The sequence below is a fragment of the Strongylocentrotus purpuratus genome, unplaced genomic scaffold (assembly GCF_000002235.5).
Source record: "Strongylocentrotus purpuratus isolate Spur 01 unplaced genomic scaffold, Spur_5.0 spur5_scaffold_18, whole genome shotgun sequence".
Lineage (NCBI taxonomy): Eukaryota > Metazoa > Echinodermata > Echinoidea > Camarodonta > Strongylocentrotidae > Strongylocentrotus > Strongylocentrotus purpuratus.
This window is the reverse complement of record NW_022145603.1, coordinates 3286175-3358263: the sequence shown is the minus strand read 5'-3', so window position 1 is coordinate 3358263 and position 72089 is coordinate 3286175. Positions and strand designations below refer to the sequence as shown.

Sequence of the window (72089 nt, the reverse complement as noted above, 5' to 3'; positions counted from 1 at the left end):
AGTCGGTCCCCAGACGTAAATAATCATATCTGATTGATACACGTCTGTAAAAAAAAAAAAAAAAAAAAAATTACACACCCACACACACACCATTAAAGCCAAGTTCTTTTCTTCCCATTCATCTTGTTTGAAACTGCATTTAATTCCACCCGTGGTTATAAATCAACTTCTCTTCCCTTGAAAATCAAATACTTAACGAGAATTGAAAAGTGATTTACCGATTGCTCCATTCTTTGATCAATTAATGTGATTACAAAATATAGTCAAATATATTATTACAGTGGTTCCATATCGAAAGAACTCTTTCCCATTCAAAGGAAAAAGGACGATATGTCTCCTCTTCCTTTCTGCATAAACAACACGAAACATTTTGGGGAATTCTAAATTGAAACAAGTGATGATTTGTGAAACCAATTCCATGCAATAGTTCAAATTGGAACTCCCTTGATCGGCTATTTGATTTACCTTGTCTTATCATTGACATTTTTTTTGTACGCACCCACAAAATACATTTTCGCTAAAAAGGTACATACGTGTATGCGTTCACATGTTTCCAAACATCATCTTGAAATGTTTTTCCATGAAATTTCTTTGTCTTTAAAAGCAAAATACCTTTTTTAAAATCAATCTGCAAAAGTTTCAGTGTTCACATAATCTCTGAAAATTATCCTTTTTTGTGGGAATTTCAAATCTACCATACCTCCACAATGTTAACATGAAATGATACCAGTCGGGGGAGTATCCACTCAGAACAGCATACAGTGGTTTACAAAATGAATATAATTGGTTGACTGAGCAATGAGGTGTTTTAAAAGTGTTGTCAAAATCGCCTTCTTCTCATTTTAGGCTTAAAGAGAAGGTTGAGTTCTGGGGAGAGGTGAAAACAAATTCATGAGCGTTATCTTTGTTATTATGCAAGTGTGAGAGAACACCTTAGAAGAAATGTTTCCTTGAAAAGCATGTCTCTTCAAATGTCTTCATATTGTTAATATGACAGGTAACAGCTTAAAAATGAGGCCATTTTTTATGCCACGTGTTTGTGTAGTCCCATATACATCTTCATGTTCACAGTACTTGTTACTTTACGAAGACTGGGCCACATTTCTTATCATTTTGTTGACTCCAGAACCATGGAGTTTACACCAATAGTTATATGCTATATGATCAACATTTCCTGATCGATTCCACATCGTTTCTTTCACAATGCAATTGCATGACCAACACTCTAATCTAATCTAATATAATTGGTAAGGTCAAAATCAAGACCAGCTCTAAACAATTGCGCCTCAAAAGTATTCATAGTTTCTTTTTTTTACACGAAACATCTTCAATATCTGACTAAGCTATTCCATTACTTTATACAGAGCTATTCAACTATTTTAACCTTCATTATTTAGAGCCTTAAATAATATTATATTTGTCACAGCATTTTCTATATACACCTTATATGAACAGATAATGATTTTTTTATTTATAAGAAATGACAATGATTGTGGTTCAACCATAAATAGGCCTCTTTCATCAGATATAAAAAGAGAAAGTTGAGTTCTGGAAACGATGGCACATTATTTAGAAGCTTTTTCATTCTTTTGCATTCCCTCTCTGCATGTATCCTTGCATGGCTGTCCCTTTACCTTCCTTCTTACTTTAATTCCTACTCTATACCCCTCCTTTTCCCCTCTCCTTGTTGTATGTACAGATATCGTTTTTAGTCTATCTGTCCATAATCGCCTCTCTGCATGTAACTCAACCCCTACCTCCTCGTGGTACTAATCGGATACCTGGGCCTCGCGGTCTGGGGAACTGACAGGGGCTCTGGGTAGGGAAGGAAAACCTGATAAAACCTCAGGTGTGGGGTGGTGGCCTTCTCCTTGAATCAACAGAACATCGTTGTACCAGACTGGGAATTCATTCATATATGAATGAGGAAGTGGAATTCAGAATACAATACAGAACAAAATACTGATTACAATAAGCTTATTTGCATTCATATTACCACATGCATTCCAGTGGTACTACCCCTCTCAAACAGGGCTATCATTCCATATACTATCCCAAATCTATTTTAAGGGACGCAAACAGGATGGAAAGTGTATTAAAATAAGTGTCTGATGTATATTATACAAAAATACATTAAACTACAACATTTAATACAATCATTGCCTTTCTATGATGTCTAAATCAAAAACAGCATTGTAGAGTCATGTACCTGCATGAGTATCCTTACATGGTATATTGGAGGGGTGCTTAAAGATCAAAATTCCCTTTTTTTATTATCAAAAAGGCTTTGCAGGTGATTTTAACCACTGTTACACAATGGCACGATTACATTCAAAGTTGGTCGTTGGCAGACACACAAAAGATAATTCCCCATTCCCATTTGTCATACATTCAAGAACATTTTCTACAAAATACGGCTCCTTAAAAGCAGGTACAAAATTGATTCAGCCGAGAATGCAAGTTCGAAACTGGGTCACGTCTTTCTAAAAGTCGGTCCCCAGACGTAAATAATCATATCTGATTGATACACGTCTGTAAAAAAAAAAACAATTACACACCCACACACACACACACCATTACAGCCAAGTTCTTTTCTTCCCATTCATCTTGTTTAGAAACTGCGTTTAATTCCACCCGTGGTTATAAATCAACTTCTCTTCCCATGAAAATCAAATACTTAACGAAAATTGAAAAGTGATTGACCGATTGCTCCATTCTTTGATCAATAAATGTTATTACAAAATATAGTCAAATATATTATTACAGTCGTTCCATATCAAACGAACTCTTTCCCATTCAAAGGAAAAAGGACGATATGTCTCCTCTTCCTTTCTGCATAAACAACACGAAACAGTTTGGGGAATTTTAAATTGAAACAAATGATGATTTGTGAAACCAATTCCATGCAATAGTTCAAATTTGAACTCCCTTGATCGGCTATTTGATTTACCTTGTCTTATCATTGACATTTTTTTTGTACACACCCACAAAATACATTTTCGCTAAAAAGGTACGTACGTGTATGCGTTCACATGTTTCCAAACATCATCTTGGAAATGTTTTTCCATGAAATTTCTTTGTCTTTGAAAGAAAAATTCCCTTTTTTAAATCAATCTGCAAAAGTTTCAGTGGTCACATAATCTCTGAAAATTATCCTTTTTTGTGGGAATTTCGAATCTACCATACCTCCACAATGTTAACATGAAATGATACCAGCCGGGGGAGTATCCACTCAGAACAGCATACAGTGGTTTACAAAATGAATATAATTGGTTGACTGAGCAATGAGGTGTTTTAAAAGTGTTGTCAAAATCGTCTTCTTCTCATTTTAGGCTTAAAGAGAAGGTTGAGTTCTGGGGAGAGGTGAAAACAAATTTATGAGCGTTATCTTTGTTATTATGCAAGTGTGAGAGAACACCTTAGAAGAAATGTTTCCTTGAAAAGCATGTCTCTTCAAATGTCTTCATATTGTTAATATGACAGGTAACAGCTTAAAAATGAGGCCATTTTTTATGCCACGTGTTTATGTAGTCCCATATACATCTTCATGTTCACAGTACTTGTTACTTTACGAAGACTGGGCCAAATTTCTTATCATTTTGTTGACTCCAGAACCATGGAGTTTACACCAATAGTTATATGCTATATGATCAACATTTCCTGATCGATTCCACATCGTTTCTTTCACAATGCAATTGCATGACCAACACTCTAATCTAATCTAATATAATTGGTAAGGGCAAAATCAAGACCAGCTCTAAACAATTGCGCCTCAAAAGTATTCATAGTTTCTTTTTTTTACACGAAACATCTTCAATATCTGACTAAGCTATTCCATTACTTTATACAGAGCTATTCAACTATTTTAACCTTCATTATTTAGAGCCTTAAATAATATTATATTTGTCACAGCATTTTCTATATACACCTTATATGAACAGATAATGATTTTTTTATTTATAAGAAATGACAATGATTGTGGTTCAACCATAAATAGGCCTCTTTCATCAGATATAAAAAGAGAAAGTTGAGTTCTGGAAACGATGGCACATTATTTAGAAGCTTTTTCATTCTTTTGCATTCCCTCTCTGCATGTATCCTTGCATGGCTGTCCCTTTACCTTCCTTCTTACTTTAATTCCTACTCTATACCCCTCCTTTTCCCCTCTCCTTGTTGTATGTACAGATATCGTTTTTAGTCTATCTGTCCATAATCGCCTCTCTGCATGTAACTCAACCCCTACCTCCTCGTGGTACTAATCGGATACCTGGGCCTCGCGGTCTGGGGAACTGACAGGGGCTCTGGGTAGGGAAGGAAAACCTGATAAAACCTCAGGTGTGGGGTGGTGGCCTTCTCCTTGAATCAACAGAACATCGTTGTACCAGACTGGGAATTCATTCATATATGAATGAGGAAGTGGAATTCAGAATACAATACAGAACAAAATACTGATTACAATAAGCTTATTTGCATTCATATTACCACATGCATTCCAGTGGTACTACCCCTCTCAAACAGGGCTATCATTCCATATACTATCCCAAATCTATTTTAAGGGACGCAAACAGGATGGAAAGTGTATTAAAATAAGTGTCTGATGTATATTATACAAAAATACATTAAACTACAACATTTAATACAATCATTGCCTTTCTATGATGTCTAAATCAAAAACAGCATTGTAGAGTCATGTACCTGCATGAGTATCCTTACATGGTATATTGGAGGGGTGCTTAAAGATCAAAATTCCCTTTTTTTATTATCAAAAAGGCTTTGCAGGTGATTTTAACCACTGTTACACAATGGCACGATTACATTCAAAGTTGGTCGTTGGCAGACACACAAAAGATAATTCCCCATTCCCATTTGTCATACATTCAAGAACATTTTCTACAAAATACGGCTCCTTAAAAGCAGGTACAAAATTGATTCAGCCGAGAATGCAAGTTCGAAACTGGGTCACGTCTTTCTAAAAGTCGGTCCCCAGACGTAAATAATCATATCTGATTGATACACGTCTGTAAAAAAAAAAAAAATTACACACCCACACACACACACACCATTACAGCCAAGTTCTTTTCTTCCCATTCATCTTGTTTAGAAACTGCGTTTAATTCCACCCGTGGTTATAAATCAACTTCTCTTCCCATGAAAATCAAATACTTAACGAAAATTGAAAAGTGATTGACCGATTGCTCCATTCTTTGATCAATAAATGTTATTACAAAATATAGTCAAATATATTATTACAGTCGTTCCATATCAAACGAACTCTTTCCCATTCAAAGGAAAAAGGACGATATGTCTCCTCTTCCTTTCTGCATAAACAACACGAAACAGTTTGGGGAATTTTAAATTGAAACAAATGATGATTTGTGAAACCAATTCCATGCAATAGTTCAAATTTGAACTCCCTTGATCGGCTATTTGATTTACCTTGTCTTATCATTGACATTTTTTTTTGTACACACCCACAAAATACATTTTCGCTAAAAAGGTACGTACGTGTATGCGTTCACATGTTTCCAAACATCATCTTGGAAATGTTTTTCCATGAAATTTCTTTGTCTTTGAAAGAAAAATTCCCTTTTTTAAATCAATCTGCAAAAGTTTCAGTGGTCACATAATCTCTGAAAATTATCCTTTTTTGTGGGAATTTCGAATCTACCATACCTCCACAATGTTAACATGAAATGATACCAGCCGGGGGAGTATCCACTCAGAACAGCATACAGTGGTTTACAAAATGAATATAATTGGTTGACTGAGCAATGAGGTGTTTTAAAAGTGTTGTCAAAATCGTCTTCTTCTCATTTTAGGCTTAAAGAGAAGGTTGAGTTCTGGGGAGAGGTGAAAACAAATTTATGAGCGTTATCTTTGTTATTATGCAAGTGTGAGAGAACACCTTAGAAGAAATGTTTCCTTGAAAAGCATGTCTCTTTAAATGTCTTCATATTGTTAATATGACAGGTAACAGCTTAAAAATGAGGCCATTTTTTATGCCACGTGTTTATGTAGTCCCATATACATCTTCATGTTCACAGTACTTGTTACTTTACGAAGACTGGGCCAAATTTCTTATCATTTTGTTGACTCCAGAACCTTGGAGTTTACACCAATAGTAATATGCTATATGATCAACATTTCCTGATCGATTCCACATCGTTTCTTTCACAATGCAATTGCAGGACCAACACTCAACTTTATTTTTAAGGAACCAGTGTGGGCCAGGCGATATGCATGTGCTTATTTGGTCTTTAATCCTTTTAAATGTTCAATTATGCATCTTGCTTAAAAGTAACAGCTTAAAAATGAGGCCCGATTTTTATGCCACATGTTTGTGTAGTCCCATATGCATCTTTATGTTTACAGTACTTTACATTACAGTTTTTTACCGAGCCATAAGGAGGAGAGACATAAGGAGGAGAGTGGAGAGGGGGAGAGGGGGAGAGAGAGAGAGGGATGAGAGAGAGAGGGGGGGAGAGGGAGAGGGAGAGAGATGGACAGGGAGAGAGAGGGAAATGCAAAGAATATTAAACACTCAGGGCTTGTTCAGATATGAAGTAGAAGTCCTATGCAAAAAAGCTGCTGCGTAATTACTGAGCTAATTTATGTTATATAGATATATCACAAAAATAAGAAGCGTAGTACACTTTAAGTCGTCTTAAGACTTTATGGTTTTCATCATATTTGAACAAGGTCAAGGTTGTAAAAGTTTAATCTAATTGGTAAGGGCAAAATCAAGACCAGCTCTAAACAATTGCGCCTCAAAAGTATCCATAGTTTCTTTTTTTTACACGAAACATCTTCAATATCTGACTAAGCTCTTCAATTACTTTATACAGAGCTATTCAACTATTTTAACCTTCATTATTTAGAGCCTTAAATAATATTATATTTGTCACGGCATTTTCTATATACACCTCATTTGAACAGATAATGATTTTTTATTTATAAGAAATGACAATGATTATGGTTCTACCTTAAATAGGCCTCTTTCATCAGATATAAAAAGAGAAAGTTGAGTTCTGGAAACGATGGCACATTATTTAGAAGCTTTTTCATTATTTTGCATTCCCTCTCTGCATGTATCCCTGCATGGCTGTCCCTTTACCTTCCCTCTTGCTTTAATTCCTACTCTATACCCCTCCTTTTCCCCTCTCCATGTTGTATGTACAGATAGCATTTTTAGTCTATCTGTCCATAATCGCCTCTCTGCATGTAACTCAACCCCTACCTCCTCGTGGTACTAATCAGAAACCTGGGCCTCGCGGTCTGGGGAACTGACAGGGGCTCTGGGTAGGGAAGGAAAACCCGATAAAACCTCAGGTGTGGGGTGGTGGCCTTCTCCTTGAATCAACAGAACATCGTTGTACCAAACTGGGAATTCATTGAGATATGAATGAGGAAGTGGAATTCAGAATACAATACAGAACAAAATACTGATTACAATAAGCTTATTTGCATTCATATTACCACATGCATTCCAGTGGTACTACCCCTCTCAAACAGGGCTATCATTCCATAAACTATCCCAAATCTATTTTAAGGGACGCAAACAGGATGGAAAGTGTATTAAAATAAGTGTCTGATGTATATTATACAAAAATACATTAAACTACAACATTTAATACAATCATTGCCTTTCTATGATGTCTAAATCAAAAACAGCATTGTAGAGTCATGTACCTGCATGAGTATCCTTACATGGTATATTGGAGAGGTGCTTAAAGATCAAAATTCCCTTTTTTTATTATAAAAAAGGCTTTGCAAGTGATTTTAACCACTGTTACACAATGGCACGATTACATTCAAAGTTGGTCGTTGGCAGACACACAAAAGATAATTCCCCATTCCCATGTGTCATACTTTCAAGAACATTTTCTACAAAATACGTCTCCTTAAAAGCAGGTACAAAATTGATTCAGCCGAGAATGCAAATTCGAAACTGAGTCACGTCTTTCTAAAAGTCGGTCCCCAGACGTAAATAATCATATCTGATTGATACACGTCTGTAAAAAAATAAATAAATTACACACCCACACACACACACACACCATTAAAGCCAAGTTCTTTTCTTCCCATTCATCTTGTTTGAAACTGCGTTTAATTCCACCCGTGGTTATAAATCAACTTCTCTTCCCATGAAAATCAAATACTTAACGAGAATTGAAAAGTGATTGACCGATTGCTCCATTCTTTGATCAATTAATGTGATTACAAAATATAGTCAAATATATTATTACAGTCGTTCCACTCAAACGAACTCTTTCCCATTCAAAAGAAAAAGGACGATATGTCTCCTCTTCCTTTCTGCATAAACAACACGAAACCGTTTGGGGAATTCTAAATTGAAACAAATGATGATTTGTGAAACCAATTCCATGCAATAGTTCAAATTGGAACTCCCTTGATCGGCTATTTGATTTACCTTGTCTTATCATTGACATTTTTTTGTACACACCCACAAAATACATTTTCGCTAAAAAGGTACGTACGTGTATGCGTTCACATGTTTCCAAACATCATCTTGAAAATGTTTTTCCATGAAATTTTTTGTCTTTGAAAGAAAAATACCTTTTTTAAAATCAATCTGCAAAAGTTTCAGTGTTCACATAATCTCTGAAAATTATCCTTTTTGTGGGAATTTCGAATCTACCATACTTCCACAATGTTAATATGAAATGATACCAGCCGGGGGAGTATCCACTCAGAACAGCATACAGTGGTTTACAAAATGAATATAATTGGTTGACTGAGCAATGAGGTGTTTTAAAAGTGTTGTCAAAATCGCCTTCTTCTCATTTTAGGCTTAAAGAGAAGGTTGAGTTCTGGGGAGAGGTGAAAACAAATTTATGAGCGTTATCTTTGTTATTATGCAAGTGTGAGGGAACACATTAGAAGAAATGTTTCCTTGAAAAGCATGTCTCTTCAAATGTCTTCATATTGTTAATATGACAGGTAACAGCTTAAAAATGAGGCCATTTTTTATGCCACGTGTTTGTGTAGTCCCATATACATCTTCATGTTCACAGTACTTGTTACTTTACCAAGACTGGGCCAAATTTCTTATCATTTTGTTGACTCCAGAACCTTGGAGTTTACACCAATAGTAATATGCTATATGATCAACATTTCCTTATCGATTCCACATCGTTTCTTTCACAATGCAATTGCAGGATCAACACTCAACTTTATTTTTAAGGAACCAGTGTGGGCCAGGCGATATGCATGTGCTTATTTGGTCTTTAATCCTTTTAAATGTTCAATTATGCATCTTGCTTAAAAGTAACAGCTTAAAAATGAGGCCCGATTTTTATGCCACATGTTTGTGTAGTCCCATATGCATCTTTATGTTTACAGTACTTTACATTACAGTTTTTTACCGAGCCATAAGGAGGAGAGACATAAGGAGGAGAGTGGAGAGGGGGAGAGGGGGAGAGAGAGAGAGGGATGAGAGAGAGAGAGAGGGGGAGAGGGAGAGGGAGAGAGATGGACAGGGAGAGAGAGGGAAATACAAAGAATATTAAACACTCAGGGCTTGTTCAGATATGATGTAGAAGTCCTATGCAAAAAAGCTGCTGCGTAATTACTGAGCTAATTTATGTTATATAGATATATCACAAAAATAAGAAGCGTAGTACACTTTAAGTCGTCTTAAGACTTTATGGTTTTCATCATATTTGAACAAGGTCAAGGTTGTAAAAGTTTAATCTAATTGGTAAGGGCAAAATCAAGACCAGCTCTAAACAATTGCGCCTCAAAAGTATTCATAGTTTCTTTTTTTTACACGAAAAATCTTCAATATCCGACTAAGCTCTTCCATTACTTTATACAGAGCTATTCAACTATTTTAACCTTCATTATTTAGAGCCTTAAATAATATTATATTTGTCACAGCATTTTCTATATACACTTCATATGAACAGATAATGATTTTTTATTTATAAGAAATGACAATGATTGTGGTTCAACCTTAAATAGGCCTCTTTCATCAGATATAAAAAGAGAAGGTTGAGTTCAAGAAACGATGGCACATTATTTAGAAGCTTTTTCATTAATTTGCATTCACTCTCTGCATGTATCCCTGCATGGCTGTCCCTTTACCTTCCCTCTTGCTTTAATTCCTACTCTATACCCCTCCTTTTCCCCTCTCCATGTTGTATGTACAGATAGCATTTTTAGTCTATCTGTCCATAATCGCCTCTCTGCATGTAACTCAACCCCTACCTCCTCGTGGTACTAATCAGAAACCTGGGCCTCGCGGTCTAGGGAACTGACAGGGGCTCTGGGTAGGGAAGGAAAACCCGATAAAACCTCAGGTGTGGAGTGGTGGCCTTCTCCTTGAATCAACAGAACATCGTTGTACCAGACTGGGAATTCATTCATATATGAATGAGGAAGTGGAATTCAGAATACAATACAGAACAAAATACTGATTACAATAAGCTTATTTGCATTCATATTACCACATGCATTCCAGTGGTACTACCCCTCTCAAACAGGGCTATCATTCCATAAACTATCCCAAATCTATTTTAAGGGACGCAAACAGGATGGAAAGTGTATTAAAATAAGTGTCTGATGTATATTATACAAAAATACATTAAACTACAACATTTAATACAATCATTGCCTTTCTATGATGTCTAAATCAAAAACAGCATTGTAGAGTCATGTACCTGCATGAGTATCCTTACATGGTATATTGGAGAGGTGCTTAAAGATCAAAATTCCCTTTTTTTATTATCAAAAAGGCTTTGCAGGTGATTTTAACCACTGTTACACAATGGCACGATTACATTCAAAGTTGGTCGTTGGCAGACACACAAAAGATAATTCCCCATTCCCATTTGTCATACATTCAAGAACATTTTCTACAGAATACGGCTCCTTAAAAGCAGGTACAAAATTGATTCAGCCGAGAATGCAAATTCGAAACTGAGTCACGTCTTTCTAAAAGTCGGTCCCCAGACGTAAATAATCATATCTGATTGATACACGTCTGTAAAAAAAATTAAAAAAATTACACACCCACACACACACACACCATTAAAGCCAAGTTCTTTTCTTCCCATTCATCTTGTTTGAAACTGCGTTTAATTCCACCCGTGGTTATAAATCAACTTCTCTTCCCATGAAAATCAAATACTTAACGAGAATTGAAAAGTGATTGACCGATTGCTCCATTCTTTGATCAATTAATGTGATTACAAAATATAGTCAAATATATTATTACAGTCGTTCCATATCAAACGAACTCTTTTCCATTCAAAAGAAAAAGGACGATATGTCTCCTCTTCCTTTCTGCATAAACAACACGAAACAGTTTGGGGAATTCTAAATTGAAACAAATGATGATTTGTGAAACCAATTCCATGCAATAGTTCAAATTGGAACTCCCTTGATCGGCTATTTCGTCGATGTTTTCACGAAGTGACGGTAGCGAAAAAAATTGCATTCACTTTGCGTGACGATTTTCCTCACGACCGTCACTTCGTGAAAACATGGACGATTTGATTTACCTTGTCTTATCATTGACATTTTTTTTGTACACACCCACAAAATACATTTTCGCTAAAAAGGTACGTACGTGTATGCGTTCACATGTTTCCAAACATCATCTTGGAAATGTTTTTCATGAAATTTCTTTGTCTTTGAAAGAAAAATACCTTTTTTTAAATCAATCTGCAAAAGTTTCAGTGGTCACATAATCTCTGAAAATTATCCTTTTTTATGGGAATTTCGAATATACCATACCTCCACAATGTTAACATGAAATGATACCAGCCGGGGGAGTATCCACTCAGAACAGCATACAGTGGTTTACAAAATGAATATAATTGGTTGACTGAGCAATGAGGTGTTTTAAAAGTGTTGTCAAAATCGCCTTCTTTTCATTTTAGGCTTAAAGAGAAGGTTGAGTTCTAGGGAGAGGTGAAAACAAATTTATGAGCGTTATCTTTGTTATTATGCAAGTGTGAGAGAACACCTTAGAAGAAATGTTTCCTTGAAAAGCATGTCTCTTCAAATGTCTTCATATTGTTAATATGACAGGTAACAGCTTAAAAATGAGGCCATTTGTTTATGCCACGTGTTTGTGTAGTCCCATATACATCTTCATGTTCACAGTACTTGTTACTTTACCAAGACTGGGCCAAATTTCTTATCATTTTGTTGACTCCAGAACCTTGGAGTTTACACCAATAGTAATATGCTATATAATCAACATTTCCTGATCGATTCCACATCGTTTCTTTCACAATGCAATTGCAGGACCAACACTCAACTTTATTTTTAAGGAACCAGTGTTGGCCAGGCGATATGCATGTGCTTATTTGGTCTTTAATCCTTTTAAATGTTCAATTATGCATCTTGCTTAAAAGTAACAGCTTAAAAATGAGGCCCGATTTTTATGCCACATGTTTGTGTACTCCCATATGCATCTTTATGTTTACAGTACTTTACATTACAGTTTTTTACCGAGCCATAAGGAGGAGAGACATAAGGAGGAGAGTGGAGAGGGGGAGAGGGGGAGAGAGAGAGAGGGATGAGAGAGAGAGAGGGGGAGAGGGAGAGGGAGAGAGATGGACAGGGAGAGAGAGGGAAATGCAAAGAATATTAAACACTCAGGGCTTGTTCAGATATGATGTAGAAGTCCTATGCAAAAAAGCTGCTGCGTAATTACTGAGCTAATTTATGTTATATAGATATATCACAAAAATAAGAAGCGTAGTACACTTTAAGTCGTCTTAAGACTTTATGGTTTTCATCATATTTGAACAAGGTCAAGGTTGTAAAAGTTTAATCTAATTGGTAAGGGCAAAATCAAGACCAGCTCTAAACAATTGCGCCTCAAAAGTATTCATAGTTTCTTTTTTTTACACGAAACATCTTCAATATCTGACTAAGCTATTCCATTACTTTATACAGAGCTATTCAACTATTTTAACCTTCATTATTTAGAGCCTTAAATAATATTATATTTGTCACAGCATTTTCTATATACACCTCATATGAACAGATAATGATTTTTTATTTATAAGAAATGACAATGATTGTGGTTCAACCATAAATAGGCCTCTTTCATCAGATATAAAAAGAGAAAGTTGAGTTCTGGAAACGATGGCACATTATTTAGAAGCTTTTTCATTCTTTTGCATTCCCTCTCTGCATGTATCCCTGCATGGCTGTCCCTTTACCTTCCTTCTTACTTTAATTCCTACTCTATACCCCTCCTTTTCCCCTCTCCTTGTTGTATGTACAGATATCGTTTTTAGTCTATCTGTCCATAATCGCCTCTCTGCATGTAACTCAACCCCTACCTCCTCGTGGTACTAATCGGATACCTGGGCCTCGCGGTCTGGGGAACTGACAGGGGCTCTGGGTAGGGAAGGAAAACCTGATAAAACCTCAGGTGTGGGGTGGTGGCCTTCTCCTTGAATCAACAGAACATCGTTGTACCAGACTGGGAATTCATTCATATATGAATGAGGAAGTGGAATTCAGAATACAATACAGAACAAAATACTGATTACAATAAGCTTATTTGCATTCATATTACCACATGCATTCCAGTGGTACTACCCCTCTCAAACAGGGCTATCATTCCATATACTATCCCAAATCTATTTTAAGGGACGCGAAAAGGATGGAAAGTGTATTAAAATAAGTGTCTGATGTATATTATACAAAAATACATTAAACTACAACATTTAATACAATCATTGCCTTTCTATGATGTCTAAATCAAAAACAGCATTGTAGAGTCATGTACCTGCATGAGTATCCTTACATGGTATATTGGAGAGGTGCTTAAAGATCAAAATTCCCTTTTTTATTATCAAAAAGGCTTTGCAGGTGATTTTAACCACTGTTACACAATGGCACGATTACATTCAAAGTTGGTCGTTGGCAGACACACAAAAGATAATTCCCCATTCCCATTTGTCATACATTCAAGAACATTTTCTACAAAATACGGCTCCTTAAAAGCAGGTACAAAGTTGATTCAGCCGAGAATGCAAGTTCGAAACTGGGTCACGTCTTTCTAAAAGTCGGTCCCCAGACGTAAATAATCATATCTGATTGATACACGTCTGTAAAAAAAAAAAAAAAAAAAATTACACACCCACACACACACCATTAAAGCCAAGTTCTTTTCTTCCCATTCATCTTGTTTGAAACTGCATTTAATTCCACCCGTGGTTATAAATCAACTTCTCTTCCCTTGAAAATCAAATACTTAACGAGAATTGAAAAGTGATTTACCGATTGCTCCATTCTTTGATCAATTAATGTGATTACAAAATATAGTCAAATATATTATTACAGTGGTTCCATATCGAAAGAACTCTTTCCCATTCAAAGGAAAAAGGACGATATGTCTCCTCTTCCTTTCTGCATAAACAACACGAAACATTTTGGGGAATTCTAAATTGAAACAAGTGATGATTTGTGAAACCAATTCCATGCAATAGTTCAAATTGGAACTCCCTTGATCGGCTATTTGATTTACCATGTCTTATCATTGACATTTTTTTTGTACGCACCCACAAAATACATTTTCGCTAAAAAGGTACATACGTGTATGCGTTCACATGTTTCCAAACATCATCTTGAAATGTTTTTCCATGAAATTTCTTTGTCTTTAAAAGCAAAATACCTTTTTTAAAATCAATCTGCAAAAGTTTCAGTGTTCACATAATCTCTGAAAATTATCCTTTTTTGTGGGAATTTCAAATCTACCATACCTCCACAATGTTAACATGAAATGATACCAGCCGGGGGAGTATCCACTCAGAACAGCATACAGTGGTTTACAAAATGAATATAATTGGTTGACTGAGCAATGAGGTGTTTTAAAAGTGTTGTCAAAATCGCCTTCTTCTCATTTTAGGCTTAAAGAGAAGGTTGAGTTCTGGGGAGAGGTGAAAACAAATTCATGAGCGTTATCTTTGTTATTATGCAAGTGTGAGAGAACACCTTAGAAGAAATGTTTCCTTGAAAAGCATGTCTCTTCAAATGTCTTCATATTGTTAATATGACAGGTAACAGCTTAAAAATGAGGCCATTTTTTATGCCACGTGTTTGTGTAGTCCCATATACATCTTCATGTTCACAGTACTTGTTACTTTACGAAGACTGGGCCAAATTTCTTATCATTTTGTTGACTCCAGAACCATGGAGTTTACACCAATAGTTATATGCTATATGATCAACATTTCCTGATCGATTCCACATCGTTTCTTTCACAATGCAATTGCATGACCAACACTCTAATCTAATCTAATATAATTGGTAAGGGCAAAATCAAGACCAGCTCTAAACAATTGCGCCTCAAAAGTATTCATAGTTTCTTTTTTTTACACGAAACATCTTCAATATCTGACTAAGCTATTCCATTACTTTATACAGAGCTATTCAACTATTTTAACCTTCATTATTTAGAGCCTTAAATAATATTATATTTGTCACAGCATTTTCTATATACACCTTATATGAACAGATAATGATTTTTTTATTGATAAGAAATGACAATGATTGTGGTTCAACCATAAATAGGCCTCTTTCATCAGATATAAAAAGAGAAAGTTGAGTTCTGGAAACGATGGCACATTATTTAGAAGCTTTTTCATTCTTTTGCATTCCCTCTCTGCATGTATCCTTGCATGGCTGTCCCTTTACCTTCCTTCTTACTTTAATTCCTACTCTATACCCCTCCTTTTCCCCTCTCCTTGTTGTATGTACAGATATCGTTTTTAGTCTATCTGTCCATAATCGCCTCTCTGCATGTAACTCAACCCCTACCTCCTCGTGGTACTAATCGGATACCTGGGCCTCGCGGTCTGGGGAACTGACAGGGGCTCTGGGTAGGGAAGGAAAACCTGATAAAACCTCAGGTGTGGGGTGGTGGCCTTCTCCTTGAATCAACAGAACATCGTTGTACCAGACTGGGAATTCATTCATATATGAATGAGGAAGTGGAATTCAGAATACAATACAGAACAAAATACTGATTACAATAAGCTTATTTGCATTCATATTACCACATGCATTCCAGTGGTACTACCCCTCTCAAACAGGGCTATCATTCCATATACTATCCCAAATCTATTTTAAGGGACGCAAACAGGATGGAAAGTGTATTAAAATAAGTGTCTGATGTATATTATACAAAAATACATTAAACTACAACATTTAATACAATCATTGCCTTTCTATGATGTCTAAATCAAAAACAGCATTGTAGAGTCATGTACCTGCATGAGTATCCTTACATGGTATATTGGAGGGGTGCTTAAAGATCAAAATTCCCTTTTTTTTATTATCAAAAAGGCTTTGCAGGTGATTTTAACCACTGTTACACAATGGCACGATTACATTCAAAGTTGGTCGTTGGCAGACACACAAAAGATAATTCCCCATTCCCATTTGTCATACATTCAAGAACATTTTCTACAAAATACGGCTCCTTAAAAGCAGGTACAAAATTGATTCAGCCGAGAATGCAAGTTCGAAACTGGGTCACGTCTTTCTAAAAGTCGGTCCCCAGACGTAAATAATCATATCTGATTGATACACGTCTGTAAAAAAAAAAAACAATTACACACCCACACACACACACACCATTACAGCCAAGTTCTTTTCTTCCCATTCATCTTGTTTAGAAACTGCGTTTAATTCCACCCGTGGTTATAAATCAACTTCTCTTCCCATGAAAATCAAATACTTAACGAAAATTGAAAAGTGATTGACCGATTGCTCCATTCTTTGATCAATAAATGTTATTACAAAATATAGTCAAATATATTATTACAGTCGTTCCATATCAAACGAACTCTTTCCCATTCAAAGGAAAAAGGACGATATGTCTCCTCTTCCTTTCTGCATAAACAACACGAAACAGTTTGGGGAATTTTAAATTGAAACAAATGATGATTTGTGAAACCAATTCCATGCAATAGTTCAAATTTGAACTCCCTTGATCGGCTATTTGATTTACCTTGTCTTATCATTGACATTTTTTTTTGTACACACCCACAAAATACATTTTCGCTAAAAAGGTACGTACGTGTATGCGTTCACATGTTTCCAAACATCATCTTGGAAATGTTTTTCCATGAAATTTCTTTGTCTTTGAAAGAAAAATTCCCTTTTTTAAATCAATCTGCAAAAGTTTCAGTGGTCACATAATCTCTGAAAATTATCCTTTTTTGTGGGAATTTCGAATCTACCATACCTCCACAATGTATTTTTAAAAAAATCCAAAATTGAGAGATATAACACGTGCCGTAAAGTAATTTGGCGACAATAGTCAAATCACTGACTAATCGCCAATAACTCAAAACACAACAACAACAATGTTAACATGAAATGATACCAGCCGGGGGAGTATCCACTCAGAACAGCATACAGTGGTTTACAAAATGAATATAATTGGTTGACTGAGCAATGAGGTGTTTTAAAAGTGTTGTCAAAATCGTCTTCTTCTCATTTTAGGCTTAAAGAGAAGGTTGAGTTCTGGGGAGAGGTGAAAACAAATTTATGAGCGTTATCTTTGTTATTATGCAAGTGTGAGAGAACACCTTAGAAGAAATGTTTCCTTGAAAAGCATGTCTCTTCAAATGTCTTCATATTGTTAATATGACAGGTAACAGCTTAAAAATGAGGCCATTTTTTATGCCACGTGTTTATGTAGTCCCATATACATCTTCATGTTCACAGTACTTGTTACTTTACGAAGACTGGGCCAAATTTCTTATCATTTTGTTGACTCCAGAACCTTGGAGTTTACACCAATAGTAATATGCTATATGATCAACATTTCCTGATCGATTCCACATCGTTTCTTTCACAATGCAATTGCAGGACCAACACTCAACTTTATTTTTAAGGAACCAGTGTGGGCCAGGCGATATGCATGTGCTTATTTGGTCTTTAATCCTTTTAAATGTTCAATTATGCATCTTGCTTAAAAGTAACAGCTTAAAAATGAGGCCCGATTTTTATGCCACATGTTTGTGTAGTCCCATATGCATCTTTATGTTTACAGTACTTTACATTACAGTTTTTTACCGAGCCATACGGAGGAGAGACATAAGGAGGAGAGTGGAGAGGGGGAGAGGGGGAGAGAGAGAGAGGGATGAGAGAGGAAGAGAGAGAGAGAGAGAGAGAGAGAGAGAGGGAAAGGGAGAGAGAGGGAAATGCAAAGAATATTAAACACTCAGGGCTTGTTCAGATATGATGTAGAAGTCCTATGCAAAAAAGCTGCTGCGTAATTACTGAGCTAATTTATGTTATATAGATATATCACAAAAATAAGAAGCGTAGTACACTTTAAGTCGTCTTAAGACTTTATGGTTTTCATCATATTTGAACAAGGTCAAGGTTGTAAAAGTTTAATCTAATTGGTAAGGGCAAAATCAAGACCAGCTCTAAACAATTGCGCCTCAAAAGTATTTATAGTTTGTTTTTTTTACACGAAACATCTTCAATATCCGACTAAGCTCTTCCATTACTTTATACAGAGCTATTCAACTATTTTAACCTTCATTATTTAGAGCCTTAAATAATATTATATTTGTCACAGCATTTTCTATATACACCTTATATGAACAGATAATGATTTTTTATTTATAAGAAATGACAATGATTGTGGTTCAACCTTAAATAGGCCTCTTTCATCAGATATAAAAAGAGAAGGTTGAGTTCTGGAAACGATGGCACATTATTTAGAAGCTTTTTCATTCTTTTGCATTCCCTCTTTGCATGTATCCCTGCATGGCTGTCCCTTTACCTTCCCTCTTGCTTTAATTCCTACTCTATACCCCTCCTTTTCCCCTCTCCTTGTTGTATGTACAGATATCGTTTTTAGTCTATCTGTCCATAATCGCCTCTCTGCATGTAATTCAACCCCTACCTCCTCGTGGTACTAATCGGATACCTGGGCCTCGCGGTCTGGGGAACTGACAGGGGCTCTGGGTAGGGAAGGAAAACCCGATAAAACCTCAGGTGTGGGGTGGTGGCCTTCTCCTTGAATCAACAGAACATCGTTGTACCTAACTGGGAATTCATTGAGATATGAATGAGGAAGTGGAATTCAGAATACAATACAGAACAAAATACTGATTACAATAAGCTTATTTGCATTCATATTACCACATGCATTCCAGTGGTACTACCCCTCTCAAACAGGGCTATCATTCCATAAACTATCCCAAATCTATTTTAAGGGACGCAAACAGGATGGAAAGTGTATTAAAATAAGTGTCTGATGTATATTATACAAAAATACATTAAACTACAACATTTAATACAATCATTGCCTTTCTATGATGTCTAAATCAAAAACAGCATTGTAGAGTCATGTACCTGCATGAGTATTCTTTCATGGTATATTGGAGAGGTGCTTAAAGATCAAAATTCCCTTTTTTATTATCAAAAAGGCTTTGCAGGTGATTTTAACCACTGTTACACAATGGCACGATTACATTCAAAGTTGGTCGTTGGCAGACACACAAAAGATAATTTCCCATTCCCATTCGTCATACATTCAAGAACATTTTCTACAAAATACGGCTCCTTAAAAGCAGGTACAAAATTGATTCAGCCGAAAATGCAAGTTCGAAACTGGGTCACGTCTTTCTAAAAGTCGGTCCCCAGACGTAAATAATCATATCTGATTGATACACGTCTGTAAAAAAAAAAAAAAAAATTACATACCCACACACACACACACACCATTAAAGCCAAGTTCTTTTCTTCCCATTCAACTTGTTTGAAACTGCGTTTAATTCCACCCGTGGTTATAAATCAACTTCTCTTCCCATGAAAATCAAATACTTAACGAAAATTGAAAAGTGATTGACCAATTGCTCCATTCTTTGATCAATTAATGTGATTACAAAATATAGTCAAATATATTATTACAGTCGTTCCATATCAAATGAACTCTTTCCCATTCAAAAGAAAAAGGACGATATGTCTCCTCTTCCTTTTTGCATAAACAACACGAAACAGTTTGGGGAATTCTAAATTGAAACAAATGATGATTTGTGAAACCAGTTCCATGCAATAGTTCAAATTGGAACTCCCTTGATCGGCCATTTGATTTACCTTGTCTTATCATTGACATTTTTTTTGTACACACCCACAAAATACATTTTCGCTAAAAAGGTACGTACGTGTATGCGTTCACATGTTTCCAAACATCATCTTGGAAATGTTTTTCCATGAAATTTCTTTGTCTTTGAAAGAAAAATACCTTTTTTTAAATCAATCTGCAAAAGTTTCAGTGGTCACATAATCTCTGAAAATTATCCTTTTTTGTGGGAATTTCGAATCTACCATACCTCCACAATATTAACATGAAATGATACCAGCCGGGGGAGTATCCACTCAGAACAGCATACAGTGGTTTACAAAATGAATATAATTGGTTGACTGAGCAATGAGGTGTTTTAAAAGTGTTGTCAAAATCGTCTTCTTCTCATTTTAGGCTTAAAGAGAAGGTTGAGTTCTGGGGAGAGGTGAAAACAAATTTATGAGCGTTATCTTTGTTATTATGCAAGTGTGAGAGAACACCTTAGAAGAAATGTTTCCTTGAAAAGCATGTCTCTTCAAATGTCTTCATATTGTAAATATGGCAGGTAACAGCTTAACAATGAGGCCATTTTTTATGCCACGTGTTTGTGTAGTCCCATATACATCTTCATGTTCATAGTACTTGTTACTTTACCAAGACTGGGCCAAATTTCTTATCATTTTGTTGACTCCAGAACCATGGAGTTTACACCAATAGTTATATGCTATATGATCAACATTTCCTGATCGATTCCACATCGTTTCTTTCACAATGCAATTGCATGACCAACACTCTAATTTAATCTAATATAATTGGTAAGGGCAAAATCAAGACCAGCTCTAAACAATTGCGCCTCAAAAGTATTCATAGTTTCTTTTTTTTACACGAAACATCTTCAATATCTGACTAAGCTATTCCATTACTTTATACAGAGCTATTCAACTATTTTAACCTTCATTATTTAGAGCCTTAAATAATATTATATTTGTCACAGCATTTTCTATATACACCTCATATGAACAGATAATGATTTTTTATTTATAAGAAATGACAATGATTGTGGATCAACCTTAAATAGGCCTCTTTCATCAGATATAAAAAGAGAAAGTTGAGTTCTGGAAACGATGGCACATTATTTAGAAGCTTTTTCATTCTTTTGCATTCCCTCTCTGCATGTATCCCTGCATGGCTGTCCCTTTACCTTCCCTCTTGCTTTAATTCCTACTCTATACCCCTCCTTTTCCCCTCTCCATGTTGTATGTACAGATAGCATTTTGTCTATCTGTCCATAATCGCCTCTCTGCATGTAACTCAACCCCTACCTCCTCGTGGTACTAATCGGATACCTGGGCCCCGCGGTCTGGGGAACTGACAGGGGCTCTGGGTAGGGTAGGAAAACCCGATAAAACCTCAGGTGTGGGGTGGTGGCCTTCTCCTTAAATCAATAGAACATCGTTGTACCAGACTGGGAATTTATTGACCGCGTGCCCAGTTTATGTGCTTTAGCACACTGGTCAAAACTCCTTCGGGAAATCTACCAATCATGAACAAAAATCCAAAGCCATGGCCCCGAGTCCCGGTGGCTGCTACACGGCAGCATAGCGGCAGGGGTGCGAAGATTATGCCGTTATTGTCAAGGCTGCCACCCTCCTTACAGGTACAAGTCGCAGATGAAACAGCATACAACCCAAGGAAGAAGACTTCAGAGAACACAGCAAAGAAGAGGACAACAGAAGATTCATCAAGGAAAAGTAGGACTGCGCCATCAACAAGGAAGGCCAACAAAGTACAGTCAAAAAGAGCAATTGTAAGTAGGCCAATTGTGACAATGCATCCCGCTCGTAAAGGGAAGCTACCTGATATGACTAAGGATACACCTGGTGGGGTCAAAGTTGGGGAGAAGATGAAAACTAGAGGCTTGAGTATAGCAGCCTGGAATGTGAGGACAATGAAGACAACCGGGCACTGGGACATTTTAATGGAGGAAGCAAGGAGATTTCAACTAGACATCCTTGGCCTTAGCGAGACACACCTCACTGATGTAGAGACCCTCATTACTAAAGATGGGTACACCTTTTTACTGTCAAGCCGAAAAGACAATAGAAGCCGTGAGGGAGTTGGCATAATGATTTCACCAAATATACTCCACTGCCTACTGGGTTATGAAGCAGTATCGTCCAGAATGATTACAGAAAAATTCCAGATGAAAGGAGGAGTCTTGAATATCATTCAAGTTTATGCACCCACAAGTGGACATGGTGATCAAGAGAGTGATTAATTTTATGATCTGCTTCAACTACATATCCAACAAATCCCAAAGAAAGAGAAGTAGATAATTATGGGGGACTTTAATGCCAAGATAGGATCAGACTTTAAAATATGGGCACCTGCCTTAGGCAAGTTTGGACTTGGAGTGATGAATAGCAGAGGAGAAAAGCTAATGGAGTTCTGTATGATCCATAGACTAGCAGTCAGTAACACATACTTCCAACATAAGGACTGTCGAAGAGCAACTTGGACTTCGCCAGGTGGCCTATATAAGAACCAGATTGACTTTATCTTGGTGTACCAAGATGACTTAAAGAGCATCAAAAATAGTAGGTCGTTCTGCTCTGCTGACATTAGGTCAGATCTCAACCTTGTTTTAGCCAATGTACAGTTTCAGCCACCAAAAGCTAGAAGAATAAAGAGCGTACAGAAGTCATATGATGTGGGCAGGTTTAAAAACCCATCTGTTGCTGAAGAATTCCAAGCCCGAATTGGTGGAGCGTTCGAACCATTGTTGCTGCTGGAAGATACAGACATAGATGAGCTCTGGTTAAGGTTCATGAATACAACCAACGAGATTACCAAGCAAGTTGTTGGCATCAGGAGAGGGAAACAAGTGAAACATCTCCGAGAACATGTGAGAGATGCTTGTGAACTCAGAAGGAAGGCTAGGGTAACTAAACTGAACTCACCTCATAATAATCATAATATTATGAAGTACCGGCGCCTTAACAAAAAAGTTAAATATGAAGTCAAAAAGTGGAAGAGGGAAACTCTCAAGAAAGAAGTAGAGGAAATGGAGGCAGCACAGGCACGAAATGACAGCCATGAGCTATTTAAGAAAGTAAGAAAACTAGCTGGTGAGAAGGAGAGGATACAGCCAGCAGCCAAGAACAAAAAGGGGGTCCTCAAAACTGCTCCAGGAGATGTTTTGGATTGTTGGAAAGAACATTTCAGCACCCATCTTAATACAGAGTTCCCGAGAGACACCAACACACTTCGCAATATACCTGAACCTCCTCCTACTGAAAACCAGACTTAACCTTTTACCATAGAAGAGGTTAAAGCTGCGATTTGATAACATAGCAGCTGAAACACTGAAATCTGGTTGTCTAGCAATGGCACAGATCTTGCTGAAGATCATCAACACTGCTTTTATGCAAGGCGAGACACCAGTTGAGTGGGGCAAAGGCCTTATTACCCCTGTGCACAAAAAGGGGGATAAACTTGACCCAGCTAACTACCGAGCCATAACACTGCTATCAGTGCCGGCCAAAAATTTCTGCAGGATGGTGCTCAGTAGGATCCAAGGGACAATTGAAGAGCATTTATCGGAAGAGCAGTGTGGATTCCGGAGCTCCAGGGGAACCACTGATGCTATTTTCATTGTCAGGCAAGTGCTGGAGAAGGCCAAAGAGAGCAGGGGCGTAAATCCCGGGGGATGGGGGGGGGGCTGCATCCCCCCTGGTTTGAAGTAGGGGGGATGGCCTGTACAATCATCCCCCCCTGATATTACCAACAAAAAAAAGAGAGGAAAAAAAAGGAAGAAAAAGAAGAAGAAAAAAATGTGATTGTTTCAATTGCAGCATAATGCATGAGAAATGAGTTATTTTGTTTATGTATAGCCTACACGTATAGTATGTCACGATAGGGAAACGTCAAGGCTTCCGCGCTTCGCGCGAGAGGGGGAAACTGAATTCAGATAAATAGGGCTTATTAAGAGTCGAAAACGGTGCAACGAATCGTCTTCTTTCTATAATAATTAAATCAAACGTCTAAGATTTTCGCGCTTCGCACGGGAAGGGGAAACTGAATTCAGACGAGAATTAAGAGTCGAAAACAGTACACTCAATCGTCTGCTTTCTCTAATAGTTTAAGGAAACGTCAAGGCTTCCGCGCTTCGCGCGAGAGGGGGAAACTGAATTCAGATTAAATATGGCTTATTAAGAGTCGAAAACGGTGCAACGAATCGTCTTCTTTCTATAATTATTAAATCAAACGTCTAAGCTTTTCGCGCTTTGCGCGGGAAGGGGAAACTGAATTCAGACGAGAATTAAGAGTCGAAAACAGTACACTCAATCGTCTGCTTTCTCTAATAGTTTAAGGAAACGTCAAGGCTTCCGCGCTTCGCGCGAGAGGGGGAAACTGAATTCAGATTAAATATGGCTTATTAAGAGTCGAAAACGGTGCAACGAATCGTCTTCTTTCTATAATTATTAAATCAAACGTCTAAGCTTCTAGCGCTTTGCGCGGGAGGGGAAACTGAATTCAGACGAGAATTAAGAGTCGAAAACAGTACACTCAATCGTCTGCTTTCTCTAATAATTTAAGGAAACGTCAAGGTTTTCGCGCTTCGCGCGAGAGGGGGAAACTGAATTCAGATTATGGCTTATTAAGAGTCGAAAACAGCGCAACGAATCATCTTCTTTTTATAATAATTAAATCAAACGTCTAAGCTTTTCGCGCTTCGCACGGGAAGGGGAAACTGACTTCAGACGAGAATTAAGAGTCGAAAACAGTACACTCAATTGTCTGCTTTCTCTAATAGTTTAAAGAAACGTCAAGGCTTCCGCGCTTCGCGCGAGAGGGGGAAACTGAATTCAGATAAAATATGGCTTATTAAGAGTCGAAAACGGTGCAACGAATCGTCTTCTTTCTATAATTATTAAATCAAATGTCTAAGCTTTTCGCGCTTTGCGCGGGAAGGGGAAACTGAATTCAGACGAGAATTATGAGTCGAAAACAGTACACTCAATCGTCTGCTTTCTCTAATAATTTAAGGAAACGTCAAGGCTTTCGCGCTTCGCGCGAGAGGGGGAAACTGAATTCAGATTATGGCTTATTATCAGTCGAAAACGGTGCAACGAATCATCTTCTTTCTATAATAATTAAATCAAACGTCTAAGCTTTTTGCACTTCGCGCGGGAAGGGGAAACTGAATTCAGACGAGAATTAAGAGTCGAGAACAGTACACCCAATCGTCTGCTTTCTCTAATAATTTAAGGAAACGTCAAGGCTTCCGCGCTTCGCGCGAGAGAGGGAAACTGAATTCAGATAAAATATGGCTTATTAAGAGTCGAAAATGGTGCAACGAATCGTCTTCTTTTACTAATAATTTAAGGAAACGTCTAAGCTTCCGCGGTAGGCCTATCACCCGCACACACCCCTATTGAGCGAGCGTGTGTGTTTGTTGTGTGTTTGTGCGTGCGCGCTTGCGTAAAAAAGCGTGGGCGTGTGCTCCTGCTAGTACGTGATGGCTATCGCCTATCACTCCCCCCCCCCCCCGCTCCTCGGTACGGATTTACGCCCCTGAAAGAGAGACACATCCCCATCCATTGGAATTTTGTGGACTTCAAAGCAGCATTCGATACTGTCTGGAGGGATGCTTTATGGAAGTGCCTTCTTTCAATAGGAGTTGAGAAGAACCTGATTGACCTCATTAAGTATATGTATATGATCAGACCAAATGTGCTGTCATCGTAAATGGCAAAGTTACGGAATGGTTCCAAGTTAAGACAGGCGTCAGGCAAGGCTGTCTTCTTTCCCCAAGTCTATTCAACATCTTCCTAGAGTTCGTGATGGCAGATGTCAGAAACCTAGACAGTGGAGTACAGATGGGTGGCATACGCTTTAACAACATCCGCTAAGCATATGACACCACTCTACTCGAACTCATCTATGACAAACTCCAAATATAAACAAACAAGCTGGTGGAAGTTTGTGGCAAATGGGGAATGAAAATCAACACAGCTAAATGTAGAATCATGACAATCGATGATGGGGAGACTTCAATAGATGGCAACCCTATAGAGAAGGTTAAAGACTATGTCTTCCTTGGAAGTGTAGTCCCCTCTGTTACCAAAAATGTCAAGAGACGCATAAATCTGGCTTCCTGTGGGCATTTGGCAGACTGAGAAACAATATATGGACCAACCAAGATATTTCAAGAGCCCTAAAGGTCAGGATTTATAATGCCCTCATTCGTCCTATAGCTTCCTTACGGGTCTGAGACGTGGACGCTAAGGAAAACTGGCCGGGATAAACTGGAGACCTGTGAGATGAGATGTCTGCGGACAATAGCAGGAGTCCATCTTCTAGATAAAATCAGAAGCGTAGTCATCAGAAAGTCATTAAAAATCCCCAAGACAATAAAGGAGGAAATATCCAACCGCCGCCTAAAATGGTTTGGATATGTAGTACGTATGCCACAGAAACGCCTACCAATACAAGTCCACACCAATTACTTTACTGTGCCACGGCCACCAGGACGTCCTCCCCTGAGGTGGAAAGACCAAATCCGCCAAGACTCTGGATTAAGCCTGGAGGCTGCCCAACACCAAGCCCAGGACAGAAATGAATGGAGGCAGACCACCAGTAGGAGCGCAAGGGGACACTCCGTCTTGAGCACTTAAGTCAAGTCAAGTCAGTAAGTCATCTTATTGTGAAGGAATATCATAGAACAAATAAGGTCACCGAGGTTTGTCACGCTAAGGTGTCTCGAGTGAGAACATAATGAATGTCGATTCTGAGCTATGGAAAATGATTATAAATTAAAAACTAGTTATTCAAAATGTCTATTGAGCAGGAGCAACACAATAACAGAGCTATGTCATGACCCACTGAGCACAATGTACAGTTACTCGATATCGAAACAGCCACCCTGTATAAAGAAGACTTTAGTGATTGTAATCATTTTGGAATTGGTCTGATTTTCAGACCGTTGTACCGAGTTGTCGTACGTTTTGTGCTGAGCAAAGATTCCATTAGTTTAATTTTGACCACTACATGAAGTGGTTAATTGATGTATACAAATGATAATGTACCGTTACAGCTCACTTTATGTATGTTATTACCAAAGAAAAATAATAAGTCAGTCACTCAATAGTGTCTGACAGTGGAGTCTAGAAAGTAAACAGGTTTCCTTGCATAATTTGAATATTAGGACACTGCTATCGTTTAAATGTCGCATATAAGACGTACGTGACATATTCATGATTCCTGCAAAGTGAATCTACATAATTTGATGTTGGCTGCAAATGGGATATAGTACCATTAGAGGTTGTATGCATTTATTGTACGAAGCCATCGAGCTATTAAAGTACAAGGTGCATAAACAGACTAAACAAAAGGAGATAGTTTGGAGAGGTAATTCCATTCACGTGAAACCTACAATTGATTGAACTCTCACCATCAACTATTTCCTGTACCCAGAACATAACCTTCTACAGGTGGGTGAAGAATACGAGGTAACATCTCTCCAGAAACTGCATTGCTTATTCAGAGCCAGAAGGGCATTAACTCTGTGCAAAAGTATAGAAGTCAACGCCTTTCTGGCTACAAACAGATATTTCATCTCAAGAATAGATAACTTCACCAACCCTGATATTAATGTGTACCAATTACCTGATATAAAAGTTTGTGTATAGCTATAAAAGAACCGTGACACACACACACACTTTGCTTGGCACTATATACATGTGGTTTAACAGTTAAGAAATGTATACAGAAAATAACGGACCATAATAAAATTGGTTCCCATGGTCCGACATGGTTTCATTGCCTTATGAGAGCGTGTATGCATACATCATCCATTCTACTCTATCTGTTCCCTTACCTTTGGAGGCCATTGGGGTGACAATGAAAAATCCTAACCCCCCCCCCCCCCCCCAACAAAAAAGTGTCCTCTTACCCCCCCCCCCCCAGCGGCTGGCTGAGTCGTTTTTTGGGGACTAAAAAAAATATATATATATGTTCTCTTACCCACCCCACCGTGTGTTCCGCCGTGTGCCCCCCCCCCCCCCCCGGCAAGAAATTTCAGGATCCGCCCCTGGGTATTTATCAGGCTTTGGTTCTCTAGTCACTATTTGATTATGTTTTGCAATCTTACATTGGATTTTTGTGTTATTGTACATGTGTTTATTTATTACTATCTAAATCTAAGAAATTTATACTTAAATCACGAACTTAAACTCAACAAGAATTGCACCACAATCCACCACACCACACTTACTTTGTCTCTTCTTTGTCATAGGTTTGTCCCCAGCCATGGTGGTTGCGAGTGTGAGTGAAGGGGAACGCATTGATGTCGTGTGTGCGTGTGCATGTGTGTGAGGGTGTGCGTGTGTGTGCGTGTGTGTTTTTTTTCTTTTGCATATGTGGGTGGTGTTTGTTTGGAGTTTGGTGGGAAGGTAAAGGGTTGTAATTTGTTTCATATTAGAACTGATTTCTTTCCAAAAAAAGATTTGATCGTATATCGTGAACTGTCCATGCATTAAGTTAATCGAATTATGTTGGAAAAATGGTTGGGAGAATTTACTTATAATTACTGTAATAGGGTGTTGCACAGTGACGCCTTCAAAGAAAACCATATGTATCCTTGTGGTTTGAGAATTTTCTCAGGATTTTTTGCCTATTAGAAGGTAAATACAAGCGAAAGAATATAATAAGTAACATTTCATACCAAAATTACACAGTTTTTTCATCAACCTTCAACAATGTTACCGAGTCACTTTCATAAAATGCTAAAGACTACACCTACGAAGTTTGAAAGAAATTGGAATAGAGAAAGGGACCTCCATCTTGGGGCATCTACACAATTGGAAAGATCAGACGACTACCTGACAAAGCCTCCTCTGAAAGACTTGTCCACGCCTTCGTCTCATCCCATCTTGACCAGGACCTGGACTATTGCAAATCCCAGGTATTTAACATAGTACTAGGTTAGACGATACCACCTGTGCGCTTAATAACGCCTGCATAAAGCGCCCTTTCAATGTAATTATTATTATTATTATTGGAAAGGCTTTCAAGCACTGCGTGCAAAACCATGCAATGGGATTTGGGTGCATGATGAACACGTCATGACGCGTGCTGTGGCACAAAACAGGCACCCATACTAACACAATCATGCAGAGTATAAAATGGCGCCAAAATGGCCATCTTAACAGGTTTTAAATTTCTGGCTCCGAGGGGAACTTGCGTATTGCCACTCGGAATGTTGCTGCAAAATTTCAAGGGAAAAAAGTACACAAAGGGGGCGAATGGTGTTCTGAAAATTACGTCATAGCCGTGACGTCATTATTGTGTCGGAACCAGTAACAGGAGAGCCAAGACACGATATTTTGTTATCTTCGACGACACTTTTGAGGTAATGAAGAAATACTTTTAAATATTTTGTTACTTGAAATGACTCAAATTTTAATCATAATAGAAGTCGGTAGATGCTTACTATTTGTTTCATGTTGTCGAAAAATCATAATATTCCCTAAAGTTCCAATATTTCTATGGCCAATTAACATGTACTTTGCGTACTTGAAAGAAGAACAAAAAGAACCCGAAAATCAAATCGTTTTTGCGAACATGAACATGAAAAATGAGCTGTGTTAAGGGGGGAGGAAGAGGGAAGGGGAAAGGGGGAAGAGGGAGTGGGATAAAAAGAGAGAAAACAAAAGGAAGAGAGAGAGAAGGGGAGAGGAAGGGAGAGACGAGAAGAGAAAGGAAGAAGAAAGAGAGAAAGGAAGAGACAAAAAAAAAAGAAACAGGAAAGAGAAAGAGAGAGAAAGGGGAAAATGAGAAAGAGAGAACGGGAGAAAGAAAGAAAGAGAGTATCGAGTTTATACAAGTTCTCAAACAAAGGAACTGTGAATATCTGTCATTTATCCAAGCCTCTGTTTGATTTGAATGTGTGTGTACAATCATAAACTATGAAAGCAAATATAATTATTGCAAATATGTATAAAACAAATCTATTCCATAATCAATAACTAAGAAAATGGAAGTTACAAAAATTGTTTTGTAAGGAATAAATTGGAGAGGAGCTCGCGTGATAGGTCTCAGTGTAATCAATTAGAGTTTTACTGATAACAATTTCAAAGATTCATAACTTTCATTTTTAATCGGGTATTGCTCAAACTTTCACTTACCTGTTTATCTTGTTTTTCTGCATTTAATAAAACCAACTTAATATAAAAAAAAAAAGAGAAGTAAATGGGGCAACGTAATGTTTGAATGTTTAGAAACAACAACGGAGACAACGATAGCAAATCATTACCATACATTTTTATCTCAAGTTCTGTTTTTGTAATCTAAAAGAAGATCTGATTCGAGAGACTGGGTAGCTCGGTGGCGCTGAAAAGAGGGGAATGGTTAACAATCAAACAAAAAATTAAAAAATTGGGATAATTCAAACTATAATTTCCTGTTCATTTAAAGGGTAAACGTTGGGGATGGGGTATCATCCCTACACTTCATTTCGCATAGGGGTACGTTATGATACTAAAAAATATATAGTTAATATAATATTATTGAATAGATGTAGGCGATTAGCACAATGTGTGAATTGGAGGCGTGGCACTCCCCCAAAAAGGGTGTTTGGGAATACCTCAATACATTCTATATACATTTCGTTTTTGTCGAATTCGTTGTTTTGGTACGAGAGTGGAGTAGGTTTGGAAGCGGGTGACCACCCCACCCCCCCCCCCCCCCCACCAACCAACATAATGTAAGTAACGTTTGATTTTCTTGGTAATCTAAGTAATGTTACTTAAATTAGTAACATTGATGTGAAAGCTTTGAAAGTTTTATGCCACAAGCTCTATATAAAATGTTTGTATTATTAAACAACCCCACAAATACATACCGCACTTATCATGTGTTGTATACCCCTCTGCATTGTTTCCTCTCTTTATCCTGAAAATCCACCTTAATTTCATGCCATCTCTCCTTTTCCCTCTTAAACGGAATAAGTGCCTGCAAAATGATCTCCAAAAAATTCAAAATCGGGCAGCTCAACACTTCAACCTTAATAAACTTGGATGGGATACGCTTGAACAGAAAAGGAAAGAAAATATCGCTTTAATGACTTTCAAAATACTTAATAAAAAAGCCCCTTCTTATCTAATTGATAAATTTTCGTTCAGAGAAAGACCATATAATACGAGAAGTGGCAATCTATGTGTTAAGACAATCGAGCCTAAAACGGATAGTACCAAACGCACATTTGTGTACAGAGGCGCTTGCCTATGGAACTCACTACCACACGAATTGCAAGCTGCACAAACCAAGTACAGTTTCACAACAGGACTTAAAAGAATAACCAATTTATAATCATATACAGTATACTATGCTCAAATATGTCTATGAACTTTCGAACGTTTCCTTCTTATTTTTGATATGTCTATTGTGTGTTGTTTGAATTTAAATTGTTGTGTATATATCTGCTCGGGTATTTTTAAATTTCCATATGATGTAATATAGTTTCATTTCATTTTATCCGAAAATGATTAAATAATAGAGTTTTATCTGCTGTGCTTGTTATTTCAATTCACTTTCAAGTGTTCTTTTACTGACTTAAATAAAATAAAATTGTAATCATATCCATAATTGTAATAATGCAGTATCTTGGCCAGCCACATTTTAATTTTTATATGTTTTGTATATATCATTTCTGGCATTTTATATGCACTAGTAACAATTCGTATTACCTATTTTAATTTGAAGTATATATATATACAGTACTTTTGTTTGGACACTCATGATATTGTTATTCATATTAATATACGTTTTCGGCAGTACTATTCTATCGTTATCTTTTTAGATATTTATCTTGATTTTTTCTTGTTTGTTTTAAATATGTCATTTGGTGTACCATTATCATTTCTATGTTCATTCGATGTATTTACGCTGTTTCACACGGCCCCAATGGAAATCAGTCTTGTAACTGTTTGGGCTTTTTTAACCGTGTATAAATAAAGATATCAACTTAACTCAACTCAATAACAGGGAACACAATTCCGACTAACTTTCAAACACACTGTTTACGTGGCTCCTGCTGAATAACCATCACTAATGTGATAGGGGTTAGACGGACCCATCCCTGTAATTATTTATTTATTTAAAATGGCTTATTTCATTAAAAAACATTCGCGGCCCGAGGGCCGAATTGTAGATTCTTTTACAAAGTATACACTAGTGACAAAGTAAAATTACACGTAAAACATTATGCATGGTAACATTATGGTATTGAAATTGCAATTCTTTTGTACATATAATATATAATTGTGCTTCTACGACACCTGCTCCGGCTACAATCACTCAGCGGCAATTCAGTACATTAATCAACGTATACCGCACCCAACCCAACACCAAGCACAAACCCAGCTCAAAACCAAACAACAAATACAACCCCAACCCCACATCCCCGATGAACTAAAGCCTACAGCAACCGCCGCCAGAGCATGTGTCGGGCCGCCATCGTTGCCCATTATAGCAAATTGCTTGGTACAGTTACAGAAATCTGAATTGTATTACCATATTTGCAATAAAATTATATATTGAACTTATACAATATATGAATAGTAATACATTTTGTGATATTCAACAGAATTAAATGTTTTGGTTGGAAAATGCATAGCCAGATGGGTAGGGTGTGGTTATGGTGTTTTCTGCAATAACAGAAACAGAGACAATAACAGAAAACAAGTCCAGGAATTATAAAATCAAATAGATGTTTCGTGTTATAAAAAATTGTCTTTCCTAAAGATAGAAATATTGGGGAGGCCCGGGCCCCCTCCTCTGCCCCCAAAACAGGTAAATTAAACCTTTTTTGAAGAAAAAATAAGAAGGCGGGCCCCGTTCCCCCTCGCTCAAGGGGGGGGGGGGGGGGGTGGGTGTTGAGTAAACAAATTAGTGCCCACTACCCTACCCCCTTCCCCCGTTGAGCACTTAAACAAAAACAGAGATCCCCCCCCCCCCCTCCTGCTCATTCGCTGGCTGGCTGATTCGCACACTACTCATTAAAAAAAAATAGTGCCCACTACCCTACTCCCTTTCCCCGTTGAGCACTAAAACAAAAACAGAGATCTCCCCCCCCCCCCCTGCTTATTCGCTGGCTGGCTGATTCGCCGCTAAATATTTCTCACGAATTGGGCCCCCTCTTTGGCCCCCTCCCTTGTCGACAGCTAGATCCGCCCCTGCACTGAGTGAGTAGTGTGTGTGTGTGTGTGTGTTTGTGTGAGGGAAAGGTGGGCAGGGAGGAGCAGGCATTGTATCGGTAAAATAACCTCAAGATTTTTTTTTTTTTTTTTTTTTTTTATATGAGTGAATAAATTGTACAATAACTTTTAAATTATATTTATGTACTATAAGATCACTTTGTTGCTAAGATATAAATACTGCAAATGAATGTTTGCTTAATTATGTTTATGTTTAAGCAATTAATATTGATATTGAAAACGTTTATTTATTTTATTCAATCGCACGTTTTTGTTTGTATTACTCATTTGGAGGAATAAAACAAAAATTTCCTTTTTCAAGTATTCAATTCAATTCAATTCAAGATTCAATTCAATTCAAGGTTTATTAACAAAATATCTTCGCAGCCGTAAAAGGCTGAATTGCGATACAATTTACAGATAAAAACATGCAAAATTACACAAATATACATATCAAATACAATGAACATAGTTTGACATAAATTAAAAATCAAATATAAAATATATAAACAGAAAACCAAAGAGTTCAAAAGTGAGTTTTAGAGAAATGGGTTGTTCAAATGACATCAGGAGTTTAGCGATTATTTAAAGTTTAAAACCATTACAGACATCTAAAGACAAGATGAAAAATTGCAAAAGATTATATTTCAAATGCGTATGCATATTGGTGAGTGTATAGGATGACCTACGAGAGGGAAATTCGAAAATGCACCCTAGAATATCTGAGAATTGGGTGACTTTAACTGATACATCGGACCGCATCCTAAAGATTGAAATAGTTCTAATCCCGAAACTGAATGAGGAACATAAAGAAGATGATACAGTGATTGAGAAGAAACTCCTTCTCATAGATCTATATACAATAGGTATTCAAATCTGTTGTTCTAGGGAAAGCAAGCTGCGAGAAATGAAAACATCAACTAAAACAATTAAAGGAAGTCTTCATCGACCTTAGGATATATGAGGTAGCAGCCACGGCCATTTGCTTACCTAACGCGCATCGTTTACCCCGTAAACCCCGCGCTGGTGCCGCCAAAATACCTCCCACCCAGCCCGACCCAGTTAGAGCGAAATTTCTCATCATGAAGGATTGACAGCGTACGAGAATCTATCCCGAAACAACGCCAACCATGCCTACACGACAGCAGCACATCACATGACTACCAGCGGCGCCACTCATGCAAGCGGCAGAAGGGTTTCTGTACGAACGGATCTGCCCGCGACCGTAAAGGCCCAACGTGGAAAACTAGCAGCCATCGCGTACACTATGAGGAAAGAGAAAAACCTGTCTACGAAAATCGCGGTCTATGGCATAGAAGTCGTGCTCCAGCACAATAAACGAGGAACCGGAGAGTGGAAAACATAATATACCGAATAGCAGCTCTACTATCCAGCGACACCATTATAGTGTATTTGTCTTACCGGGAAGTAAAGAAGGACAGACGGTTCAGTTTAGGAGCAGACTAGACCAATTACGGATTTCGACCTGTTCATTTTCTCGGAGCAGTATGCAGCGAGTAATATGGAAGAAATATAGAGAGAAGTTTCATTGGATCTACATTGACAGAAAGACTAATAGCGCCTTCAGCTACGATCAGTGAGCTATTTGCATTTTTTTTATTTTTTATCGTTTATTAAGGATTATACGACTGAAATGAGAATGATTAGGATCTTTATCAACATCCATAATTGTGACTGAATTGAGAGTGAATGGATTATAGGAACAAAAAATGAAGAAGAAAACAAAAATGGAGGAAACAATTAATCATCGAGTGACGGCTTTATAATAACTTAGGAAGGATTGAAACTGAAGAGACAAGTGTGATGGAAATGAGAACGAACACTAAACGTGATATGACATTTAACTGGTTTGCAGATTGGGGAGAAAATGTAACTGTTTGGGTGGCAAATTCGAGAAACCTATACAAACGAAGACAAAGAAATTGAGTATCAAATGTTCTTTTTTTATGTTGATGTATTGAAATACGCAACGACTTAAATCACATGGTTCTTGAATCGTGTAACAAAAAAAGTGGACGAGAGGAAGAATGAAAATATGAATATATTTGTGAAATGCAGAGTATGAATTATAAAGAAAATATTTTGGTTTCCTTCTCGTCTTACGGAGTTCATTAAAATGAATGTTTTAGCGCTTACGATGCTGAAGAGAATGGTTATATTATACTTACAGTGATGAGTAATTATTAAGAGGGGATAAAATAATAAATCTTTATGTTATTTAATGCAAGGGCAAGGGAGACTGTATATATAGGTGTAGAGGATAATTTGATATAGAAAAACAAACATGGGACAAAGACGGACATTAAAGTAAGGGCATTAGATGTATTATTTATTGGAAATTTGAGGTTCTATTGATACACTGTAAAAAAATAATAGTCGAAATAACTCAATACACTTGAGGAAAAGAATTGCCTTATTTTTATTAAGTAAATATTACCTACGGCATCTTAAGTAAAATGTACTTATTTTGCTGAATAAATTTTTACTCAGTTAAATCGAGTTACATTAACGTAAATCATTTAAGTATTGTAATCATTTTAGATAATTTAAAAAAAAGCTATGACATTACGAAAAGCTCTCGTTAAAACTATACCCCACCACTATAGCACAGCAGTCAATGTAATCTGGTGGGGTAGCACTACCCCAGATTCGTTTCTCTCGTTAAAACTTTGTAATCTGGTGGGGTAGCAAAACCCCAGTTTCGTTTCTCTCGTTAAAACTTTGAGAGAGCTACTACTATCACACAGGCACCAATGGGAATCTGATGGGGTCTCACTACCCCACTTTCAATTCTCTCGTTAAAAACTTGGACAGAGCCTTGAGGCTCTGAGTGAGAGATTAAGATATTAGATTGCAGCTGGACTCTACATCATCTTACGTAATACTAGTGTACACAAACTCTTACTGGGGTCTGCCTGAAAGGAAATGAGAAGTAGGAAATAAGTATTTTACTTGTTTTAAGATATTTTCATGTCCTATAGTCACTAATAATTTAGATGAAGACCAAAATGAAAGTTCGAACGAAGCAAAATGACCCATAATTGGCGATATAACAACAATTTAAACTCTGGCAGCGAACCCCTGCATGTGTCTCTTTCTCCCTTCTCCCTTCCTTTCCCCTTGAATCATGCTTATCTCTCTCTCGCTATCACCTCATCAAGGTCTCGGTGGGGGTGGATTACAGCGCTAGTGTTTACTTAGGGCTTATCACAATCTCAGCTCTAGTACAAGTAGAAATGGTGAAAGTCAAATGGGGGTTTCAATTTTAAACGACGAGTTTTCGTCATGATAAGATTACATATTGCACGATTTGGTGCCCATCTAATCTAACAAGTAACATTCACTTATCATTCACTACTTCTATTTAAGATTTAACCGTATATATATATATCTACCATCATCACAAACTATTACATACGCTTCAATTCGACACATATTGAAAGGCTCCAAATTTTATATATACTTGAACGTAGCATCTTTAAAGGAAAATTGGTTGACAATTTCCTGAAATATCAAGTTTTGATTTGTTTTGAACGGGGTAACAATTAAAAATTGTTTTGTCTTTGCTTAGCCATGTTAAATGAATAAGTAAATGTTTTAAAGTCCTTAAATTTTCATTCAACCACAAAAAAGAATTGTTTTATTTAAAAAAGAGTTTAATTTGGTCTTAATGAATATTCATAAATTATGTAAATATTTCTATCACGCACTGCATCGGTTTTTACTTTAAAAAGATAAGAATAATCAACATAAAGGCCCGAATTCACAAAGCAAGGTTTGAGCTCAGACCAAGGTTTATGTGCGTCATATGACGCGTTTCAGGTTTGAGTTCAGACCTTGGTCTGAAATGCATTTCACAAAGCCGGTTTGTCCTCAGACCAAGGTTTATGTACGTCATATGACGCGTTTCAGGTTTGAGTTCAGACCTTGGTCTGAAATTACATTTCACAAAGCAAGGTTTGTCCTCAGACCAGGTTTATGTACGTCATCAGACCCGAAATTTACAGACTGCTCAGATAGGAGGTTTGTAATTTCTCAAACCTGGTTTGAGAGCTATCAACCAATCAGGATGCAGCACTAGGTGGAGATAATTTATGCTCGATTGATTTTATCCAAATAATTCACCGCCAAAACAATCTGCGATAGTATTTGGTCAGCCCGATTTTAGTGCAATTGAAATCTCTCAATCTCTCGATCCTTTCCTTAAAATCGTAAGTATAAAAACTGTACATCTAGTCGAATCCATACTCTTTACTTTATTGACATTTCAATATTTGATATGCTTTATAACTTTCCATTTTCCATGAAATGTTCGGTGTTTACATATCCGACCGCCTCTCAATTCCAGAGTTCAGGGACTGAGTCCGAGGGAGCTCGAGTCCAACGCCCAAGGCGGCGGCGGAGCTCGCACCCTCTGACCCTGGGCTGGAGTTGGGCCTAGCCGGGCCTACAGTAGACTAGATCTATATCTGAGTAGACCTAGTCTATGTCAGTATGACTGTCATGTTTAATTTCGTCTTGTTGTCAGCAATGCCATGACACATGCCAATTAGACTAGGCCTAGACCTACACTAGTTATTACAAATTCATGATAATGAATACCAGGCTCTAGCTTAGTATAGGCCTGGCAATGATGTCCATCACTTGACTTGTTTCAATTTCACTGACACTGGTACATGTACCTAAATAAATAGAAATTGAAATGGCATCAGCAATGCCAATGTTTCCCAAAATGAATCACACTGACAGGCATAGACCAAAAGCTTCAGTCTCTCTATATCGCCGGTTGTTCACTGAGACTACGTCTGGCTCCACTAGATCTCTGATTATTTATAGATTAGAATGTCAACAAATGTCAGTTTTATTATTTTTATTAAAGAAATGACCCATATCACTCAGACGGTTATTTCTGTCTATGACTAGATCTAGTCTAGTATGAGTCATGACAAGCAAAACTTAGTTTTATTAAATTTAGATCTGGTTCTAATTGTCTTAATTAACTGGCTTAGTCTCCAGAGCAAGGATCACCCAAAAAGTCACAAGCACAAGTAATAACATTTCTTTAATTTAAAAACATTGTTTAAACATTTGTTTAATTTTATCTTCACTCTAGTAAAGATGGTAGAAATGCAGCTGATTCAGCATAATAAGCTGGTGTACCTGGAGGAGGAGGAGCTGGAGCAATATATAGCAGCACAACCGGGCAGAGGCCTCTGAGTCTGAGATTGGGAAAACCCGCTGGATGATGAGCCTTTTGTTTTAGATTGAGGTAGGCTACTTTGAATTCAAATTCTGTATTGGGAAAGTTGCCGAAAACATGGCCAAACTACTTGATGAATATTGTTAACATAGCTATACAAAAAAAAAGGGTTTCTGTTGTAAAATCCAACCCTAGTGTCGTTATTAAAATGCAGAAATATTTCAATTCATGTTGACCGCCTAAATTCACTGTTCGTTTGCCCCGCTTCGCTGGTCTGCCTACGAACGTGCAAGCCCCCAATGCAATACACATGTGCATTTACATAAATTTATTCAATTTCTAAACATTTTCTGTCATATTCGATACATTGATAGATAGTTATGATATTTATTCTTTTACATGGTACTGTAGGTGATGGAAGCATTAATGTTCATAATTTGTGTGTGGGGCATTTCCCAATACTGTTATTTGGCTTTAATACATGAGGAAATTATTCAGATTATGTGTTGGAAACAGGTTTGTGATTTGTTGTTTTGTGTAAAACTACTTAACTACTTAAACTTATTTTACAAAAGGTGAAGCCGTAAAGGAGATTAGAAAAGGCATGGACAATTTTGTCTTTTACGTTAAACTGATTCACACCACATCTAGAAATCAGGATAATTTTTTTTTAAAGTGAAAGTGACAGTTAGGGATGCAAAAATATAATGGCATAAACCAGCAAAAATATGATTTATTCGAATGCTTGTTTTTTTTGTTTCTTTTAAGGGTAATTCGATCTAAAGGATGCATGGAGAGGAGGTGGCATGCCGTGTCACATTCATCTGTTTGCCGAATGGAGAGTAGTGAGAGATGTTTCCGAAGCTGTTGTCAGAAGAAAGGGACAAGTTATGAAGTTTCCTACAGGTTACAACAAGGCAAAAAGTGACTACTATTCAGAAGCAGTTTTTCCAGTACTGCAGATTTCCAGGAGTTGCTGTTGATGGGACACATGTTTACATCAGGAGCCCTGGTGGGGCAAGAGCCAGGTACTACTTCAATAGGAAGAACAGGTACTCCATCGATGTTTAGGTGAGAATAAATGAATACATCATGACTGGATCCAGCACTGCTTTCCCTTTAGACCTTTTTTTTGTACCTTGCAAAATTTTCACATTAGATATATACACTCTCCAGTCTTGTGTGTTGTACATCCATGCTAATTCATTGGTGACCAATGCAAGATTTCTAGTGGCCAAATGGATATTAAAGTAATATTCGCGTACAGGTACTCATTTCACTGCCTTTGTACACAGTTAAGAATATCCAATGGATAGTTAAACTTAAAAATCCTAACACTCGTAAATATCTTTTTAACGAAAGGGAAATTTGAAAAATCAAAACTTGTTCCATCCTTCTATTGGCAATATGACCTCTAGATTTCTGATATTTTGTTGATGGCCATGGCAATTGGGCCACTGTTTTTGCCATTGATCAATGAAACAAAAAACAACAAAGAGAAGCCTGTAAATTGATCAATGGCAATTACCACTATATATTTTAAACTATAGAAAAACAAACAGGTTCATTTCCAATAAAAAGATGCGAGAGTGGGTACGCCCCTCCCCCCCCCCCCACACACAAAGCATTTGTTGTTTTAGGCTCGAAATGTTTTGTTAAAAGTGAGATTATTTTTGTTTACATTGTTACAAGATAAACAATGAAAACATGAGTTAAAAATGAAGAAATACTTCATCAGTCAATAAATATGGGGTAATTAGCATTTTCTTCCAATTTTTGTTGTATAAATAGATATTGAAAAGCAATTATCACATATTCAACTGCATTTGCATTAATTACCATAAATAACAAGTGAAATTTATACATTTTACGGCCTATCTGAAGTGTGAAATGAGTGAGTTTTTATAACTAATGAATGCCAACATGTTATTTCATATTGACAGGTTGTCTGTGATTATGCTGGGAAAATAACTAGTATCGTTGCAAGGTGGCCTGGACTGGTAGCAGCCACGATGCCAGGATCTTTTCTGAGTGTGCACTGAATTGACAGCTTCATGCTAGGGCATATGAATAACAGTTGATTCTTGAAGATAGACTATAGGGTAGGTAGATTATTTCGTTATATGATAACATTTGTTTATTCTTTTTCTTAATCAATCTTGTTTCCTTTTTTGTATTTGGCCAACATGTGACATGTTAGGAATGTTCATTCGGTAATATAGTAACAACTCGCATTAAGTAATTAATTCAAACGAGCTCATGTGCTTTTAAATTTCAGTTCACAAATCACAATTAATGTTTTTGATATCTGGATGTAACTTGATTAGTTTGTTGTCAACTGGAACCTCATAGTTTTTGTATTAGTGACACAGGATTGAATAATTCCTGATTATGTGTACAATACATTGTATCCTTTCTATAGTATTACCCCCCCCCCCCCCACCCCCCTTCAAGAAAAAAAATGAACAAGTTGAAATTAAGAACATTGTTTATGATATTGTTTATTTTGTCCATTCAATTTTGCAGGTATCCATGCCTTCCCTGCCTCATCAGAAGCCATTTCTTCATTCAGAGGGTCGACCACAGGAGGTCACTGACGGGAGGCTATCTCATCAATTCAGTTCTCAATTAACATAAGAAAAAGAGGATCATGGGGGATTAACAGGCACAGATTGGGGAAGTTTTCTATATAGAGGGAGAAAGTAGCTACAAGTAGTACAGTGGGGCTTTAACACTTCACACACAAAAAAGGGAGATGTGTAATTGAGCGCATATTTATTAAATGCAAGGATGAGGACGTTCCATGCCTCATCAATCTAAGAGAGAAGGTCGACACTTCTTAATTATTTTTATGCTTTCCTGTTGCCCATATTGGGGAAATTCACGTTGTGCAAATATAGCATTGGTTTAGACAAGTATAGCCTAAAACAGCTAACACTGGAGCTTACTAACAAGCATTTATTGCTTTCTTAGCTGTCAAGTAAAATAACCACCACTATCTATCTATTTAGTGAGCTATACATTATTTAATTAAGGATTCCACAAAAAAATTCAATGTATACAGTAATAAGTAATATAAAATACAGATTTAACTCGATTGCAACTGGAATTACCTCAAAATGTATTTCAAAATACGGCCCCTCCCTGGTGTTCCCACAATACTTCGTAGTTATGCAGCATTACATCAAGAACCTGGGTGTTGAACTGTTGATTATTTATGAATATTTTTGATGTTATGTTTAGTTGATAAGTATTTGTTGTCACTCTGACGGTATTTGTAATTAAGTGTTCTCTATAGATTAAATGCACCCGATTTAACTATAATTAGCATTGTATACACTGCTGAGTTGAGGGGTGGGTCAATATAAATTATTTGGTTGTCAGCTAGGGGAGAGTATTCGAACAAATATTATTTACTGTACTAAGCGAAGTCAGAATTAAAGAACTTTTATGTGCAAATTTGAATTTTCGTCACCCAGTTTGTTGTATTTCTGATTTTCTTTCTGCTAATAGCGCTACAGTGAGACTTTTAATTGGCCTTCCAGAGCCTCTCTTAACCTCTAGTGGGCTATATTTCATATAAGCATGCTACAAAATTTACAAATGTGAACTGCATTGTTTGAACAAACGGTAGATTACTATTGTGGTGCAGATGTGTGTGTTTGCAGTTTGCATGGTTTTGCATTATGTGTTTCATTGCAAAAAAAGAAGAAGAAGAGAGAAAAAGTTGAATAGAGAGAGAGAGGGGACAAAGAAAAAAATTAATAGAGAGAGAAAGGGAGGGAGAGAGAGAAAGATGAATAGAGAGAGAGAGAGGGGGAGAAAGAAAAAGAATTAATAGAGAGAGAAAAGGAGAGAGAGAGAGAACAAAAATGGGTATAGAAAGAGAGAGGAGGGACGGGGACAGATAAAGAGACAGGGAGGGAGAGAGAGAAAGATTAATAGAGAGAGGGGAGAAAGAAAAAGAATTAATAGAGAGAGAATGGGAGGGAGAGAAAACAAAAATGGGTAGAAAGAGAGAAGAGGGACGGGGACAGAGAAAGAGACAGGGAGGGAGAGAGAGAAAGATGAATAGAGAGAGAGAGAGAGGGGAGAAAGAAAAAGAATTAATAGAGAGAGAAAGGGAGGGAGAGAGAATAAAAATGGGTAGAAAGAGAGAGGAGGGACGGGGACAGAGAAAGAGACAGGGAGGGAGAGAGAAAGAAAAGATGGCCATAGAGGAATTTTTTTTAAATTAATATTATATGGAAACAAATCATTTACCAGTTACAATTTTGATGTGAAAAAATAGCCAGTTGGGGAAACAAACGGGGAACTAGTTAAAATAATAATTGATTGACCATTCTAACAAAATAACTATATAGATCTATAGTAATTAACAATTGCAATCAAATGAATTAATATATTAATCACAATAAAAACTTAATTCATATTAAATCATTATTATATTATTATTATTAGGTGATTTTATTGATAAGAATTTGTAACCCCCAAAACAACAAGACTCTTATAGTCAATTTAAAAGATCCCTTGACAACCTTAGATGTATTTATCTAACGAAGTTTTCCAGGTGCCGATGTCAATTTTTTCTGGGTCAGATTGAGTGCTTCACCAGCACCACACAAATGTGAGTACGTGGGGCACTTTCTGCATCGGCGCGCCAGTTTGGTTCGATTAATTCATGAAAATGCAATTCAAAAGTTTATTTCAGAGATGTTCTAACCATCATCTTTTCAAGATTGCTCATTAAGATGTCCGGATCATACTAAGAATGCTTAGTTTAACAGTTTTTTCAATTCTTAACATTTAAACCCTAGCCCATAAAAATTATGTTAGAAACCCTATGGCTGAGACTAGTTTTACAAACCTTGGTCCGAGGTTTGGGAATTACAGACCGAGGTTTATACAAACCTTCCTTTGTGGAATGGGTTTGAGGACAAACCAGGTTTGAGCTCAAACCAAGGTTTGTACAAACCTTGGTCTGATCAAACCGGGTTTGTCCTCAGACCTCCGTTGTGAATTCGGGCCAAATTGTTTGAGTAATACGTATAATTTCTGATTTTCAATTTGAGTTAAAATTACTAAATTAATACAAGCTGAAATTACTTAAAGTTCTTATGTATTTGATTTTAATTAAATATCCACGTATGTTCTACTAAATTGAAAGTTTGAGTTAGCAAGACTTAGATTTAGTGCGTAAGTGGCAAAACTAATGTTTTCAAGTAAATTTTACATGGAAAAAATACGCAAAAATTACCAATTAACAAATTCTTTTTTACAAATGGATAGGTATTTAATTACATGAATAAATGGATTGTCTTCTCTTTTTTTTACGGAAAAGGAAGAAGAAAAATAAAATACATTGAACTATAGGCCGCGTGAACATACACAATCGGTATAATAAAGAATGGTTGCATCGTTTGGATGGCCAGTGTAATTATTCATTTGTGTAAGATAACATTCTAGGAGAAGAAAAACTGCATTCCTGTTTAAATTGCTTGAATAGACAAGAGAGGTGTAGTATTCTCAAAATATTTGTTGTTATGTTTTAAAAGAGGAAATACTCAAGAACTTTGTGAAGAAAGTGATGTGTAAAAAAGGAGCTAAATACTGCACGTCTTTACTCTTCAATTGTTGACATTAATAAATTACCCTTGAAAGATGCATGAGGGATGTAGTTTAAATTTGTTACATGATTGAGGATATTAAAAGGGCATTGACTTTTTAGTCATTCAGATTAACATGAATAGACCAGGTCGCTAGGTTTTTAGTCAAAGCATCCGCGTCCGCGATGCATTGGGGCACTCGAAAAATGTAACAATTTAAAAGAGGAATTCTAGGCGAGTCTCTGCAAGATTTTAATCTGCCGAGGTCTTCAGTGCAATGCGATGTTGTTGTTTTTTGTAATGAATTACCGTGGTCTGAATTTATTGGTGTGGGCATTAAGAAACAATTGGGCTTAATTTTAGGATCTGTCCCGCTTCTGGTGGGCTTGGGATACGAACGCATTATTTGGATAGTCAGTGAAATTATCACCCATTTGTATTATACTTTAGAGCTTTATGGGATGAAAACAATATCCCTTTAGTTCGTAGTTCGTTTGAATAAAACATAACGACAGTCGTGATTTATTTAGGAAATCTGTTGTGTTGATTTATTTAAAAAGACGATGAATGTATAAACGTGTCCTTATTAGCTTTTGAGTATTGAAGAATGTGTAATGCGGCAGGCTGTGCACATTAGCAGTGGAAGTCCACTGCTTGTTTATGTTATGCTAGGGTATTGAAAGCATTTGTAATTTATGAAAGCTCTATTTCAATTGTGTTATTTTTTGTTAATATTGGAAAGAAAATGTTATCCTATTGATAAAGTAATTGGTGCTATGCATGATGTATTTGACTCGGTCGTTTACAGTTAACTGGGAAGGGGTGAAAAGTAGGGGTATGCACTAAGCCTTCATATGGTAATTGACCTGTTGTATCAACATCTCACTATCTTATTAGACTATTGCATAACATTTTTGAAAATTGTGAGAGACCAAATTCTATGTCAACTATTATTTGTACCGATTTTTACAAACTATTTGACAGATTGGATCACAATTTTTTGATTAGGAAATTGATTGATCTCAATTTCAGACCATATATCATAAATTAGGTAATAGGCTTTTAAGAACAACGTTTTCAGTGTGTAAAATATCTTCTTTTTTTTCCTTTTTTTTTAAATATGTAACCACCCATGCTGGGGTACCTTAAAGGGATCCGGTAACTATGTATTAGATCCTTTAGAAATAATCTTTGATTTAGCTCATGCTGGAATGATAATTATAAATCTTTATGTCAGTCCGGAACTCCATGACTTTTACAAGCCGATCGCCTGTCTGATTATCAAGATATCAATGATTGGAATTACAAATTTTAAAAACCGTTCGCCGAACGGTTTTCATAACACTACAGTCTATTGGGGAAAAGGAGTATGGTAAAACCGGTAACTAAAAGATTTTTACTTTTTTGAGGCACTTCTTGATCATTTTGAAGCGATAATTTTTTTAGGGCTTCAATATTACACCATATCACAGACACTGGTAACATGTAGGACCGTGTATCTCAGATTTAACATTGTTAAACGATCCCTTTAAGGTACGAAGTTAGGCCAAATTTTATTTTTAATTATGTTCAATGAGGCTTGTCAAGACAATCGTTGTTTTATTTGAAATATGTTGAAGATCTTACTCTACATGAAGGTCGATATTACATGTATTAGATAATTTATTAGAATGGACAGAAAGTAATCACATGCAACTAAACCTTGAAACATGTATTGCAATGAGAATTACATTCATGAAAATCCATCTGTTCCTGAGACGTTTAGTATTGGTGATTCACAATTTTCATATGTAAACCTATTACAAAAATGATGGGAGTCTACATCCAGCAAAATTTGAAATGGGACACTCACATAAATGAAGTTTTAAAAAAGTGCAATAGAAAACTCTACGGCCCGAATTCACAAAGGAGGTTTGTCGACAAACCGAGGTTTATGTACGTCATATGACGCGTTTTGACGCGTTTTTTACAAACCTGGTTTGTAAAAAACAAAAGGAGGTTTGTCGAAACAAAAGGAGGTTTGTCGAGAAACCGAGGTTTGACGACAAACCTCCTTTGTGAATTCGGGCCTACATGTTTAGAATGGTTAAGCAATATCAATTACCAATTCCTGAATTAATTCAAACATATGTTGAATACATTCGTCCTGTTTCAGAGTAGTGTGCAACTGTTTTTAATGGAGGTCTTACCTTAGAGCACATACAGAATTTAGAAAGAATTCAGAAAAGGGTATAGGCCTATGTAAAATCATTTAAGGAAAAAGTTGTATGAATTATGAAGACGCCTTGAAACGATGCCAGCTTGAACGATTGCAAATAAGGCGTGAAAAATTATGTTTTGTTTTTGCTGAATCTCTACCTAATAACCCACAATGCAAAGGCTGGATTCCTAAACGAATAATTGTTGGCATGTCATTACAAAATAAACACAAGTATCGTCAATATAAATGCAGAACCTGTCGTTTTAAACAAAGTGAAATACCATATTTTATTGATCTTCCTAATAATCGCTGATTGTTTTATGTTTTTCGGCACAAACCCAATCTTTTTTATTTGTATATTTGAACAGTTGTACTTTTAACCATACCAGTATTTCATCTGTCATTATTTCATTGTACGAATTTGAAGATATGTTTTGTAAATTGATATTCTTTTCTATTTACATTCACAGTAACAAAATGAAACGGGATGCGTTTTTGCGGGTACTTGAGATTTAATAGAGGATGGAATCTTGTTACCCTGAATATCAACATCATGACAATAATAACAACTACGACACAAACTTTCCCAACTGAATATAAAATACTTTTACTTAAACGTTACACTGCTCCAATCCGCCCCAGGGAAGGACCCGGGTATCATTTTCGAATCTTTTGATCAATTTATACAAGTATCTGCTCATGAAAAACTGGATGGAGTCGGCATGTCCAATCCATAGTACTCTCTGCATCGGGGCCACCAACAGACGAGAACTTGTGTACAACCCCCCACAGCCCGTAAAAAGGCGACACTGTTTCCTCATTAAAGAGGGCGAACAGAGTTTACCTTCTCATTTGGAATTTAACTGTGAGTACCACAAAGTGGGCTATACGTATGGTGCCGGGTAAAAATGTCAGAGGTAAAAATGTCAGAGGTAAAAATGTCAGAGGTAAAAATGTCAGAGGAAAAAATGTCAGAAGTAAAAATGTCAGAGGAAAAAATGTCAGAGGAAAAAATGTCAGAAGTAAAAATGTCGGAGGAAAAAATGTCAGAGGTAAAAATGTCAGAGGAAAAAATGTCAGAGGTAAAAATGTCAGTCGTAAAAATGTCAGAGGTACAAGCAAAAAAAATGAGTGCAGTTATAATATCTCAGCACTTTTATCACACAGAATGTCGAGACGTACTGCTACTGCATGGGCTAGTCTATTATATTCCTTTCTTCCATAATGTAAATTTTATAAATGGCTGTGTGTTGTATTTCGTACATGTCCTGAGGATAATACAATGTGGACAATAGATTTTGAAATATATTTTGTTGTGATCAGTCTTGCATATTTATATGTATGAATGTCTAACATTTTTTGATATTTTGAATTCGTTGATGTGTTAATGTTTGTGAAACGGACCAGTTTGGCCGGTGGCAGCCTGCAACCTAGCCCGTGTAACGTTTCAGAGACGAACAAAGTCCAAACGAAGAAATGAAAGTTCTCGACAAAAGTCAAGTGGTAAAGTGAGTAGTGCATTTAGTACAAATAGTTACATATAATCACGAGGAACCACGAAAAGTTACATATAAGGGCTGGGCGCCCCGAACTCTGCTAAAGCTTTAGTACTTCATAAGAAAATCAAGAAGTCGCTCCGAAAAGTAAAAACTCGCTCCGAAAACTAAAAACCCGCTCCAAAAAGTAAAAGACCGTCTCGATTCAGAAGCTCGTCCCCATTTTAAACTCTCCGAAAATTATAAATAACGATGTAATTTAAACCGAACCTCTGCAAAGCGCGCGCTTCTCTGGAATGTGATGGTGCGGTTGGCATTTAAAGATAAAGTTGAGTTCTGGTCTTGTGATTGCATTGTGAAAGAAACGGTGTGGAAGCAATCAGAAAAGGTTGATCATCTAGCATAAACATGTAAGTATTGGTGTGTAGTGCAGGGTTTTGGAGTCATCAAAATGATAAAATCTTTGGCCCAGTCTTGGTAAAGTAACAAGCACTGTACACAGACAGATATTGATATGGGACTACACAAACATATGGCATACAAATCGGGCCTCATTTTAAAGCTGTTACTTGTCATATCTGGGATATGAAGTCATTTGAAATAGATTTTCAGGGAATAACTTTTTTCTTTGATGTTCTTCCACACTTGCATAATAAGAATGGTAAACGCTCACAAATTATTGTTCACCTTTCCCTCAACCTCTTTAATTGATGTAACATGGGCGGCTTTCTGCTTTGTATCGGAGTAACAAAGCTGCTTATTGATTTTTCCCAGACTATTATATACCGCAATAGTAATCGACAATATTTTATTGCAACGTGCGCACTTCGGGAATGTGATGGTGCGGTTAGCACTGATAACATGGGTTTCTGCTTTGTTTCAGAGTATCAAAATACCAAGCCCTCAAGAAAGTGGAATTGTCGGTAATATGCATTTATTGGAATTACATATAATAGTAGTCATTGCCACGCAGTTAAAATGTCTAACAATCTTCAAAAGTGAAGGAGAAGTTGGGGGGGGGGGGGGGGAGGTTCATAGATATCTGATCCTATTTTGTGGGCTGTACTGACTTTTCTTTTTATTTAATGATTACACCATGGAGCGACAACTCAGCCTATAAAACATGGCCAAACTTCTCGATTTTAGAAATCTTTTCCCCCAGAAGTTTACTCAGTGTACCAGTACCATTTGCTTATACAAAAGCATAATATACCGGTACATAAATGTTGAATAAGGCAGACTAATGGGACATGCATGGTTGCTACTCCGAGTTTCACGCCTTGCAAGCGATCATCAGACAACTGATAGCATTCGTCAAAGTACATGATTCCTCTACAACCTTGGTACAAATACGCTCAAAATAAGACTCAACTAATACAATACAATACAATAAGACTAATACAATACCTGAATACAATACAATAAGAATACTCATGAGTAATTCCAATTGTATTTTATTAGTTAAGTCTTATTTTAGGGGTATTTGTACCATGGTTGTAGGATAATCATGTACTTTTAAGAATGTTATCAGTTGCCTGATGACTGCTTGCAAGCAGGGCGCGAAACTCGGAGTAGAAACCATATCCCATTAGTCTGCCTTCTCTGCCTAGGCATTGACCACTGTTCGGAAGGATATATAGCAAAGCATATAAGAGGAAGGGGAGAGCAGCCAGCTAGGTCACCGTGCCCCAGAAGAAGAATACCCCCCCCCCCCATCTTCCTTTGGCAATAATCGGGCAAAAAGTCACAATTTGGGGCCGAAAGGTAAATAATTTTAAACTGGGAAAGTGGAAAATAAAGCAGCGGTGAAATAACGACTGCAGAATATCCCTCGCTGTTCTTTTTTCGATAAGCCTAATATATAACCCAGGTGTAACCATAACAAACTTTTCACATGCTTTTGTTTTTATTTTATACCTCTGACATTTTTTCCTCTGACATTTTTACCTCTGACATTTTTTCCTCTGACATTTTTACCTCTGACATTTTTACCTCTGACATTTTTACCCCTGACATTTTTACCTCTGACATTTTTACCTCTGACATTTTTACCTCAGACATTTTTTCCTCTGACATTTTTTCCTCTGACATTTTTACCTCTGACATTTTTACCTATGACATTTTTACCTCTGACATTTTTTCCTCTGACATTTTTACCTCTGACATTTTTACCTCTGACATTTTTTCCTCTGACATTTTTACACCGAGCCACATGTTATAAATAAACGACAGGATACCTGTTATCATCGGGGCCCCAACCGGAAACCAATAAATATTGAGCTCTGCAAGATACAATGGCCAATTAAAATAATCCAATTCATATTCTCCAAAACACAACCTTCCCATGAGGTATTCTGCAGCAGTGTGTAATACAAATAATAACCTTTATATGTATATATTAACATATATACACATACACATATATATATGCGAAGAGGCAAAAATGCCAATTACACATGTCACAACGCAAATTCCAACAATTCGCGTGTTTAGACCCCCCCCCCCCCGAGGCCACTCCGTGACCCCCTTTCGGATGAGGTGAGGGCGAAACAAACCCAATCTTCAGACCACTGATCTGAGAAACATGACCGGGACAAAATTCCCTCACGGCCCACGACTGCGGAGCCATTCGTTATAAAACCGTAGATATTCGTGCGACCAAGCAATTTGCTCCAAATCCGAGTAAACTTTCAATTTGATATAGCATTACCCTGCATGTCCTTTGGGAATACAATTCTCCTTTAATTCGTTAACACACTCACTAAATAATGTTAAACCCACTGTATACAGCGATAAATCGGTATAACGAGGTTCTTAATTGGTCCCGTTAAATTTACCCTGCTACAGCAGAAATGCCGTTGTATATAATCCTGGACCTAATACAGGTAACAACAAAATATAATATAACGAGCTGGGACCAGGAATGTTATTCTGCTATCTTAACAACATTGTTACATATGAAATCTCCTTTAATCGAGATTACCCTGTATCGTATATATTCGATTGCTTGACCTAAAGCATGTAAAACAATTTCCATGCATTATTGCATTTATATCTGTGAGACAAAACACATATCATGTCAATCATAACTTATCTCCTAGACCAACAAAACCATTATTACAAAATCGTATTGCTTGCAAAACAATAATGCCAATATATATATAATCGAATTAACAACAACGACAAAATGTGGTATAACGAGCTGAGACCAAAATTGTTACTCAGCTATATTAACGTTGTTATATATAAAAATCTCCTTTAATTGTGATGCAGGAAAGCCCCAACCTGCCAAGCATTGCTTCGACATCAAGATTACTTGACTGAGGGGAAAAAACAATCATGATTAATCCATTATGTGAATCACTTGACACGCTTCCTGACCACTTAATATTTAGTAAAACATACTATCGAATACACTTGAAAAACGTAAGGAGGAAAATGAAGTTGGGGGTGGTTGAGGGTAAATTAATTTGCCACCGAATAATGTCTATGACCATCCTCTAAAAAATCTGCAAGGTGAATGAGGATTCTCACGCCAACACCGTGAGAACCAATATATCCCGGCTAAAATAATTCCATATATAGATTCGAAACATACATTGCGCACATTCCGTTTATAGATACGCGTACATGAAAGAAGCCGCGCGGCTGACTCAAAGGGTGTCGGCATGTTATTGTTTTCTATTAAGATGCCGCTAAGGGTCATCACAGAAGAGAAGCCGCCGCGAACTCGTGATGTCACTGATGAATGTAAACCATTTATATCGCCCTTCGTTCGATAAAATTTCTTACATTCACAGTAACAAAATGAAACGGGATGCGTTTTTGCGGGTACTTGAGATTTAATAGAGGATGGAATCTTGTTACCCTGAATATCAACATCATGACAATAATAACAACTACGACACAAACTTTCCCAACTGAATATAAAATACTTTTACTTAAACGTTACACTGCTCCAATCCGCCCCAGGGAAGGACCCGGGTATCATTTTCGAATCTTTTGATCAATTTATACAAGTATCTGCACATGAAAAACTGGATGGAGTCGGCATGTCCAATCCATAGTACTCTCTGCATCGGGGCCACCAACAGACGAGAACTTGTGTACAACCCCCACAGCCCGTAAAAAGGCGACACTGTTTCCTCATTAAAGAGGGCAAACAGAGTTTACCTTCTCATTTGGAATTTAACTGTGAGTACCACAAAGTGGGCTATACGTATAACACCCCTCTGCATACAAAGAAGACACACAGTTCCACTGCATTAAACAGGCGAACAGATGCCTACTTTACAGGCGGGTACATGTTATAAATATCATCGGGGCCCCCACCGGAAACCAATAAATATTGAGCTCTGAAAAAACTGGATGGAGCCGGCATGTCCACTCCAAAGTACTCTCTGCATCAGGGCCACCAACAGACGAGAACTTGTGTACAACCCCCCACAGCCCGTAAAAAGGCGACACTGTTTCCTCATTAAAGAGGGCGAACAGAGTTTACCTTCTCATTTGGAATTTAACTGTGAGTACCACAAAGTGGGCTATACGTATAACACCCCTCTGCATACAAAGAAGACACACAGTTCCACTGCATTAAACAGGCGAACAGATGCCTACTTTACAGGCGGGTACATGTTATAAATAAACGACAGGATACCTGTTATCAGCGGGGCCCCAACCGGAAACCAATAAATATTGAGCTCTGCAAGATACAATGGCCAATTAAAATAATCCAATTCATATTCTCCAAAACACAACCTTCCCATGAGGTATTCTGCAGCAGTGTGTAATACACATAATAACCTTTATATGTATATATTAACATATATACACATACACATATATATATGCGAAGAGGCAAAAATGCCTATTTCCGCCACACGGGCACCGCCCGCCGCCACTGAGCGTATATATTTTTATCGCGTAATGTACGCATATAAACTGACATATTAATTTCACCCTAAATTATAATGGGTTACTTTCGTTTCACTACGCGTTTTAAACGCGAACACGAACTTGAACCTATTGAATTCAACCAATTACCTTAATTTCATTTCAATACCAACGTTGTGCGATTTCGAAGCTTGAGCTAAATCAACCAACTAACCAAAATAACGTAATAACCACCTTTCGTTTTCAACCAAAAACAATAAATTAAAAACACCTTTATGACCTCGACTGTGACTATGCTCATGAAAGCACTCTGCAATAACAGTAAGTATAGTAAAACAAAGCCACGAACGGCTATATATATATATATATATGAACTAAGTACACGAATTTGAACGTGAACATATTGAATCCAACCAATTAGCCAAAATAACGTGATAACTACATGTACCTTTCATTTCCAACCAAAAACTATAAGTTAAAAGCACATTTATGGCCACGACTGTGACTAAGCTCATGAAAACACTCTGCAATAATGGTAAATAAAACAAAGCCACAAAACGGCTATATATATATATATATATATGTACAAAGTACGCGAACTTGAACTTGAACATAATGCATTCAACCAATTACCATAATATCTTTTCAATACCCACGTTTTGAAATTTCAAAGCTTAAGCTAAATCAACCAATTAATCAAAATAACAAGATAACTACCTTTCATTTTAAACCAAAAGCAGTCTTCAATGAAAAACGCGTTCGTGGTCCCAACTGTGACCAAGCTCATGAGAACGCTTTGTAATTTCCATTAACTGAAATACACAGCTTCAAAATCCGGGTATATACACTGTTGGTCATAATGGTGGAATAATTATTTTTACCCCAATTTATTGAATGATTTTGACAATGATTTATTCCTAATAGATCCAGATAATAGTATAAATTCTCATATTTTATTGAATGACAATTGGGGAGTGTTTGTTTTGCGTGATTGCTGAAGCATGTGTATGCTACTAGGCTAATCAACTAGGGGACCTACGTCCTTAAGTCATAACTGACAGTAATGGGGATTAATGCCTCATAAAAGGGCACTAATATAGCACATCGATACGGTTTTTAATCTGGGGGTTCACACTAACGAGGCCATTGCTTAGCCGATAAATCATGGCTGTACGCAGCGGGCGCAAGGGTACGTCGACGCCCCCACAAAAACGAAAAAACAAAGAAAGTGCAATAATTTTTCAATAATTCATTGCATTTTACCCCTACCCCAACAAAATAAAATCTTCTATGTGTGCATGCCTTGAACCATAATGCATGGCCCTACAGAGGATTTTCTCCTGTTGGGGACTGCGGGAAAATGCAATGAATTATTGACAAATTATTGCATTTTCTTTTGTTTTTGTTTTTGTGGGGGCGTTGACGTACCCTAGCGCCCGCTGCGTACAGTCATAATTCATTGGCTAAGCAATAGCCTCGTTACTGTGAGCCCCTAGGATCAAAACCGTGTCGATTTGCTACATTAGTGCGCTATTACGAGGCATTAATCCCCATTACTGTCAGTTATGACTTAAGGACGTAGGTCCCCTAGTTGATTAGCATGGTAGCACACACGCTTTAGCAGTCACGCAAAACAAACACTCGTCAATTGTCATTCAATAAAATCTGAGAATATATACTATTATCTAGATCTATGGGAAATAAATCATTGTCAAAATCATTCAATAAATTGGGGTAAAAATAATTATTCCACCATTATGACCAACAGTGTATATGTACATAAACTTAACATGTTAATATTAACCATTAGCCTAATAAGTCTCTTTCGCGTTACATAAAAGTGTTATGCTTTTAAAGCTCGAGCTAAATAAACCAATTACCCGAAACCTAATAACTACCTTTAAACATCAAAATGGGGAAATATATACTGTATATATATATATATATATATACATTAATTAAATCAACTTAACATCTTAATAAAAACCACTAGCCTGATAAGTCTCTTTTGCTATAACGTACGAGTTTTGTAATTACAAAGCTTGAGCTAAATAAAAATAGACCAATTACCCGAAACAAACGTGATTACTACGTTTCATTATGACTTGAATAACAAAAAACTCCACGAAAATCTATGCCATGTTTTCCAACCCCTTAATAAGGCTATGAAGAAACATATTATTTCCGGTCTCGGAGAGATGAATACCATCTCTCCTAAACAGCTCGCGCCGCTCGTGCCTGATGCCCAGGTGAGTCAAAGCACTGCCCCCGATCGTGCGGCATATGCGCCTGGCGTGCTTGTTTAGAGCTCGCCGCGTCCGATCAATTTTGAGCTGCTCGTCTTTACTGAAGCCGCTGTAGGTCCTGCGCGGCAAAATATCCGACCAAATCATGCGGGCATTGGGGAAATGTTCGTGCAATCGTCCGAGCGTTGTATCCAAAAGCAAGAACAATTCGTGTTTTTTAGCTTGCCCGACGTCGTTCGTCCCCACGTACAGAACTAGGTGCGACGGAGAGGAACCGGGCAGCACCCGTTGGACATGTCCACTTAGTTGACCTAGCTTAAGGCCCCTCCTTCCTCTCCAAACGACGTTGGCTGCCGACCCCAAACCTTGTTTTCCCTTACGATGCGCGAAGGCGGCTAACCAGTGGATCATGGAATCGCCTATGAGCAGAATCGTATGTGACTGGCAACCTACCGCAGGAAAGAAAGAAAAAAAAAGAAAAACTTCTGGCAGCTCATTGTTGTGTCAAAACCACCAATAAATTGTAACATTATTGATCTTCAACTGCCTCATACATAAACATGAGTCAATTATACATTCTATTTAAACATAGGCCTCTCCGAAGAAATGATAATTCTTCTTAACACACTTCCTTAACTCGAATGATAATTTTTTTATTTTTTATTTTATTTATTTTATTTTTGTTTTAAACTTTGGTATTAAGTTGTATTTAGGTTTTGTTTCTATTCTGCTTCATGTCGCTTGTGTGTTAATATTGTAGTGTAAAGACCCCAAGGAAGAACAGTGGTGTTCTATCAACACTGTTGAATTGGGCTTTCCACCGATTTGTTTGTCTATGTACATGTATAAATATTTTGTTGATTTCGGAAATAAAAACAACAACAAAGAAGTAAATATGGTACAATACATCATGAATTATGCAATAGGCAGCATATTGATACGCACATATCTCTTTTGCGCGTCCGAGGACCAGCGCCCCATTTTCTGAATTTCTCCTGAGTCAAAACCGGCCATAGCAGCTGATGTGGCCGCACCTATTCTGAAAGAATGTGATGTAAATCGTGCTACTGGCAGATCCAAAAAGGACAAACACTTCCTTAAAACCGCCGTAAATTCCCGCCTAGTCACATGATTCCCATCGAACCGACAGAAAAAGGCGCCGCTGGATTGCGGCCTGATGGCCATATAGTCTAGAACGGCCTGCACGGGGCACAATGGACAACCGTCAGCTTCTGGCATTAGGATATAACAACCTTGTCCCTGTTGGTCCGTTTTAGAAGATCGAATGTGCAGCCTAACGTGCCGCCTTGGTGCCGAACCATCTACAATAACATCCCGACCTTCCAGGCTGACGTCAGACGTTGACCGAGAATTAGCAGTAAACTCTCCAATCCGCAAAAAAAAAAAAAAAATGCTGCTAAGAAACATGCCTTGAACAGGATAGCATCATAAGAATTACACACAGCGGGAAGCGCAGACAACAGTTTCTTGAGAATTGGCATAGTTATCGGACAACGCACATCCGTTCGAGAATGCCAACGGCGGCAACCGACTAACAAACGACTTACGACAAAGTGTTTAGTCACGTCTAAAAGCCCTTCCGTCTGCAAACGGGAAGATATGCCAGATATGTAGGTAACTATAGTTGAAGCTGCATATCCCTGCAGTGACAGGTAAGAAATAAACAGCGCCATCTGTTCGTAAGAGTACGGTGTATTGCTGGCTGGAAAATATAACAACAAGAACTTACGAAATGATTCCCACGCCTGCTGATACACTGCATGGGTATTACGGGCCCTAGATTAAACTAACAAGTCTGACCACTCTTGGTGAAGATCTTCCACAGATGGGGCGGCAGGGGCGTTGCCTCGTGATCTGCCCCTGGAGCAAGCTGACGGAAGCGGGAGGCCTGAAAACGAGAAAGAGCATCAGCAATGTTATTTCTCTCCCCTGGAACATAGCGAGCTCTAAACCTAATGTTGTGGCGCTGACAGATCAATACTAATTGACGAACTAGGAACATGATCATAGGACACTTAGAGGTCTGGGCATTTACAACTGAGACCACGGTTTGGTTATCCGACCAAAACAATACTCTCTTGTTGCCCAGGTCGCCACCCCATAATTGCAAACCCACTACGATGGGGAACAATTCGAGAAAAGCAATGGAATACTTAGGGGTGCAGACCCCCTCCGGCCATCTGCCCTGTGTCCACTTGCCATTGAAATAGACCCCAAAACCAATACTCCCAGATGAATCCGAATAAAATTGCAAGTCAGGTGTGCTCCAAGTATGGCGTTCGCCAAATAATACTCTACCATTGAATGCCAAGAGAAAATGTAGCCATGCCTTTAAGTCCTCCCGCGCTCCTAACGAAATCCGAATCATATGATGGCGCTCTTTAACGCCTATTGTCAAATCAATTAGCCGCCGCAGAAAGGCTCGCCCTGGAGCAACCGCCCGGCAAACAAAGTTCAGGCTGCCTATGACTGACTGCAATGTTCTTAGCGTCACCTTTTCTTTACCTAAGACTGTGCTAATTAACGCCTGAAGTGACAAGAGTTTGTCTTGCGGGACTCGAACTTGACCAACCACTGAGTCTATCTCCAAACCCAGAAAAGTGATCTTTGTGACTGGACCTTCTGTCTTTTCTGCGGCAATGGGTACCCCGAACCGTTCACACATGCTCTCGAAACTGCGTAGCAAATGTTTGCATTCGGACTCAGATGCCCCTACGAAAAAGAAATCATCCAAATAGTGCAGAGTATTGCAAGAGTCGGCTACCTTGCGACAGCAATATTCAAGAAATGTACTGAACTTTTCGAATGTTGAACATGCAATCGAACACCCCATGGGCATGCATCTATCATAGTAGAACTTTCCCTTGACGCAAATACCTAACAGGTCAAAATCATCCGGGTGAACGGGCAACAGGCGAAAGGCTGACTTAATGTCAGCCTTCCCCATGCATGCGCCCCCGCCAAATGCTTGCACTGACAAGACTGCGTCATCGAGTGTACAATATGCAACTGAGCAATCCTTTGGATCTATCTGTCCATTGACCGAATTATTCCTAGGCGCGGAAAGATGTTGTATCATTCGAAACTCCCCCGGGGTCTTTTTTAGAACTAGCCCGACAGGAGAGCAACGGAAATTTTCAAAGGGGGGTGATTCAAATGGCCCGACAATCCGCCCTAGCTCTACTTCATGCTTCAATTTAACCAACAAAACATCTTCCCTTTCCCGTGCTGATTTCAAATTAATTGCTTTTACCGTGACTCTAGGACCCTTGTATCCTAAGGGGAATCCCTTTGCAAACCCTTCATGTAAAAATTGTCCATCGCCCGTCTTAGTGTATGATTTCAGAAAGGGGATCATACGGAGCAGCCTAATCGGAGTTGGTGCGAGGGATCTAAAGCGTTCTTTTCCCAAGCGTACATTGGGATCTCCCGTGCGAGGTCTGGCCGCACTGCTGGCATCGGTGGGCGTACACACAGTCTTGCTTGACGCACCGGCCACTATTGAAGTTAAAACAGTAGCGCAAGCCCCTCGATTCACGCCCGAAAGGACGCCCTGTGGTCTGTCTGCGGCCCGCATTGCCTTCCCATTGATTTGTCTGGCCGTAGGGGCTGCCTTCACGAAATGCATTCCCGTAGTAGGCGGGGGTTGATTGCGTGCATGGTGCTGTGGCAGTCATGAGCCACAATTCACTATCAATGACAGCCCATGATCTAGTGGGTTCTCTTGCTTGCCTCAGCCTAAACTGCAAATCGTATGTGTGCCAGCCGTTGCCGCCAAATCTAGCCGCCGTCCGGACGGTGTCCATATACTTATACATCTCTAAGGCCCGAACTACATGCTTCTCGGTGTATATAGAGGCAAATACCAGAAATGCGCTGGTCCATTGCTCTATTGAGGTTATTCGCGGCACCCCTCGCTGCGGTTGTACCTGCAATGTCGACCCCGACAGTGCAATAACCATGGGTGCACTGCCGTCTGGCAAGGCCCCTAAATCAACAAACTCGCCTTTCCAGATTCTGTCCCGCAATGAGCGAGGAACAGCTGACCCCAGCGCCTCCCGAGGAGTTGCCCACACGGGAGGGTCATTGATCATAAGCCCCCCCCCCCCCCCCCCCCCCCTGCTGCGCCTGCTCGGGGCCCACATTTAAGTTTAATGTCTCATTACCCGCGCAAACAAGCGGCCAAGAATCGTACTCACTTGCGGATGGACCAGGTCCCCGCTGCTCCACTCCGGCGTTCGGCTGCGGTGCCTGGACGAGAGGCTCTGATCCGGGCTGGGAAGGCGGAGCTGTTGCAGTTGCAGTTCTCCGTGGACGTGAGGACCCGGCCTGGTCGACAGTTGTCCGCTTGGACTTCTGCTTAGCATTCGGCATTATAATTCCAGACGCGATGATACAATTAACGAAGTTATGAAGTTAATATAAAGTTAACCAATGATGAACTCCAAATGTACAAAATTCCAAATCCCGTCGTCGTATATAATTATTCCGAGAACTAAGTTGAAGTAAAAATTAAAAAAAAAACCGATGTGGAATCAAAGTATAGTAGCATCGACTACCATATATCCTCAATAAAGTCCAATAAATTAATTTGCCACCGAATAATGTCTATGACCATCCTCTAAAAAATCTGCAAGGTGAATGAGGATTCTCACGCCAACACCGTGAGAACCAATATATCCCGGCTAAAATAATTCCATATATAGATTCGAAACATACATTGCGCACATTCCGTTTATAGATACGCGTACATGAAAGAAGCCGCGCGGCTGACTCAAAGGGTGTCGGCATGTTATTGTTTTCTATCAAGATGCCGCTAAGGGTCATCACAGAAGAGAAGCCGCCGCGAACTCGTGATGTCACTGATGAATGTAAACCACTTATATCGCCCTTCGTTCGATAAAATTTCTTATATGTTTCCTGACTTTCCTCGATAGTTGTAAACATATACATTTCAGCTTTTTAGCTGCAGCATGTGCATCGTTGTATTCTATGTTTTTCGAAATAAAACATTGAATTGAAATTAAATTGAATTGATTTTTTTTAGAGGAGTTGCGGGAGCGGAGAAGTCGGTTTCAGTACGTTCTTCTATAAGTCCTCGATGGTGGAAGTTGGCGGGTGGGGAGTGGTTCTTATGTGTTGTGTGGTACTGGGGGGAGTCTGCTTACATTTTGTTTTATTTCATTTGACGATTAGTATACACGTATGTTTAGCTGCAGATTTGTTTTTCTTTTCCTCTTACCAAGGTGTGTTATTTTACATATTTCACATTTTATATATATTTACTTTAATTTACATTTAAACGTATTTTTAAAAAAGACAAAAGTAATTAAATAAATAGTTATAACCTAAACAATTCTTGAACAGTATCTTTGTGTTTCGTCAACAAAAAACTTGTTCATTTGCTATGTAATATCGTAGTTTTCATTTGAAATTAAGGAACATACTTTTACTATTGTACTCTTTACCATCACACCGAAGTTTAATATACATTTTGTATATTATTTATTGTCCTAAAATTAACATGAAGTTTATCACAAAGTTTTCCTTTTTTTCTTCAATAAAATAACCTATAACTAATGCTTTTTCATTAATATTCATTTGTTCATGAAAGTAATTATAATATAAGTTTTCAATAATTTTCCAAAAAATTCTAACCTTGTTACACTTTAACAAGACATGAAAAGTAGTTTCCGTTTCTTACATATATCACACTGGTCATTTTCCATTATACACCATCTGCATGAATTGATGGAAATATATTATGCAATATTTAAAAATTAACTTGCTTTATTCTTTTATTTCCTATTTGTTGAAATTTAAAATTGAATACGTTCTGCCAATTAAAAGAAACAGGTAAGTTCACATAATATTCCAAATAACGTATAACATTTGGTTTTTTGAAGTTTTTGTTTTAGGAGGGATAAATAACAATGTTTCGTCTTGAAACTAGATATATCAAGAAAATCGCATGTAGCTACTTCGATTATATTTGAATCGTTTTGTTTATTACTTAATTGAACATTCTTTAGAACGTATAATTTTTGTTAAACAATAGCATACGAAACATGTCTTCAATTTCGCGTATTCGAACTCAAATAATAATTGATGAATACCAACTTTACTATTTAACAGAATTGAGTCTTTCCAACTACCATTTGTAATCACGTGTTTTACTTTACAAATTCCAGCTACGTACCATATTAAAAACAATAATGTATAATTTTTAAATTTAATATGACTGTTTTTCCATAATATCTCATCTTCAATTTCTGTTACCTCAACTAAACCTCGATATTTAAATTCTGACCATTCAACAAGAACATTTTGGTAAAACTCTGACAGTCCATTTTGTAGACAAAGCATTCTCATATCTTTCTTATTCAAATTATATTGTAAAATATCTAGAAAAATTCCAATCTTTTCAATCCAATATCCAATTGCTTATCCAAGATAAATACAAAGAATTTATTTTCGATTCCATGTCTACCATATCAAGACCACTCTTGTTGACACTAATAAATTACCCTTGAAAGACGCATGAGGAATGTAGTTTAAATTTCTTACATGTTTATTTATACAGATATTTCTTTCCACTCTTTATCTTTCTGAACTCCAAAGAAAGGATATATAATTTTATTAAATGATTTAATAACAACATTAGGAGCAGGTACTAAAGTTCCTATATAAAAAATCTGTGAAACGATTAAGGCTTTCATAACAACCACTTTACCTTAAAACGTTAATATTCTCTGTTTCTAGTTTTTCAATATATTTTGATTTTTTTCATTTTTGTTTTCATCCCAAATTAAACATTCATTTTCCCTTTTATTTTCCCGATATATATTCCCAAATGTTTGATTGGTTGTTCAGTACTTTCCCCACATTCTCCATTCGCATAATCTGTATTGGGCTTCCCCTTTAAAAAGAGAAGTAAATGGGGCAACGTAATTTTTTAATGTTTAGAAACAACAACGACGACAACGATTGGAAATCGAAAAACAGAATAGCATACATTTTTATTTCAAGTTCTACTTGTGTTAATCTAAAAGAAGATATGATTCGAGAGACTCGAACCCAAAAAATAAAAATTGGTGGTTGCCCTAGGGGGAAGTTGTCCTAAGGGGTAGTTGACTGGGGTGGTGATCCGGGGTTGGATGTCCAGGGGGTAGGTGTCCGGATGCGATATTCTCTATATCTACATATGTGTATACATGTGTGTGTGTGTGTGTGTGTGTGTGTGTGTGTTTTGTGCGTGCGTATTGAAAAGAATATTGCAGGGAGGGCAGCTAAATCACTGAGCCTTACATTTACAAAGTGGGAACAAGTGAAGTTTTCATTAACTTTTAACACTGGGTTATTGAAGCCTCGTTTTAATTAGTTATTCAATTTTGTTTATAGATTATTTATATTATTCTGTCGCTCCAATTATGGGTATTCTGAGAAGGCTAGGAACGGTGTGGGTATGTGTGTGTAAAATCTCTTTGGTGGAAGTGTGGTCGGGTGGTGTGTGTGCGTGTGTGTGTGTGAGTGTCGTGTGTCATATGGTGGAGGTAGTAGTGTGTCTGGTTGGATGGAGTTATTTGTTTTATGTTACAACTAATTTTATTTTATTTTCCATCAATCGTACAATCTATGTAATTAAAATGTATTAAATCATGTAAGATGAAAATGTATTGCTGAGTGAATATAAACGTTGTAAAATATAATAGATATACATTGTATATTTATAAATATATATATTGAATAAGGCAAACTAATGGAACATGGTTGCTACTCTTGAGTTCCACGCCTTACAAGCGATCATCAGGAAACCGAGAACTAGACACTCCTGAACAAAAGATCAGAACTCATCTCAAAATGCCGCCATAAAACAAATTCTATCTCTGCAACTTTAAAAGAGACTATACCTATACAAAAATGAATACATAATTATGTACTAGCACCTTGGAAGCGACTATTTTGTCATACTTCCCCCCCCCCCTCCCCTCCACTCATAGGCTTTAACCTACGTGTTTACACATCCAGCGCAGTATACCTACGCATTAGGCTTTTATCGTAATGTAAACAAAAAAATGCATAAGTCTTTGTGAAGTGAATGAAATAATTTGTATTTCAATAATCAGAATGCAAACTGCATATATTAATGGGATTCGGTAACTTTGTCTTAGATTATGAAACAAAATCCTAGATTTAGCTCATGCTGCAATGATAATTATAACCTTTAGGTCAGTCAGGAACCCCATGACTTTTACAAGCCGATCGCCTATCTGATTATTAAGATATTTATGATTGGAAATCGAAATCAAATGTTGCGATTTTCTAACGGTTCTCATAACACTACAGTCTATCGGGGGAAACGATTATGGTAAAAACCAGTCACTCAAAGATTTGTTTACTTATTTCAGGCACTTCTTGATTATTTTGAAGCGCAATTTCTTTTTTTAGGGCTTCAATATTGCACCATATCATAGACACTGATAACACGTCAGGCCGTGCATCTCAGATTTAACATTTGTTATATATTACATTAGCCCCTTCACCCACGAGTAATTCTCATTGTATTACTTAAAGTCTTATTTTGAATGTTTGTGTACCCAGGTAGTAAAGTAATCATGTACTTTTAAGAATGATATCAGTTGCACGATGATTGCTTGTAAGGCGTGAAACTCAGGGTAGCAACCATGATCTATTGTATATATATATATATATATATATCCTCTCTGTAACCCTCTATTAATATTTCAACATTTGACTCTACTGTTTGACATCTTTCCTGCCCCACCCTCTCTTTATCTCTATCTCGATTGATATATGAATGAGGAAGTTAAATTCAGAATACAATACAAAACAATATACTGATTACAATAAGCTTATTTGCATTCATATTACCACAGGCATTCCAGTGGTACTACCCCTCTCAAACAGGGCTAACATTCCATATACTATCCCAAATCTATGTTTCCAAAGCTATTTTAAGGGACGTAAAACGGATGAACAGTGTATTAAAATAGGTGTCTGATTTATATTATACAAACATACATTAAACTACAACATCTAATACAATCATTGCCATTCTGTGATTTATGAATGAAAAACAGCATTGTAGAGTCACATACCTACATGAGTATCCTTACATGGTATATTGGAGAGGTACTTAAAGATCAAACTTTTTTGTTGTTATTATTAAAAAGGCTTTGCAGGTGTTTTTAACCCCTGTTACACAATGGTATTATTACTTTTAAAGTTGGTCGTTGGCAGACACACAAAAGATAATTCCCTATTTCCATTTGTCATACATTCAAAAACATTTTTCTACAAAATACGGCTCCTTAAAAGCAGGTACAAAATTGATTCAACCAAGAATTGATTGATACTTTTTTTTTAAAGCAATTTTGTTTTATTTCTCCAAATGTGTAATACAAACTATAACACACAATTGAATAAAATAAACGTGTTCAATATTGATTGCATTTACATAAACATAATTAAACAAAAACTTATTTACAGTGTATATAACTTAGCTACAAAGTAAACTTATAAGTACCTAAATATAATATTTATGTAAATTGTAAATTGTATTCACTTACATAAAAAACAAACTTAAACGAATCTGGAGGTAATTTTACTGGAACAATGCCTGATCCTCCCTGCCCCCTCCCTGCCCCTCCCTCACAAAAACACCCCACCCACCCCCTCCCCTTCACACACACTACTAAATAAGTAAGTTATCCGGGCCGCAAAATAGAGTTAAACTTTTAACTGACTCACGGTGGAGAAGAAAACAAATCTTAATTAATCTTAAGCTGCTCCCACTTTAAGAAATGTGATTTATTTTAAAATCAATCTGCAAAAGTTTCAGTGTTCACATAACCTCTGAAATTGATCCGTTTTTGTGGGAAATTTGAATCTACCATACCTCCTCAATATTATAAATATGCTAAATTACACTCAGTACATTAAAAATATAATAACATTATGTATTAAGAAAATTAAATAAGAAAAAGTAACAACAATGATAAAAGGTATGATAAGATTACTGAATATAGAGGCTTGTGTAGGTGCTATCTTATATACATATTTATGTATGGTGTGTATGTGATATAACAAATAATCTGCACGTACTGTTAAGAAACACTAACAAAGCCCATGAATGTTTTGCTTACGATATTATTTTTCGATACTATCTTAAAAGATAAATAAATATAAAACGAAATAATATATATTTTTTTGAAAATCCAAAATTGAGAGATATAACACGTGCCGTAAAGTATTTTGGCGACAATAGTCAAATCACTGACTAATCGCCAATAACTCAAAACACAACAACAACAACAATGTTAGCATGAAATGATACCAGCTGGGAGAGTATCCACTCAGTACAGCGTACAGTGGTTTATAAAATGAATATAAGTGGTTGACTGGGCAACGGGGTGTTTTAAAATTGTTTGCAAAACCGCCTCGTTCTCATGTTGGGCTTTAAGAGAAGGTTGAGTTGTGGGGAGAGGTGAAAACAAATCTGTGAGCGTTATCTTTGTTATTATGCAAGTGTGAGAGAACATCTGAGAAGAAATGTTTCCTTGAAAAGCAGGGCTTCATTGTTTATAATGTTGCAATGCATCTACGCTTTCACAGAGCATTGTTTCAATCCACAGGATAACTTTTAATTTATTACACAGCCTACTAACTTCTTGTCTCATGATATCTAATTTCTCTCTTCTCGCTTGTCCGCTGCGCCATTTCACATGCGTAAGGACATTAAGGTGTTTATCTCGAATAGGGAATAAAAGCCTACATCTTACTAAACCCAAGCGCAAGAAAGAACACGTATGTTGATAAACATCAAAGAAATTGACAGCAGCCTTTCATTTTTTGTCAAACATCCAAAATAAACTGTATCCATTGTGTATCACTCGAGTCAAAAAGAAGGTAACCTTAAACAAGGGATGCAAATGAAGTCAAGATTGTAATCATCATAACTAAAAGAATAATATACATTTTGCTTTTAATTTAATTAAATGTGTGTTTTGATATTGACACATTTTGTATTAAATGCCTACGAGTCCATGTAAATAATTGAGCAATTTTTGGGGAGAGAGATAACACACACACATCTTAGTACAAGAGGATTTTAACAATACTTTAGAAAAAGCCTGCTGTTTATGGCAGAAGAGTTATGAAAACGGTATCATTCGAAAGAGCATTAGTTTTTCTTTACAATAAAATATGATCGAAGGTCACACAGGGTACACTTTTTTAAAGGCACTATATATGGACCCATTAAACAAAATATATCCAATTTTGTTATATCTTTACTGGGGCCAGATACTATATTTTTTGGTAGGTATGATCATGGGCTATGTATGTACATTCAGACTTTGTGAAATAGATAATGGAATAAAACCAAAAAAATATGTAAAGTGCAAGCAGTAGATGGAGAGACATAGAGAGAGACATAGAGAGGGAGAGAGAGAGAGGGAGAGAGATAGAGGGTGAGAGAGGGAGATGGAGAGAGAGGGAAAGGGCAAGAATAATAAAAGCAACACTCAGGGCTTGTTCAGATATAGGTAGAAGTCCTCTGCAAAAAAAAGCTGCTGCGTAATAACTGAGCTAATTTATGTTAAATAGATCTATAACAAAAATGAGAAGCGTAGTACACTTTAAGTCGTCTTAAGACTTCATGGTTTTCATCATATCTGAACAAGGCCCAGATTGTAAAAGTTTAATCTAATTGGTAAGGGCAAAATCAAGACCAGCTCCAAACAGCTGTGCCTCAAAAGCATTCATGGTTTCTTGTTTACACGAAACATCTTCAATATCTGACTTAGCTCATCCATTACTTTATACAGAGCTATTCAACTATTTTAATCTTCATTATCTTAATTTATCATATAGAGCCTTAATAATATTATATTTGTCACAGCATTTTCTATATACACCTCACATGAACAGATAATGATTTTTTGTTTATAAGAAATGACAATGATTGTGATTCAACCTTAAATAGACCTCTTTAATCAGTTATTAAAAAGTTGAGTTCTGGAAACGATAGCATATTATTTAGGAGCTTTTTCATTCTTGTTATATTATTGTGAAAGAATATCATAGAAAAATAGGGTCATTTAGGTTGTCACGCTAATGTGTCTCGAGTGACAACATAATGGATGTCGATTCTGAGCTTTAGAAAATGACTATGAATTTAAAAATAGTTATTCAAAATGTCTATTAAGCAGGAGCAACACAATAACAGAGCTATGTCATAACCAACTGAGCACAATGTACAGTTACTCGTTATCGAAACAGCCACCCTGCATAAAGAAGACTTTAGTGATTGTAATCATTTTGGAATTAGTCTGATTTTCAGACCGTTGTACCGAGTTGTCGTACGTTTTGTGCTGAGCAAAGATTCAATTAATTTAATTTTGGCCATTACATGAAGTGACTAATTGATGTAGACAAATGATAATGCACTGTTACAGCTCATTATTACCAAATAAAAATAATAATAAGTCAGTCACTCAATAGTGTTTAACAGTGGAGTCTAGAAAGTAAACAGGTTACCTTGCATAAGTTGAATAATAGGACACTGCTTACGTTTAAATGTCACATATACGACGTGACACATTCATGATTCCTGCAAAATGAATCTACATATTTTGATGTTGGCTGCAAGTGGGATATACCTTTAGAGGTTGTAAGCATTTATTATACGAAGCCATCGAGCTATTAAAGTACAAGGTGCATAAACAGACTAAACAAAAGGAGATAGTTTGAACAGGTAATTCCATTCACGTGAACCTAGAACTCTCAGCACCAACTATTTCCTATAACCAGAACATAACCTTCTACAGGTGGGTGAAGAATACAAAGTAACATCTCTCCAGAAACTGCATTGCTTATTCAGAGCAAGAAGGGCATTCATTAACTCTGTGTAAAAGTATTGAAGTCAACGCCTTTCTGGCTACAAACAGATATTTCATCTCAAGAATAGAGAAGTTCACCAACCCTGATATTAATGTGTACCAATCACCTGATATAATAGTTTGTGTATAGCTATAAAAAACACACACACTTTGCTTGGCACTATATACACGTGGTTTAACAGTTAAGAAGTTTATACAGAAAATAACGGACCATAATAAAATTGGTGCCCAAGTCCGACATTTACAATCATAAATACACACTTATAAAGAAGGAAGACGGAGTGATGGCCCTACTCAACGTTAGCATAACAATGCTGGTTTACAGAGGGGTCCCTATATACATAGAAAACATGAAAATAGATAGTACAAAAGTAAGGATAACTTACAGCAAAATAAGAACTTACAATAATGATAATAGCAAATTCGAGTAAAACAAGAAACAGGAGAGAAATATTTACGATATATACAAGAGAAAAAGCTAGGCAAGTAAATTATTTAATTTAGATTTTAGGCCATTGGGGGTGACAATGAAATGGACCATGATACACAGCTAGGTTCTCCATAACTTCCTGTCTTCAGCTTTTCTAGTTAGCTGCTGAAATGGCATGCCTATTCATTGCTTGATGTTATTAGTCCATGTCCTCAATGATTTGCCCCTCTTTCTTCTCCCATCAGTTCCTTTTTGCAAGATGGTGTTTGTCAAACTCTTCTTCCATCCACTCTTATGCCTAAACTACTGCAGCTGTCTACTGTTCATTATTGTAATATGGTGATCATGATACCCTATATAACTCTGAATTATATCTCTCACTTTCTTGTTGAAGATACGCAAAAATGTAGTGGGTAAAGAGAAGCCTTCTTATACAATTCATCTCAAAAGCATGTATTCGCTTATCCATCTCTGTATTCAGGCTATGTTTCCCAGCCACGTAGACAGATTAGTGATACCAGTGCTGTCAACAAGCTCAATCTGCATGGCATTGTAATACTCAACAAATCGTACTACTGTTTACAGCTCACTGGAAGTGTATTTAAACTACAGCATCTCTTTGTAGAAGTATAATGTGAAGCTCATAATGGTAATATTGTATAGCAACATGAAACCTCTTACATCAAGAAAAAAATATGTTTTATATTAGTGATACGTACACTTTAAATTGATTTTGATAGATAGATTGTAGCTTACTCCTAAGAAAAAAGCATGTGTATGCTTGTAAGTAAGATACTAGGGGTTCAGCTGCTTAAAGTCCTCTCCAAGGGACTTGGTACTCAGGACTGATGCCTATCCAAAAGGAAAAGGTACATGAAGTTGGTGTTCTAAACTCAGTGTATCAAATTGGAAAAAAAAAGATTTGCGCGAGCCTTTTTATGATATGGTGTTTTAGAGGTGTCATTTTGACAGTTTTCTCATGTATTTTAAACGTGGGTTTTTCAGAGATCCTTTTTCCAGTTTACAAGAGCACTTTTTGAGTTTTCGACAGCTAAATCGCTCACCGCTTCCATGTATTAGACAAGAATAAACAAAATACTACACAATAAAGGAAAACTATGGAGTATAACATATCTAACAGCTCGACAAGTTGAGGTTACATGGGATTTGCTTGTATTCTACATGTAGATTGTATCATTATTAATTTACAATTTATATTTTAAATAAAACTTGAACGATCTTGATATTAAAGTGAACAGAACAAATCACATAATTTTGGTCTATGAAATATTTCTGATATAAATTCATTTTCTATATTACTCTAAAGTACTAAATGTGATTTACATGCTGCAAATAACATCAAATGTACTTTGTTCTATAAATTCAGATCCAGGTCGGGTTTGTTAACACAGTAGATCAAACACCATTAACAATTGGTTTACGATACAAATGAAGTCAACATGATGACAGAGTCGTAGAGATAAACCACGTTTGCTTTATTTAAAAATTCTAATTGTATTCATTTCTCTACGATGGACCATCTTTCCCCTCCACCCCCTCTTTCCCATATATAAATATAAATTGGAGGTTTCCATAAGTAGTAGCATTAGAGATGATTATTTGAATTTGATTTGTTCTTTACATTTCTTTAGAAAAGGATTTTGTTGTTGATGTACTTACAATGAGTTTTCATAAGAGAGAACACAGGCAAAAAAAAAGGAACTTACATTGTTTGCTGATAAATGAAAAAAAATGGGCCCACTCAATTTGTGTCTATTGCATTGTGGGGAGATAGTGAAGGTTCAACTGAATAAAGATCTTCTCAGCTAATGAATACAACTTTTTTCTCCAAATCTATATCATTTCTTCAACAACAAAAAAAGAGTTCAGAGCAATATGTCTCTTTTAAATTTGAATTTTAATTGAAGTTATTTTTCTGCTGCAAATCATACAAATCGAATGACATTTCAACGATACAACATGAACAAAATATAACAAATTGTTTTGAACGTATACAAAATAAATAATATAGTATTAATGACTGCTTTGAGAGAAATAGTTGTTTTTATACGCTCAAGGGAAGGTTAGAATTGTGCTATTACCCGAGGCGTGCCGAGGGGAATAGCCCAATTGTAACCTTCCCGAGAGCGTATAAAAACAACTATTTCTCGAATATTAAAGCAGTCATTAATACTTTTATATGCCGAAAAAAAATAGACTAAAAAATAAAAAATAAAAAATACTTTTTTTTTTGGTCGAAGATGAGATTCGAACTCTTGCGTACAAAAGGTGATGTATCTAAAGTCAGCGCCTCAGACCTCTCGGCCATCGCGCGTTATTAACATGCATGGCAGTTTTGTACAATATATACATTAAAATGGATTGAAACCGGCTTCGCGTGTGATGAATGCTTCGCAAAAGCTCCATATACGGACTCTTCTTTTACTTTTGCAATGCATATTGGCACGAACTTAGATCAAGATCTATCGGCAGATGTTGTTTTTTTTTTGTTTTTGGAAGTTTATTTTCGTCTTCATGTCAACAATGCAAGATAAAATTGTCGGTAAGATCGATCGAGATTCAATTGTATTGAAATTACCGACCAATTATTCGCACACATACGGTATCCTCCATCGCTCAAACCATTTTTTAACACGTAAACCTATGGGGTAACCATGGAGACTGACCTATTTTTTTAATAACCATGGTTATTAAAAATATTAAATGTTTTAAGCATGGTTACCGGGAATTTTACAGGAACAGTTGAAGTTTATGAATGCAATTTCGACCAATCAGATGGCTGGATTACTTAAGTGAGGTATATATTAATGTTTAAAATGGTGATATTAAAACAAAAAGGTAATTAATAACGTACTATCAATAATTATTCATTAATACATCTGTAGAAGGAAAGGGGCTGCCCCGGATGGATGATTAAACGATTTTTAAAAATATAATTGTTATGATGATGATGATGATGGTGGTGATGATGTCGATGATAATGATGATGCAAATGAAAACAAAATAATGTTGATGTAAATATGTCTGACACATAAAACTAATAGTATACAGAAGTAATGAAATAAAGTGATGGATGTTTATAGAAATCTGGAAATAATGAATATTTCCAGTGAAGCTTAAACAAGAGGCTATGCTCCCCTCTGTCACTGATGTATACACATATATAATCCATGTTTAAAGTGGGACTGCACTACTTGTATTTACTTACCTCCTCTATATAGCCCAAATTGCCTAAACGGTACCCGTGGTCCCCATGATGCCCTTTTTCTTATGTTAATCAAGAGCTGATTTTATGAGATAACCACCTGCCAGAGACCAAACAGGGAAGTCAAATCCCTCCCGGCCAAACTAATGCAGATAGGCCTTAAGTATTTAAGCATTAGGACTTATTAGAATGGTATGGACACAACGCAGCCTAGCCCTACAATTTGATCTAAACTAACAACTAAGTCTGCACCATAGAGGCAATACATCTACTAATCAATACACCAGCTAGAATAAACGCATCTTCCGGCACTATTTGTTGTTGGTGGTGTTGTAGTTGTATTCACGAGGTGACTGTACTTTGAGGACTTCTAAAGTATTCGACCTTATCGATTTGAGTGGGTGCCTGGGTTGTATGTCATGCTCTTGGCCTACAGTCAAGAAAGATTGTGCCTGTTAGCGTGTGTGATCCCCTATTCAAAT

General features: G+C 37.1%; 2 protein-coding genes and 1 long non-coding RNA gene across 5 annotated transcripts; 2 read left to right on the top strand and 1 right to left on the bottom strand.

The window, feature by feature from the left end:
- Window positions 1-22424: 22424 nt before the first annotated feature.
- Window positions 22425-23396, top strand: LOC115925467. The gene has a single exon (XM_030989367.1). The coding sequence runs from the start codon at window positions 22425-22427 to the stop codon at window positions 23394-23396; it is 972 nt and encodes a 323-aa protein (XP_030845227.1).
- Window positions 23397-37262: 13866 nt separating this feature from the next.
- On the top strand, window positions 37263-41203 carry LOC115925371. 3 transcript variants are annotated; one of them, XR_004064663.1, is made up of 3 exons: window positions 37263-37577; window positions 38485-38635; window positions 39335-39660. It is a non-coding gene; the product is annotated as an uncharacterized LOC115925371 (long non-coding RNA). The 3 variants fall into 3 exon arrangements; XR_004064664.1 differs by having other exon boundaries at window positions 38480-38635; XR_004064662.1 differs by lacking the exons at window positions 38485-38635; window positions 39335-39660 and adding exons at window positions 40510-40668; window positions 41093-41203 and having other exon boundaries at window positions 37498-37577.
- Window positions 41204-54608: 13405 nt separating this feature from the next.
- Window positions 54609-59499, bottom strand: LOC105444964. Its single transcript, XM_030989062.1, has 2 exons — window positions 59228-59499; window positions 54609-55456 (listed from the first exon to the last, which is right to left on the bottom strand). The coding sequence occupies exons 1-2, from the start codon at window positions 59400-59402 to the stop codon at window positions 54894-54896; spliced, it is 738 nt and encodes a 245-aa protein (XP_030844922.1). The 5' UTR covers window positions 59403-59499; the 3' UTR covers window positions 54609-54893.
- Window positions 59500-72089: the final 12590 nt, after the last annotated feature.

Bases quoted from the DNA above. Each gene is read 5' to 3' on its own strand.
- LOC115925467 (XM_030989367.1), top strand. From the start codon at position 22,425: ATGGGGGACTTTAATGCCAAGATAGGATCAGACTTTAAAATATGGGCA.
- LOC105444964 (XM_030989062.1), bottom strand. From the start codon at position 59,402: ATGCCGAATGCTAAGCAGAAGTCCAAGCGGACAACTGTCGACCAGGCC. The intron at 55,457-59,227 runs GTGAGTACGATT...TTCCTGCGGTAG, and splicing joins GGGACCTGGTCCATCCGCAA to GTTGCCAGTCACATACGATT.